This window comes from Pseudoliparis swirei, chromosome 14 (genome assembly GCF_029220125.1).
Source record: "Pseudoliparis swirei isolate HS2019 ecotype Mariana Trench chromosome 14, NWPU_hadal_v1, whole genome shotgun sequence".
NCBI lineage: Eukaryota > Metazoa > Chordata > Actinopteri > Perciformes > Liparidae > Pseudoliparis > Pseudoliparis swirei.
Genome location: NC_079401.1, coordinates 11,804,702 through 11,876,790, shown reverse-complemented (window position 1 = coordinate 11,876,790; position 72,089 = coordinate 11,804,702). Strand labels below are relative to the sequence as shown.

Genomic DNA, 72,089 nt, shown 5'->3' with positions numbered 1-72,089 from the left:
AGTTCTGCTTTTTAATAATCATTTATTTTATATAGCGCTTCAAGTCACCCGAAGACGCTTTACAGTCCAGAGTCCAGTCGTCACACACAGTCATACTGGTGGTGGTGAGCTACATCAGTAGCCACAGCTGCCCTGGGGCATTGGTCACAGCTCTGGATTGTCTGTTTGTATCCTGATTTTGAATAAATGCTTTTTAGAGTTAAAGTCTACCGCTGTTTCTTCCAGTGAGTGCCGTCGAGGTGGTGTGTTGCTGTCCAACTCCAACACATCTCATAATTATGAGATAGTAAATCGAAATTATGATAGTATCTCATAATTATGATAGTAAGTCGAAATTATGAGATAGTGAAGTCATAATTATGACTTACAGGATCTTAATTTTTTTATCAGTGGCGGAAACGGGCTTCCATACCTTTGACCGGATTGAGTGGGAGTATTTATTCTCTGTTGTTACGTCCTGTGACTGAGACGGCCCTCTTCCAGGAAGAGGGTGGAGCTATGTCTTTCAGGTCTGGCAAGCCTGGAGCAGCACCACCTGGGAGGCATCTCCTAATCAGGCCACATTTACACATAGCCGGGTATTTACAGAAACGAATATTCCTGCCCCTCCGTTTTCAAAAACAACATCGTACACACAAGGTCGTTTTCAAAAAAGTTTCTGTTTATATGAACCCGCATAAATACGCCCCCGGGCGCCATCATAACTATGCCAAACTTGTAGTCGGCAGTGTAACGAGAAGGATAAAGACATGCAAACCAATCAGAATTCTCAAAACCAACAACTACAAAAAACACGATCAACTTCCTTTTCCTTTAGAGAATAAATATGGCGCGAGGTTCATTTGTATGGACAGACAGCGAAGTGGAGCTGCTGCTTCGAGTCGCCTTAGATTAGAAGGCAAATAAAGCACTCGATAATGTGGATTGGGAATCATGCCAAACTAAATATAGGGATATGTTGGCATTGTTCTTAGAACAGTACCCGTCCGAGACCTCCGAGGAGTATCCTCCTGTCAAGGAGGAAATAACTCGGGCGCACCCGACAACGAAAATGAAGGCAGTCAGAGGAAAGTACTGGAATGCAGTCGACACTGGACGTAGGAGCGGCCAAACTAACTGTAAACAGGACGCTCACATGACGTGAAGCATTTTTAGTCGCATACTGTGACGTTTGACAACCTAAAACTCCATTTGACCTCGTTCACATGCAAACACAAAAACTGAGTTTTCAGAAATCTCCACTTTGGCCGGAGTTTTTAGAAATGATCGTTTTCCGTGATAAAACCTCTGTTTTTGTGGAAATGAAAGGCCAAAACGCAAAATTGTGGTGTGCAAAAATAAACAGCCATGGCCCTCTGCTTGGGGCTTATGCATGGTGTCCAGCCTCGACGTGGCGCTCGTTAGCTTTACTATTAGCCAGAGGGACATGTGCTCTAACAGACGCTAACAGAGCCAACATGACATGTTTAACTACGACAGAAGACTAATTAACAATGTGACCCTCCAAGTCCGTCTGTGATTTACGGTTATATTGCGTATTAAAGATATGAAATTGTTAAATTCAGAATTGTAATTTCTTTCCACATTACGACTTCTGGAAGTAGAAGGAATTCTGCCAGAGAGAAGATGTGACAGTTAAGCAGTGAGTAAATGCACGTGCCAAGGTAGCAAGTGCCTCGCAGGATGGAGGCCGCAATCGACGTGGCAGAGGTCCGGAGACCAGGCCAGCCGCCCCGTGTGTAGCTGTTGTGTACTCTGAGTTGTGTATTGATACAGTCACATTTGATCTTGTATTGGATCAACCAGCGGTTACTTCAGGGAGACCGCTGCAGCAGATTCGTGAAACGGAGTTCTCTGGCAACGCAACAGATGCACATTAGATTTCTCCCCGGGACACGGAAGTAAATATTCCAGATATTGTTAGCGGCGTTGACCTCCTTGATGTACTGTCTGCACTCTACAAGTTGAGCTCAGAAGCTGGTTCATGTACATGTGGAGGCACACGGTCACAGAGGTCAACGCATGGACCCTCTCCAGAAGAGACCAGAAGAACCCCAAGGCCTCGAGAAGGTTTCAGGCTTCTGCTGCCACTTCACACAAGCACAGGGAAGAGCAGAATCAAGTACTGCAGACCACTATCCTCCCCAGAACCAGAAGCAACCCCGACGCTAAAGGACAGCACTAGGAGATATCCTGCTGAGAGAAAGGAGCCATTGATCACTTCCAACATGGAGACCAGGCAGAGATGTACGCACAGGTAAGTGTCAGGTATCTGAGGGCAGAGAACAGGAGTCTAAATGAAGCCGTCACATGAGGAGCTCAGGCTGGAAGGCGACATAACACAAGGGGATACCAAGAGGATCTGGCCCAGAACAAGGAGCAGACTAAATACACAGGGGACGAGACACAGGTGGAAACCATGAGGGCGGGGTTTGCAATCACACAGGAGACAGGGGAGTGGCTGAGGGCTGAAGGGAATGACCAATCAGGGGACACAGAGGAGACACACTGTGGCTGTGTCTACTCACGGACACTTGAGCACTTGGAGCACTGACTTTCAGTGCTTAGGGCGCCACACTGACAAAACTAGCAGAATTCAGTGCACTGAAAGTACCCGGATGGCGCACTGCAAACGGGCAAAACATGCAGGGTAAAACGATGGACACTACTCGCCCTAAATGGGCGCCATCTTGGCTACGTAGCGGAAGAGGAGGAGCCCTTTCGCCAGCTTTTCATTTTATTTCTAAAACAATGGCGGACGAGATGGCGACGGTAGCACAAGCGGTCGACCACGGAGGCTCCTGCCGCGATGGTGGAGGAGGCAGTTTCCACATGGGGTGGAGAAAGGTAAACAAGGGACAACAAGAGGGCAAGAAGTGCATTCATTTTGTCACTTTAAGTTTCGCGGGTATCGCAAGCAGATTTGCGTACGTCACTCCCGGCTTAATTTCGTGGGTGCCGTGAACAGATTTGCGTCCGTCACTCCGCCAAGTGGTTAACGTAAGTGTTCCATTTGATACAGACTCATCAGCCAGGCAGTGCACTACAGATGTCAGTGCACTGGATTGCAGTGCACTTCGTAAAGTGTCCGGTAGTAGACACAGCCCATGTGTTACAGAGATCACTTCTCCCTGTCTACTGTACATGTAAAGTTCATGCTAGCCTGAATAAGGACAAACAGTTTGTCGCCTTCCACAAGGAAAAATAAAAAGGTTGTAAAAATTTTCCTGTTTGAGAAAAAATAAGAACCAAACTAACTGAAATGTTCCCAATGTTCTACAATCAATTAACATAATTAGTTATCGTCTAAAATAAATCTTTTGTGGTGATGTATCAAATTTGATACAACAAATAAATGTAAATAACATTCAATATCAAATGAATCCTTTAATATCCAAATATTATTTGATGTCTCAGGCTTCACAGGGTTAAGAAAGGGGAATACAATACAAACATATATACTTGGAACAAACACAAATGTGAAGAATGCAAAATATTTCCAGGAATAAAACGAGTCGAAAAATATATAAATATTTCATAGGGGAAGAAAGTAAATTCCCAATTGTAACGAGCTCTGAGGACAACCTGCATCCATTCAACACATCGTTGTCATGTCCCTTTTCTCACTCATCCAAAATACTTCAAATACAGTCGATGCCTAGTCAACCGGAGACTCAGGCCCCGTTTACACGATGGGAAAACGCATATATTTTCATGCGTTTTGGCCTTTCATTTACACAAAAACGGAGGTTTTATCACAGAAAACGATCATTTCTAAAAACTCCGGCCAAAGTGGAGATTTCTGAAAACTCAGTTTTTGTGTTTGCATGTGAACGAGGTCAAATGGAGTTTTAGGTTGTCAAACGTCACAGTATGCGACTAAAAATGCTTCACGTCATGTGAGCGTCCTGTTTACAGTTAGTTTGGCCGCTCCTACGTCCAGTGTCGACTGCATTCCGGTACTTTCCTCTGACTGCCTTCATTTTCGTTGTCGGGTGCGCCCGAGTTATTTCCTCCTTGACAAGAGGATACTCCTCGGAGGTCTCGGACGGGTACTGTTCTAAGAACAATGCCAACATATCCCTATATTTAGTTTGGCATGATTCCCAATCCACATTATCGAGTGCTTTATTTGCCTTATAATCTAAGGCGACTCGAAGCAGCAGCTCCACTTCGCTGTCTGTCCATACAAATGAACCTCGCGCCATATTTATTCTCTAAAGGAAAAGGAAGTTGATCGTGTTTTTTGTAGTTGTTGGTTTTGAGAATTCTGATTGGTTTGCATGTCTTTATCCTTCTCGTTACACTGCCGACTACAAGTTTGGCATAGTTATGATGGCGCCCGGGGGTGTATTAATGTGGGTTCATATAAACAGAAACTTTTTTGAAAACGACCTTGTGTGTACAACGTTATTTTTGAAAACGGAGGGGCAGGAATATTCGTTTCTGTAAATACCCATCAGTGTGTAAATGTGGCCTGAGAATCTGAGTGAGTTTGAACTAATACTGATGCAACTTGATGGCTCTCACATATCTGCACTAGTGGTTTAACGCGTTGCTTAAAAAGATACCGAGTGTAAAACTCTTTATTGCCGAATATACTTTTGTTTAGTTTCACAGGTTGCACTCGAGTGCCAAACATGATAAATGCAGACACAATAAGCTATTTGCAGGCATGAAAACCGTTCAGGGGTGAAAAAGGTGAGGAGGATAGGCGCGCGGGGGGGGGGGGGGGGGGTGTGCTGGTGGTGACTTCCACGAACATCGATGTTGGACGTTGTATGATAATCTATAGGTCCTCCATTCTGACACCAAGTCAGTGATCGGGCCCTATAATACTATAATAATAGTAATATTGTGTATCATATGTAGGGCTGTGAAACGATTAACATTTTTAATCAGGTTAATCACAGGTTTCTGTGGATTAATCACATATTACCGATATTCTCGGTATATTTTGTGAGAACATAGAGATTTATGACAAATGACGGATATATACATTTATACATTCTTCTATACAATGGTGCTGCAACTCAGCAGTTATTTAGCAGTTTTCTTCCATATGGAACATTAATACATCTTCATCCTAAACAGAATGTTTAACCCTCCTGTTACCTTTCGGGTCAATTTGACCCCATTCAATGTTTAATGTCGGTGTTCTTTGGGGTCAATTTGACCCCAGACTGTTTTTCACTGTGTCAAACATATAAGAAATATCAACTTTTTTATTTATTTAAAGGGCTATTTAGGTTGTCAACAAACAAACATAAAGTACCTCACACTTAAACTTGGGAAGCAATATTAATTCTAATAATTTTCTGGAGGTTTTAATTGCTGGGGTCAAATTGACCCCGAGGGTAAAATATGTTAGTAAATGTAAAGGTAACAGGAGGGTTAAACAGAACATGTTTCTCTTGTTTGTCAACCATTAACTCCACCATGATACAATCTAAAGGCCTCTAGTCTTCCTCTAGCAGCTGCTGAGGCAAACTGACTGTGTGGGTTTTCTTCATGAACTGGGCCGTGATGAAAGGGACGGCGGGGACACCGCTGCAAAGCTGAAACCTCACCGGCCCGGACAGGTGGACAGATTGACAAGTGACTTTTGTTTTGCTCGGTCCCGATGCGCGCACGGAGCTCTGTGGCGCGAGACGGAGATCGATAAGTGTTAACGCAACGCGTAGAGACAGAGATGACATGCTGCTGTGGAGATACGATCAACAACAGACGTTTAGTTTAATAAAAGAACAAAGACGTGCTATAGAGAACATGTCAGGGGGCGGGCCAATCTCTTTAATGTCATGCGATCTACCGACACTACGCCGCGATCGACTGGCAGGTCGCGATCGACGTGTTGAGACCCTGATCTACAGGAAGTAGAAGTCGTAACAAGGTTTCCGGAGGTGAACCTGCGGAAGGATCATTACCGATGAACAGACCGTCTGCATGAGAGCGGACAGAGTTCAGATTGAAGTGGTGTATTGGAAGCTCATTTTGCGCATGCGTTAAATGCGTTAACAAAATTAACTAATTAATCCTGTAATTTAATCATAACGCGTTAACGCGTTATTTTTCACAGCACTAATAATATGGTCATTCATGAACCAATTTCCTTTTTTTGTTGTTGGCGTGAACAAGTCTTCAAGTCTTGAGCTCTGCTGAGCCATGACTCTGTTCCTTGAGTCTGTTCTGCCTCTACCTGGTTGTCACGATCTTCTATACCATACCTGCCATAAATATCATGATACAATACCATAAAAACAGTATACCATAAATACGATACTGGTATATTTATCTATAATAATAATAAATAAAATATCTGTATGGTTCACTTTTTACCAACTTTTTCAACACTTAACAAATGGCAGTAATATTAGTATTAATACAGCAAGATATTAATGAAACTACATGGAGCCATCATAGCATTGATCAATGATTATACACTATGAGGCCGTTAGTCTCTGACCAGAGGATACAGAGTTCATCAGGAAGAGCAGCTGGAGAGTTACAGAACTTTACACACTGAACTTAAACATTTCACTTCTGGCATCTTTTTTTATTTTTATTTTTAAAGCCGAAAATTCCGCCACTTAACGCCCCTCGCTGCGAGCGCTGAGCTGCGCTGCAAACAGCTTGACACGGAGCAGCGCGCGCTCTGATCGCTCTTTTAATGAAGTATTGAGACTAAAAATATGCTAAATCACATCGCTCTTAACGTACGGGTACTTTGTTAGCATCGCTCCACCGTGCAGCGCGACAGCAGCAGAAGTAGCATCTAACATTCAAGCTAACCTAAACCACCAAACGCTGAAGACATCTTGACGCTGATTGGCCGAGACGCGACACGTCCCATCAAAGATGTTTTATTGCGAAGAGCACCACACCACATTTTCTCCGTGTCCCACTCCAATCTCATAAACGCCGGCCGGCCAATTGACCCCCCCCCCCCTACCCCAAAACAAAAACTCTTCGGATCTACACGATTCACGTAAGTCACCTATTTAGGTTTCAAAACGGCGCATTTCGCCGAAAGGTGAGGGATTCTCATGCCTGTATTTGCCTAAAGTTATATTTTGCACAACTTTATTTGCCTTGTTCTCTCAAAGTGATTGCAATTTTTATTTGTTTTGAATTAAAAGTCGATGCAATTTCCTTTAATCTATTTGAAAGAGCACGGCTGGAGTCTCAAAGTGATTTCAATAAACATTCAGCATTTGTTCCTCTGAAGTGGGGCGACTCTGTTTGAGCAGCACCGTGTACCGCATGCTGCTCGCTGTGCAGCCACAGCCTCCTGATGGGGACACCGCCTGGAGCCACGTTACGCAATAGTTGTCGCTCCACGGTATTCCTGACATGATGTAGCTAACGCCTTGTACTCATGAATGAATTGGGCACTAGTTTCTCTGAACAGCCGACGTCGTGTCTCTGGGTACACGTGCACGTCCTGGAACAAGAGAGCGACGCAGGCCGTCTGATGGTTCTCATCCCCCTTCAGTGTCACTGGGCTGGCAAGGAAGAGCTCGAGGTCTGGCTCCTTCATCAGCAGGCCGACGTCACGGAGACCCCGTAGTGTCGGAGGCAGACTTGTCTCCGTGATGAATCTGAACGGCGTAACGATGAATTACAATCCAAGAGGCCTCTAACACGTGTGAGCTGAGCAGCGCTTGGTGCCAGCCATGGCTTCAAGGATATCCATTCTTAGCTTTGGTGGAGGGCTAAGAAGAGTGCCATTTGCTTTGAATTCTGCATTGGCTCTTTGGAGCAGAATTTCAGCAAAATACGAAAAGCGGGGAACCAAGAAGATTGGAGGCCAAGAACAGGTTCTTGACTCTGGAGCTGGACCTAGAATGACAGTGTCTGCACTGCCAATCGAGTGTTCAGAAGACAAACTGTCTTGGTCAAGAGCTGGAGAGCAGAGGGTGTGAGCAGAAGTCCGTCCTGAAGTCACAGAGCTGTGGGATGTTGTCGGTGAAGCTATTGGCGTGCTTGTGCTGCAAGGTGGAGTCCCTGGAATGGTGCTAGTTTCTTCACACAACATACATATGAGTTTCAGAGTATCCCTATTTTGAAGTTCAATGGTTGACCTAAGGTTGATATACTCATTTTTAAAATCAGCATCCATGTATTGGAGCCTGAAATCCTGTTCAACTCCAAACACAGGCTGTGTCTACTACCGGACACTTGAGCACTTGGAGCACTTGTTGGAGTTGGACAGGATCACACCACCTGGACGGTACTCACTGGAAGAAATAGCGGTAGACTTTTACTTTAACTCTATGAAGCGTTTATTCAAAATCAAGATACAAAATAGACAATCATGTACATGGACCCAACACCAGACCTGTCACCAATGGCTTCAGCGCTGGAGAAAGGATGCCGGTTCGGAGTGTTCGGCCATTTTAAATAGCCGAAAGGACCAGTTCTGATTGGTCAGGAGATAAGGGGGTGGGGTTTTCTCATTGGCTCTTGTTTCTCTGCTTCCGCCGTTGTCGCTCCTTCATTGGTTCTTCTCGTCTGCCAATGAGTGCATATGTTGTGTAAAAGAGTGTGGGAAGAAAATGGAATTCACATGTAGCTTCCTTGACTGAGCTGGGGAGTTTTCTAAGATAGTCTTATCTCTTCCTAGGTGGGATGCGCTGTGGCGAGAAGGTCGTTCCCAGGATATTTACAAAGATTCAAGATTCAAGATTCAAGATGTTTTATTTGTCACATACACACACAGGGTGTGCAGTGAAATGAAAGTGGCAATGCTCAGCAGGAATGTGCAAGGGCAACAAGTACACACTATTTACAAATAAAAAACAACACAATATTTACAGTAAGTGTGTGTGTGTGTGTGTGTGTGTGTGTGTGTGTGTGTGTGTGTGTGTGTGCCTAAGAGGGGCAGTTGTGTGGGTCTATGTGGGGGTCCTGGTGAGGTCGGAGTTCACAATCCTGATGGCCTGAGGAAAGAAACTCCGTCTCAGTCTCTCTGTTCTTGCAGCGTGACTACGGAGGCGCCTGCCTGACCGCAGCAGCTGAAACAGTCTGTTGTTGGGGTGGTGAGGATCCTTCATGATCCTGCCGGCTCTGGTTCTGCACCTCCTGGTGTACAAGTCCTGCAGAGTGGGGAGTGTAGTTCCAATAGTGCGCTCAGCCGAACGCACTACTCTCTGCAGAGCCTTCCTGTCCTGAGCGGAGCAGTTGCCAAACCAGGCTGTGATGCTTCCTGTCAGGACGCTCTCTACAGCTCCAGAGTAGAAGGACTGAAGGATCCTCTGGGAAACTTTAAATTTCCTCAGCTGCCTGAGGTGGTAGAGGCGCTGCCTTGCCTTTCTCACCAGAGTGTCTGTGTTTGTTGACCATGTCAGATCCTCGGTGATGTGGACTCCCAGGTATTTATACCCGCTCACCCTCTCCACAGTAGTCCCGTTAATCCCCAGTGGTGAGTACGTCCTCTGTTGTTGTACCTTCCTAAAGTCCACAATCAGCTCCTTAGTTTTGGTGACATTCATGATGAGGCTGTTGTCCTGGCACCAGAGTGACAGATCAGCAACTTCCTCCAGGTAGGCCTTCTCGTTGTCGGAGATCAGGCCCACCACCACTGTGTCATCCGCAAACTTGATGATGGTATTGAGTTGAACCTGGCCACACAGACATGTGTGTGCAGGGAGTACAGTAGGGGGCTGAGAACGCAAACCTGGGGGGATCCTGTGTTCAGGGTGAGGGATTTGGAGGTGTGTCTGCCCACCCTGACCACCTGTGGCCTGGCGGTCAGGAAGTCCAGGATCCAAGCACACAGGGGTGTTCAGTCCCAGCTCAATCAGCTTGCCGGCCAGTCTGGTGGGGACTATGGTGTTGAAAGCTGAACTATAATCAATGAACAGTAGTCTCACATAGCCCCCCCTCTGGCTGTCCAGATGAGAGAGTGTGGTGTGCAGTACCTGGGAGACAGCATCATCCGTGGATCTGTTTGGGCGATAAGCAAACTGCAGCGGGTCCATGGAGGAAGGGAGGAAGGCGCAGATGTAGTCCTTTATCAGCCTCTCAAAGCATTTCATGACCACCGAGGTGAGGGCCACCGGTCGGTAGTCATTCATACATGCTGGAGAAGCATTCTTGGGCACAGGGACAATAGTGTGTGTGTGTGTGTGTGTGAGAGAGAGGGCTGTGGTTGAATCCGGATATTAATTGTCAAAGCTGGACCTTTCCTTATCTTATCTGCGCTCAGTAGTTGTCTCTGTGGCTCTCCTGTTCATGTGAGCATGAGTGTTGCTTTGTTCTATTCAAATCTAGGGTGAGCGTTGGTGCATAAAGTTCTTTCGTGTGTCACTGTTATCTTCTTTGATCAGTTCAGGCGCCGGAATGCCCTGCTGATGTTTCTAACTCTCGTCCAGTGTTTTTCCACATAACATTTATGCAAACAATACTAGGCTATGCTAAGCTAGAATATATATTCTTTACACACTGACTTTCAGTGCTTAGGGCGCCACACTGACAAAACCAGCTGAATTCAGTGCACTGAAAGTACCCGGATAGCGCACTGCAAACGGGCAAAAAATGCAGGGTAAAACGATGGCCACTACTCGCCCTAAACGGGCGCCATCTTGGCTACGTAGCGGAAGAGGAGGAGCCCTTTCGCCACTTTTCATTTTATCGATAGATAGATAAATACTTTATTAATCCCCAAGGGGAAATTTGTCGTAGCAGTAGCAGCACCAATAAACTAAACACACAAGAATAAAATATAAAATATAAAAAACAGGGATGAAAGATATAGATGTATACAAAGTAAAATATATATGTATATATATGTGGCAGCGGGGGGTGTTTAGGCTCTGCTGCAGAGTGGGTGGAGCGGGGGTGTGGTTCAGGGAACGGTGTCTGATTGTCATCAGCTGGACTGATTGCTAATCAGATTGGTAATCAGTCCAGCTGATATGTGTTTGTGTATCTGAGGCTGGCTCCATAAAGGAGCTGGACGGACAGAAGAGCGGGAGTCAGCGTGGAGAGCAGAGACACAGTCTGCGGTCGCAATAAACGTAATTACCAACTATCCCTCTGGCGGCTCAGTCCTTATTGGTGCTTAGGGGGAAACCTACTTGTGACGGCTACACGCCTGTCACAATATACAACATATATGCATACACAATACACAATACAATACTAATGACAAATTAAATTAAATATAAAAATATTAAATGTAGACAGTGTGCAAAATGCAAAGTATGTGTGTAGTGTAAATGAAAATGAAATGTGTGAAGTCAGGCACGTGCACAGGTAGAGCCCTCGTGGTGCTCAAGCACCAGCCCTTTTGCCCTGGATGAGTAAAGTGCCCTTTTTTTTCTTCATTAATAAGTATTTAAGAATAAAAAATAGTCTGTCATCAAGTCCTCCCAAATGTGTTTGGATATCTGTCGGGGCATTTATTGGAGTTCTTGTGAGAATTTCGCCCTGACATGCTCCGCGGCGCCCCTCCCTCCTCCTCCTCCTCCACTTCCTCCTCCGCGCAGTGCTCCTCGCGCCACCAAACGGGTGCACCTCCTTCTCCTCTGACCCGCAGCACCAGACACACAGGTCATGAGTCATGATGGTGTTTGTCCCCTGACGTTGTTTGGTGAAAAATTAACCACAACTGAAAATATTACGTCACAACTGGTCCGACGTTTCCTAAAAAAGATAAACAAACACAAATTCCAAAAATCCGTGATTTCAAAGCCTAGTCCAGCTGTTTACTGACGTCATGTTTGAGAGAGAGAGAAATAGAGATAGATAGAGAGAGAGAGAGAGAAATAGAGATAGATAGAGAGAGAGAAATAGAGATAGATAGAGAGATCTGTTTTGTAAATGCCATTTAGACAATTTCGATAGTATGTTGAATTTATTAATTCATTTGATAAATGTCACAATAATTAACAGCTAGAACAGAGCAGCTAAACTATGCTAACATTAGCTCTCGGTGTCATGCTATCCATGTGCCACATTGTTTTCTGTGGTATGTTTCTCTTTGTTTTGTCTGTCCCAGTTTTACAAAGATCAATCTTGTATGAGTAATTGCAGAGGGTGAAAAGAGTAAACGCAAGAAAAAACAACACTTGTAATAGCTTCTTACTAACCAAGAGTGATGTCATGCTGGGAAATATCAGATTGAGGCCTTATAACGTTTTTACAGAAGTTTGATATTTCCCGGCATGACCGAACGGTCGAGGTTAGTACATTGTTTATTATATGGCATTTTTGGCTCCTATTATTTTGTAAATGAAAATAAATTGTAATTGTTAATAGAAAACATGTCATTTTGTTCAACTCTCATGTCTTCTCACGACACAATGTGTTTCAAGTGTTGCTAGCAACCAACTCGGAACTTGGAAAAATCATTTTGGCGATGGGTGCCCTTTTTTTTGGTTTGAGCACCTGCCCCCCAAAATGTCTGTGCACGTGCCTGTGTGAAGTGCAGATCAACATAGTGTATATGGAGTTATTATTGCAGTTCTTGCACTAGGATCTGGCAAGAGGTGATCTGTTGTAGAGCCTCATAGCCGTCGGCAGGTTCTCCTGTATCTGTCCTTGTGGCAGCGTGAGGAGACGTCTGGAGAAAGTCCTCCTCTGTCCCTGTAGGAGGTGGTGGAGAGGGTGGTCCGGGTGGAGAGGGTGGAGAGGGTGGTCCGGGTGGTCCAGTATGGACAGCAGTTTCTTCAACGTCCTCCTCTCCACCACCTGTTCCAGGTGCTCCAGCTGGCAGCCGATGATGGAGCCAGCCTTCCTCACCAGTTTGTTGAGACGGCTGGTGTCACCGGCTCATTACCGTGTGTAACATAAATGGTTACTTTTCATTTAAGAACAGAGCCAAAACAGTGCGACATAATTTTCCACTCAACTCACCCTCAGCAATACCAAACCATTGTGAGGGAGAGACGGACTCAGGAGCAGGAAGTGCAACAGATGGAAAGCAATTTCCGCAGGAAACAGAATTTTAAAAATAACGCTTAATAAAAATAGCTCATTAAAATAAAATTCACAAACACTCAACAATATCGTTGAACAACAAACAAAAATAAAATACAACACATTGAAAACAAGAAATGACAGAATGCATTTCTAACTCCGTTACATAATAGTAGAATGCTAACTCCTGTACAAACATCTGACCACAAACATCTGTGAATAAGGTACGAACTAGATTGTCTTCTTTTAGCTGTGCTGCTGACTAGCCCTGGTGCTGTTTGTCATTCGGATTGTTTTGGTGGTTTGGAGACACATCAGACAGCCGCTCTACACAAATAACAATCCCGAAGCCATGGAACCAACGGAGATTGCTGAAAAACAGAAAAATATATTTCGCGAAACATTTTCACGTTACGTCATGTATGATAGAAAGGAGTTGTGCCAAAGTTTAGAATTACATTGTTGATAATCATGGACATTTCTTTTTTTATTTTGACAATTTAAATAAATGTTGTAAAATTCTGATTGAATATGATATAAAATACATGTTTCAACTTTGGCTGACTGATCTTTGAGCCTTTTATGGCTCTTTTCTCACATATTTATTGCTAACACAACACATTATGCTCTGATAAGGAGACTATTATAACACTCCACAAAAGGGACCAATTTGTTATCATCCATCTTATGATATATATGATATGATATGATATTCCTTTATTCGTCCCACAGTGGGCAAATTTCAAAAATCACAGCAGCGGTGCACATCAGAGCATCAATGAAAATAAATATAAAACACAAAACTAAATACTAATACTACATATACAGGGGGAAAATAAAGTAAAGTGCCGAGTAAAGTAAAGTGCAGTAAAGTGCCGAGTTTGCCAGGATCTCCAGCGATCTACTGCAGTGTGTTGTGCAGCCTGAGCTTTGCCTTCGTCCTCCCGTCCCCCACCACCTCCACAGTATCCAGAGGACACTGCTGGCCTTCTTTCTTATCTTACAGTATAGACTGTGTTTTATAACTTTCAAATAATTAGCAATTGCCTATGCCACTTTAAATGCCAATGCTAATTATAGTTTTATAATGTTGACATATTTACTAAAAGTATGTGATTATGTGATTTATAATGTGTAATATCAACTGTTTTAATAATTCAGCAGTGTGTGCTCTTTTAGCATAATGTGGGAAATAAACAAGAACATCACAGTTCAATGCTGCTACTCCAACATCTTAACATCACATAGGCTACATTTTGAAATATCATTAGAATTCACCATTGAGAGAGACATGTTTTCACAAAGACATGGACTCAGTGCTCATGTCAGCAGGTACAACAACGAAGGCTGAAGCACTGATCATGATAATGAGTCATGCAGCAAGGCACAATATAACAGGGACACAACTTGACGATTTATTAAAACTCATAAATACTCTGTTTGGCAAAGAGGTGCTACCAAGATCAAAATATTTGTTCAACAAGGTCTTTCAAAACAACTCAGACAGCGTGGAGTTTCACTACTATTGCAAAACCTGTAAAGTATATTCCATTCAGTTCAGTATATTTGTATTGCCCAATTTCACAAATTACAAATTTGTCTCGAGTGCTTTACAATCTGTACATAGACATCCCTGCCCCAAAACCTCACAGATCAGGAAAAACTCCCAAATAACCCTTCAGGGGGAAAAAAAGGGAAGAAACCTTCAGGAGAGAACAGAGGAGGATCCCTCTCCAGGATGGACAGAACAATAGATGTCATGTGACCAGAAGGACAGATTTAGAGTTAAAATACATTCAATGAATGTGACAGAGTGTATGAATAGTTCATAGTAGGCATATTCCACGATGGAGACCTCCACGATCCATCAGGCAGATGGAGGTAGAGAGGAGTGGGCGGAATCTCAACAGTGGGCGGAGTCTCAACAGGACAGTGGCGTAGTCAGGAGCAGGAATTCCACGACCCAGACCTCGATGATCCATCAGCAGATAGGATCTATGCCGTCTCATAGGGTCCGATGACCCCATGAGACGTGAAGTCACAAGGACTCCGGAGAGAAAGCAGAGTTAGTAACGTGTGATTGAGAGATGAAAATTCATCCCTAAGGAGAGAAAAGAGGAGATAGGTGCTCAGTGCATCCTAAAACGTCCCCCGGCAGCTATAAGCCTATAGCAGCATATCAAGGGGCTGGACCAGGTGAACCTGATTCAGCCCTAACTATAAGCTCTGTCAGAGAGAAAAGTCTTCAGTCTACATGAGGGGGCGGAGTCTGCCTCCAGGTCTGAAGGTGAAGCTGGTTCCATAAAAGAGGAGCTTGATAACTAAAGGCTCTGGCTCCCATTCTACTTTTTAAGACTCTAGGAACTACAAGTAGTCCCGCATTTAGTGAGCGTAGCTCTCTAGTGGGGCAATATGGTACGACAAGCTCCTTAAGATATGATGGTGCATCACCAATCAAGGCTTTGTAGGTTAAGAGAAGAACTTTAAAAGTGATTCTTGATTTTACGGGGAGCCAGTGCAGAGCAGCTAGTGCAGGAGTGATGTGATCTCTGTTCTTAGTTTAGTGAGAACACGAGCTGCAGCATTCTGGATCAACTGGAGGGACCTAAGAGACTTATAGAGCAGCCTGATCATAAGGAGTTGACTATAGAGACTTATAGAGCAGCCTGATAATAAGGAGTTGACCTAAGAGACTTATAGAGCAGCCTGATCATAAGGAGTTGACCTAAGAGACTTATAGAGCAGCCTGATAATAAGGAGTTGACCTAAGAGACTTATAGAGCAGCCTGATAATGAGGAGTTGCAGTAATCCAGTCTCTAAGTAACGAACACGTGAACCGATTGTTCTGCATCTTTTTGAGACGTGCCTGATTGTTTCAACGTAGATGAAAGAATGCAGTCCTTGAGATGTTCTTCACGTGGATTAAAGGACCCGATCAAAGAGAACAGAGGTTCTTTACATGGTGTTGGATGCTAGAGCAATGCCTCTACAGAAACCACATCACCAGATCATTGATCTCTCAGGTGCTCAGGGTAAAATATCTTTGGTTTTGTCTGAGTTTAACATCAAGAAGTTGCAGGTCATCCATGTTTTTATGTCTTTAAGACATGCTTGAATTTTACCGAGTTGGTTGCTCTCCTCTGGTTTTATCGATAGATATAGTTGAGTATCATCTGCATTACAATGAAAGTTTATGGAGTGTTTCCTGATAATATTGCCCAGAGGAAGCATGTATAAGGTAAATAAAATTGGTCCAAGCACAGAACGAACCTTGTGGAACTCCGTGATTAACGTTGGTGGTTATCGAGGCGTCATCGTTTACAAATACAAACTGAGATCCATCTGATAAATAGGATTTAAACCAAATTAGTGCCGTGCCTGAAATGACCATCGACTGCTCCAGTCTCTGTAACAGGATGTCATGGTCAATGGTGTCGAATGCAGCACTAAGGTCTAACTAGACCAGTACAGAGAGGAGTCCTCTATCAGGACTAAGGTCTAACAAGACCAGTACAGAGATGAGTCCTCTATCAGCACTAAGGTCTAACAAGACCAGTACAGAGAGGAGTCCTCTATCAGGACTAAGGTCTAACAAGACCAGTACAGAGATGAGTCCTCTATCAGCACTAAGGTCTAACAAGACCAGTACAGAGATGAGTCCTCTATCAGGACTAAGGTCTAACAAGACCAGTACAGAGAGGAGTCCTCTATCAGCACTAAGGTCTAACTAGACCAGTCCACTATCAGCACTAAGGTCTAACAAGACCAGTACAGAGAGGAGTCCTCTATCAGCACTAAGGTCTAACTAGACCAGGACAGAGAGGAGTCCTCTATCAGCACTAAGGTCTAACAAGACCAGTACAGAGAGGAGTCCTCTATCAGGACTAAGGTCTAACAAGACCAGTACAGAGAAGTCCTCTACCAGCACTAAGGTCTAACTAGACCAGTACAGAGAGGAGTCCTCTATCAGCACTAAGGTCTAACTAGACCAGTACAGAGAGGAGTCCTCTATCAGCACTAAGGTCTAACAAGACCAGTACAGAGAGGAGTCCTCTATCAGCACTAAGGTCTAACAAGACCAGGACAGAGAGGAGTCCTCTATCAGGACTAAGGTCTAACAAGACCAGTACAGAGATGAGTCCTCTATCAGCACTAAGGTCTAACTAGACCAGTACAGAGAGGAGTCCTCTAGCAGGACTAAGGTCTAACTAGACCAGTACAGAGAGGAGTCCTCTATCAGCACTAAGGTCTAACTAGACCAGTACAGAGATGAGTCCTCTATCAGCACTAAGGTCTAACAAGACCAGGACAGAGAGGAGTCCTCTATCAGGACTAAGGTCTAACTAGACCAGTACAGAGATGAGTCCTCTATCTGGACTAAGGTCTAACTAGACCAGTACAGAGATGAGTCCTCTATCAGGACTAAGGTCTAACTAGACCAGTACAGAGAGGAGTCCTCTATCAGCACTAAGGTCTAACTAGACCAGTACAGAGATGAGTCCTCTATCAGGACTAAGGTCTAACAAGACCAGTACAGAGAGGAGTCCTCTATGAGCACTAAGGTCTAACTAGACCAGTACAGAGAGGAGTCCTCTATCAGGACTAAGGTCTAACAAGACCAGTACAGAGATGAGTCCTCTATCAGCACTAAGGTCTAACTAGACCAGAACAGAGATGAGTCCTCTATCAGCACTAAGGTCTAACAAGACCAGTACAGAGAGGAGTCCTCTATCAGCACTAAGGTCTAACTAGACCAGAACAGAGATGAGTCCTCTATCAGCACTAAGGTCTAACAAGACCAGGACAGAGAGGAGTCCTCTATCAGGACTAAGGTCTAACTAGACCAGTACAGATAGGAGTCCTCTATCAGGACTAAGGTCTAACAAGACCAGGACAGAGATGAGTCCTCTATCAGCACTAAGGTCTAACAAGACCAGGACAGAGAGGAGTCCTCTATCAGGACTAAGGTCTAACTAGACCAGTACAGAGATGAGTCCTCTATCAGGACTAAGGTCTAACAAGACCAGTACAGAGAGGAGTCCTCTATCAGCACTAAGGTCTAACAAGACCAGTACAGAGATGAGTCCTCTATCAGGACTAAGGTCTACCAAGACCAGTACAGAGATGAGTCCTCTATCAGGACTAAGGTCAAACAAGACCAGTACAGAGATGAGTCCTCTATCAGGACTAAGGTCTAACTAGACCAGTACAGAGAGGAGTCCTCTATCAGGACTAAGGTCTAACTAGACCAGTACAGAGAGGAGTCCTCTATCAGCACTAAGGTCTAACTAGACCAGTACAGAGATGAGTCCTCTATCAGCACTAAGGTCTAACAAGACCAGTACAGAGAGGAGTCCTCTATCAGGACTAAGGTCTAACAAGACCAGTACAGAGATGAGTCCTCTATCAGCACTAAGGTCTAACAAGACCAGTACAGAGATGAGTCCTCTATCAGCACTAAGGTCTAACAAGACCAGTACAGAGAGGAGTCCTCTATCAGCACTAAGGTCTAACTAGACCAGGACAGAGGAGTCCTCTATCAGCACTAAGGTCTAACTAGACCAGGACAGAGATGAGTCCTCTATCAGCACTAAGGTCTAACAAGACCAGTACAGAGATGAGTCCTCTATCAGGACTAAGGTCTAACAAGACCAGTACAGAGAAGTCCTCTATCAGCACTAAGGTCTAACAAGACCAGTACAGAGATGAGTCCTCTATCAGCACTAAGGTCTAACAAGACCAGTACAGAGAGGAGTCCTCTATCAGCACTAAGGTCTAACAAGACCAGTACAGAGAGGAGTCCTCTATCAGCACTAAGGTCTAACAAGACCAGGACAGAGAGGAGTCCTCTATCAGGACTAAGGTCTAACAAGACCAGTACAGAGATGAGTCCTCTATCAGCACTAAGGTCTAACTAGACCAGTACAGAGAGGAGTCCTCTAGCAGGACTAAGGTCTAACTAGACCAGTACAGAGATGAGTCCTCTATCAGCACTAAGGTCTAACAAGACCAGGACAGAGAGGAGTCCTCTATCAGGACTAAGGTCTAACAAGACCAGTACAGAGATGAGTCCTCTATCAGCACTAAGGTCTAACTAGACCAGTACAGAGATGAGTCCTCTATCTGGACTAAGGTCTAACTAGACCAGTACAGAGATGAGTCCTCTATCAGGACTAAGGTCTAACTAGACCAGTACAGAGATGAGTCCTCTATCAGCACTAAGGTCTAACTAGACCAGTACAGAGATGAGTCCTCTATCAGGACTAAGGTCTAACTAGACCAGTACAGAGAGGAGTCCTCTATCAGCACTAAGGTCTAACTAGACCAGTACAGAGATGAGTCCTCTATCAGCACTAAGGTCTAACAAGACCAGTACAGAGATGAGTCCTCTATCAGCACTAAGGTCTAACTAGACCAGAACAGAGATGAGTCCTCTATCAGGACTAAGGTCTAACTAGACCAGAACAGAGATGAGTCCTCTATCAGCACTAAGGTCTAACTAGACCAGAACAGAGATGAGTCCTCTATCAGGACTAAGGTCTAACTAGACCAGTACAGAGATGAGTCCTCTATCAGCACTAAGGTCTAACAAGACCAGGACAGAGATGAGTCCTCTATCAGGACAAAGGTCTAACAAGACCAGTACAGAGATGAGTCCTCTATCAGGACTAAGGTCTAACAAGACCAGTACAGAGATGAGTCCTCTATCAGGACTAAGGTCTAACAAGACCAGTACAGAGATGAGTCCTCTATCAGGACTAAGGTCTAACAAGACCAGTACAGAGATGAGTCCTCTATCAGCACTAAGGTCTAACAAGACCAGTACAGAGAGGAGTCCTCTATCAGGACTAAGGTCTAACAAGACCAGTACAGAGAGGAGTCCTCTATCAGCACTAAGGTCTAACTAGACCAGTACAGAGAGGAGTCCTCTATCAGCACTAAGGTCTAACAAGACCAGTACAGAGATGAGTCCTCTATCAGCACTAAGGTCTAACTAGACCAGGACAGAGATGAGTCCTCTATCAGCACTAAGGTCTAACAAGACCAGTACAGAGATGAGTCCTCTATCAGCACTAAGGTCTAACAAGACCAGTACAGAGACGAGTCCTCTATCAGCACTAAGGTCTAACTAGACCAGTACAGAGAGGAGTCCTCTATCAGCACTAAGGTCTAACAAGACCAGTACAGAGAGGAGTCCTCTATCAGCACTAAGGTCTAACAAGACCAGTACAGAGAGGAGTCCTCTATCAGCACTAAGGTCTAACAAGACCAGGACAGAGAGGAGTCCTCTATCAGGACTAAGGTCTAACAAGACCAGTACAGAGATGAGTCCTCTATCAGCACTAAGGTCTAACTAGACCAGTACAGAGATGAGTCCTCTATCAGCACTAAGGTCTAACTAGACCAGTACAGAGAGGAGTCCTCTATCAGGACTAAGGTCTAACAAGACCAGTACAGAGATGAGTCCTCTATCAGCACTAAGGTCTAACTAGACCAGTACAGAGATGAGTCCTCTATCAGGACTAAGGTCTAACTAGACCAGTACAGAGATGAGTCCTCTATCAGCACTAAGGTCTAACTAGACCAGTACAGAGATGAGTCCTCTATCAGCACTAAGGTCTAACTAGACCAGTACAGAGATGAGTCCTCTATCAGGACTAAGGTCTAACAAGACCAGTACAGAGAGGAGTCCTCTATCAGCACTAAGGTCTAACTAGACCAGTACAGAGAGGAGTCCTCTATCAGGACTAAGGTCTAACAAGACCAGTACAGAGATGAGTCCTCTATCAGCACTAAGGTCTAACTAGACCAGAACAGAGATGAGTCCTCTATCAGCACTAAGGTCTAACAAGACCAGTACAGAGAGGAGTCCTCTATCAGCACTAAGGTCTAACTAGACCAGAACAGAGATGAGTCCTCTATCAGGACTAAGGTCTAACTAGACCAGTACAGATAGGAGTCCTCTATCAGGACTAAGGTCTAACAAGACCAGGACAGAGATGAGTCCTCTATCAGCACTAAGGTCTAACAAGACCAGGACAGAGAGGAGTCCTCTATCAGGACTAAGGTCTAACTAGACCAGTACAGAGATGAGTCCTCTATCAGGACTAAGGTCTAACAAGACCAGTACAGAGAGGAGTCCTCTATCAGCACTAAGGTCTAACAAGACCAGTACAGAGATGAGTCCTCTATCAGGACTAAGGTCTACCAAGACCAGTACAGAGATGAGTCCTCTATCAGGACTAAGGTCAAACAAGACCAGTACAGAGATGAGTCCTCTATCAGGACTAAGGTCTAACTAGACCAGTACAGAGAGGAGTCCTCTATCAGCACTAAGGTCTAACTAGACCAGTACAGAGATGAGTCCTCTATCAGCACTAAGGTCTAACAAGACCAGTACAGAGAGGAGTCCTCTATGAGCACTAAGGTCTAACTAGACCAGTACAGAGAGGAGTCCTCTATCAGGACTAAGGTCTAACAAGACCAGTACAGAGATGAGTCCTCTATCAGGACTAAGGTCTAACTAGACCAGTACAGAGAGGAGTCCTCTATCAGCACTAAGGTCTAACTAGACCAGTACAGAGATGAGTCCTCTATCAGGACTAAGGTCTAACTAGACCAGTACAGAGATGAGTCCTCTATCAGGACTAAGGTCTAACTAGACCAGTACAGAGAGGAGTCCTCTATCAGCACTAAGGTCTAACTAGACCAGTACAGAGATGAGTCCTCTATCAGGACTAAGGTCTAACTAGACCAGTACAGAGAGGAGTCCTCTATCAGCACTAAGGTCTAACAAGACCAGGACAGAGAGGAGTCCTCTATCAGCACTAAGGTCTAACTAGACCAGTACAGAGAGGAGTCCTCTATCAGGACTAAGGTCTAACAAGACCAGTACAGAGATGAGTCCTCTATCAGCACTAAGGTCTAACTAGACCAGTACAGAGAGGAGTCCTCTATCAGGACTAAGGTCTAACAAGACCAGGACAGAGAGGAGTCCTCTATCAGGACTAAGGTCTAACAAGACCAGTACAGAGATGAGTCCTCTATCAGGACTAAGGTCTAACTAGACCAGTACAGAGATGAGTCCTCTATCAGCACTAAGGTCTAACTAGACCAGTACAGAGAGGAGTCCTCTATCAGCACTAAGGTCTAACTAGACCAGTACAGAGAGGAGTCCTCTATCAGGACTAAGGTCTAACAAGACCAGTACAGAGATGAGTCCTCTATCAGGACTAAGGTCTAACTAGACCAGTACAGAGATGAGTCCTCTATCAGCACTAAGGTCTAACTAGACCAGTACAGAGAGGAGTCCTCTATCAGCACTAAGGTCTAACAAGACCAGTACAGAGAGGAGTCCTCTATCAGGACTAAGGTCTAACAAGACCAGTACAGAGAGGAGTCCTCTAGACCAGTACAGAGATGAGTCCTCTATCAGCACTAAGGTCTAACAAGACCAGGACAGAGATGAGTCCTGCCTGGACTTTGCTTTTTGCATGGACATAGATCACTGTGTCATCAGCGTACATTTGGATACTACATCCCTTACAGACACTGGGGAGGTCATTTATATACAGGCTGAATAATAATGGTCCCAAAATCGAACCCTGAGGGACACCCACTTCATATACCAGCATAGGGGATACAGCCTCACCTACTCTAACACACTGGGTTCTTCCCTCCAGGTAGGACTTCATTAATGCTAGAGATTCAGCTGAGAGGTTGAAATCTGACATTTTCCTAATCAGGATATTGTGATTAACTGTGTCAAAAGCCTTCCTGAGGTCAAGAAATACTGCTCCAACAACTCCCCCTTTATCCATTGTAAGCTTTATATTCTCAAGGAGAAAGCAGTTGGCTGTCAGTGGATGCTTGGCTCGGAAACCAAACTGCATGGGATGTAGCTTGTGAGGCGAGTTGTTAAGGTGTTCAATTAGTTGCTCTGCTAGGGATTTCTCAGCTATTTTAGAGATAGCTGGGAGGATGCTAATGGGCTGATAGTTGGTAATATCGGTTTTATCACCTGATTTAAAGATAGGTGTTATTATGGCTGATTTCCATCCTTTAGGGAACACACATTGCCTCATGGTGTTGTTGATTATACTGGTGATCGGGAGCGCGAGTGGGTCTTTATGTTTCTTAAGGAACATGTTGTCTATACCATACACATCTATTGCCCTAGAGTTCCTAAGAGAGCCCATGAGGCGATTGACTGTAACATTAGAGACCTCTAGGAAGGAGAAGCGAGGTTCACCCCCAGCTCCAGGCGGCAGGTCAACTGAGCCGATGCTGGACCTCGGGGCCAGGGCCTCCACCGAGTCAATAAAATAGGAGTTAAAAGCTGTACACATGATTGTTGCATCTTGTGTAAGGCAACCATTTACCTTAACTTTAAGCTGTTTCATTGAACTACTGTTTTGTTTATCTGACATCTTCTGTAAATTGTCCGATATTAATTTAGAATTACCCTGTGCTTCAGTAATAATCTTAATTTAAAAAATCTGCCTTTGCTTTTCTAAGTTCTTTCGTCACTTGGTTTCTCAACTTTGTGAATATCTGCCTATCTGTTGCCAATTTAGATTTAAGAGCTACTTTTAGTTTGTAATCCCGCTCTTTCATTAACTTCCAAATATCATCATTTAGCCATGGAAGTGTGTTCTTCTGACTCGGTTCAATTTGGGCTTTCTGAAGAAAACTACCAATGGTGCTCTGGATTGTGGACAGGAATATGTGGCTATCATCCTCCACACTTATACCGGATAGGAGATTACTCCAATTGATTCCTTTTATAGCATCTTCAAATGCACTTAGGTCACCTTTAGGAATTCTTAATTGGTGTGACTGTCTAGTAGCAGAAAAATTAAATCGTTTCTTTGAGAGTTTTCTTGTGAACAGAGTCAGATTATGGTCAGACATTCCAGTTACCATGTTGTAGGTTTTGGTTATTCTTTCTGGCTTGTTACTAAAAAACAGGTCAATCTGGGACTGTGAAGAGTGAGTTATCCCGGATAACTCCCTCCTATTCTCATTCAAGAAGTATTCAAACAAATGTTATAAGAATGAAGTAAATACATTACTAATTACCTTCTGAAGCTGAACACCTGCAGATTGAATTCTGAAGCTGAACACTAATGTATTTGGCACTTTCAAATCTTTGCATACATTTCACAGAGGCCAGCTGCATTGTTTACACTGTAATCATGTATATTGGCAACTTCAGCATATTTTTGTATGCTTATACGTATTTCTTCCAGGCTCTTAGAAGTGTTCCTTCCCTTTAACCTCTTCCACTTCACCCCCATTTTCGAGCAAAAACGCCTAAAATGATGTAACGAAATTAAAATGGCTGTAGTTTCTGAATCCCTCTGACTAAATGTATCAATGAAGTCTTTCTAAAAAGATTACCCTTGTCACTACTTGTGAAAGTGTCAAACATCCTTCAGGTCGTTCAGAAACAGAGCAGTGGGCCTTTGAAGTTAGTAGAAATTGAAGATTTTTGTCCGCCAAAAATAAAGTATATTTCGGTATAAATAACTGCCTGTGTCTGTATCTGTACAGGAAAAGGACAGTATCGTTGTGTAACTGCACTAGTACTAAACACCCACTTCAAATTTGAAGAGGATAGGACAAAGTATGACTATCCTACATTGTTTTTCATGAAAAGATCCAGGCGGAGCTCCAAAAAGGACATTTGCAGACTCCAAATGCTCACATGGTCCCCAAATGATATGAGACACTCGTCACGATTTAATCAATCCACGACTACGCGTGCAGGAAAGACCAGCCGTACTGCAGGAGGATTTTAGTTGAACTTCTATCAGGTTTATTCAACAGAGTATCACACAAGCTGCATACGTGTACACGGGTCTGTAGGAAGGGCCTCCGCTCGCTCCATTCCTGTCAGACTGACATTCCAAAAGATTAGTTATGCATATAAAGTCTTAAAGAGCATTTGTGATTGGATGATACAAACTTGGGGCTTCTCCTGGTATTAGACTTTGAGAGCCTGTGATTGGTGCACATAATAAGTAGGAGGCGGCCCGTGGTTTAGACTTAGGAGCCTCATTGGAGCACAGGGTGTCGTCCAGCCCTCTAGGCCCCACCCAGGTCTTCCTTCTCCAGCCATCAGTCGTGTGTGCATGTTGTTTCTCGTTTCAGTGAATATGGGGTTAATTGATTCTGCTTGAAGAGTTCCTGTGCGGGACAAAGACATGATTCACTTGTTGCTTTTTGAAGATTCTCTACTGGGCTGGGGAGTCTTAAGATAGTCTTATTGTCTATTCGTACATGGACACTTTCCTTTTTGGATGTGGTATATATGGAAATCTCAACAGCTCGCATCAATGGAGCATCAGAAAAGACTTTGGACACTTGGGTCAACATTGCTGACTCTTTGAAACATATGCTGTCGATGTGTGCTATCGCCCCTTACTACTAAGTGAACATGTCCTTGGTCCCTGTCAATGTTATTTGTCTGTCTGTCTCTTGTGTTGTGTGTATATTTATGTCCCCCCCCCCCCCCATCTTTCCACTCTGCTTCATGGTTCTTAGAGACTCCTTTGGTCTCAGCATATTGTTTGTAATTTAAAAGGGCACCATGTGTTGGTGTTTCGCCATCCTGTGTGATTATGCTAAATAAAAACATTTGATCGCAAAAAAAGAAGATAATCTTATCTCTTTCGGGATGGGACGAGCTGTACCTAGAAGGTCATTCCCAGGATATTTACGAAGGGCCATTGTAGGTGTGGGGGTGGCAGAGAGAATATATGTGTGTGTGTGTGCTGTGTGGCAGAGAGGGCCAATGTGCTCAGTGTTCCACTATAATTCTATATGTCTATATACGACCTATTTTCTATTAATCTATTTCTACACACTGATGGTGTTTTCCTTTACATGTTGATATGGTTCAACATATACCAATGTATAGAACTGTAATAACCACTAATATCACTGCAAAATATAACTTTGACAAGTGGAGCAGATGTATTGCTAAATTATATATATATATGACTCAGTTTGCATATGCAGCTCGTCGTTAGAAAGCCGGAAGTCTCCTCTAGAGTAGACGAGGGGATCGACAGTCCAACCGAACTGTTACGAATAAAATGTAGTCAAACAAAAAACAGAGCAAATCACCGCGTTCATGGCCCGGCAGAGACAGCGCGGCCTGCTGGCGTCAACACGTACTGTCAGTGAAGACACAACGCATCAAACGTTTTTCCGTCAAACTTTTGACCTTTTCTGATTCCGCTAGCTCCGTGCTAACTTCCGCTAGTACTTCCGCTAACACCTCTGCTAATACATTGTGTGTTTGGGCTACTCTTGTGAAAAATGTATACTAAATAAAAGAAAATTGATATTTTCTTTGCAAAGAAGAGGATGTGTTGAATGCTGGGTTACCAAACATGCCCTTGTTTATTGACGTGGTCTGCGTGAGCAAGCCGTTTAAAGGGAAGGGGCGGGGCTTAAGGACGCCGGCATCCTCAGTGGAGTGGAAGAGGTTAAATCAGGCAGTGGGGGTATGTGGCAGCTGATTGGCCCCAGATGTGGGGGATCTGCTTGATTAGCCCTCAGCTACATAAGCTGGAGGGGAGATGGAGGAGAAAGGAACGGGTGGAGGTGGGTGAAGCTGCATTTGAGACGCAAGCTCTGAACTATAAACGACTGGGCAACCTGCAGGGCATTCTGGAGATAACATCCAACCACACAAGTGCTGCTGCCATGTTGGGAAGGAGGCGGGGCCAAACAGGAGCCTTTTCATGGATCGGATAACATTCATCCTGCAATACTCTCTGTTCTCCAACCGTCCCCCACTCAGCTGTGCTCACACCAGACTGGTGTGGCCGCAGGCAATACTTTCTCCTGTAGTATCTTGACTTCCGGTTCAAGGAAGTGTCGCTTGTAAATGATGTCATCCAGGTCAAGGTTCAGATCGGAGAATATGATCACACGAGTACCGAGTGTTTACTTAGACAATTACATGTCAGTACCCACACGTAAATATGACATGGTGTCAGAATAGTTTGCTTCTCATCTAACCGGCCCGACGCAGGGAGAAAGTTCCGCCAACATGTGGAGCTCATGTTTTCCGGCCCGCTACGCGCTAAAGAGGAGGAAGAGAAGTGCAGCTATCTCCTCCTGTGGATCGGTGAGAAAGGCAGAGATGTATTCAACACATGGACCCTCACGGCAGACGAGAGAAGGGTCCTCCAAACGTACTATGGGAAGTGTGAAGGATATGTAACGCCCAAAGCTAACCCCATATTCGCGCGATATAAATTCCATGAAAAGACACAAACGGATTGTGAAAGTTTGGACCAGTTTGTGACTGAAGCTGCTAGTAAAGGACTGCAACTACCCTAACGCTGATGAGATGATTAGAGACCGGATCGGTTTCGCTACAAACTCTCCAAGAGTCCGGGAGAAGTGACTCTGTCATGGACCGGATCTCACGCTCCAGAAAGCGATGGACATTGTGCGCTCACACGAGCTACCACAGCAGCAGCTCAGGACGAGGGGTTTCCCCGCCGCTAACAGCCAGTCTGTCCATGCAGGAGCAGAAGGCCGTTCAGTTCCGAACAAAGATACAGACCAAAGTTTACTGGCAGCTTTAGTTTAATTAATCTGAGGGGCGCTACCAGGATTATTCCATGACCTCCTTAACATCTGACAATAATCCTCGCCTCCAGGAACAGTCACTGAGGGGCGAGACTGCGAGATGCCAGCCCAGACTCTCTCAGATGAGCTCGGGGTTTCAATTGGAATTGAAAGGCCCATAATCTTAGCCGCACACAAAACCTTTGAAAACACGTCACTGGGAACAGAATCTGTTCTGGTGAGTGGAGGACACAAACGCAGCAGGAGTTCTCAAAAAACAAGGTTTATTTCCCAGGAACAGGAACACGGACAAACACCAGACAGGAACAGAAACGATCCGACACAAACAGACTAAGTACACTGGGGAACGAGACAGGTGGAAACAGACGAGCACAGGGAAGGAAGAGCAGGGAAACAGGAAACGAGACAGGGACCTCAAAACGAAACACTCCAGATCCTAACCCTAACCCCCCCCCCCCCCCCTTAAAGGACGGCTTCCAGACGTCCTGAGTGTTCAACACGGGTGGGTGGAGGGGCCAAGGGTCTGGCAGAAGGAGTCCGGTGGGCAGGCCGGAGGATGACCACCCGGACTAACCCATTCAAGACCGTGGTGACGGTCAGTGAGGTCCAAATGGATCTGACGAGATCGGGCGTCACCAGACTGCTGTGGCCGGAGGCAATATTTCCTTCCACACTTAGCTTTTTTAATTCTATCAAGTTTTTTTTATTATTATACATTATGGAAAATATCTCATTCATTATTTTTTCTCATTTGAAAAAGCTGCAAAGTCCACTGTGTTTTGGTGGAATAAGTGTTAATATTAATCTGAATGATTGACTTGTCCTGTCCAGGTCCTGCAAACCTCAGAATAAACAACACGTAGCAGCTGACGTGGCGATACGCGTTATGTCTGGATGTCGAAGGTTACCACGCAGCCTCCCCCAAAGCAACACACACACACATCATGTTGTTACAATGAGAGAGGGGGACGAGGGCCCCCCCCTCCTGTGAGAGGGGGACGAGGGCCCCCCCTCCTGTGAGGGAGGGGGACGAGGGCCCGCTCCTGTGTGAGAGGGGGACGAGGGCCCCCTCCTGTGAGAGAGGGGGACGAGGGCCCCCCCTCCTGTGAGAGGGGGACGAGGGCCCCCCTCCTGTGTGAGAGGGGGACGAGGGCCCCCCCTCCTGTGAGGGAGGGGGACGAGGGCCCGCTCCTGTGTGAGAGGGGGACGAGGGCCCGCTCCTGTGTGAGAGGGGGACGAGGGCCCCCCTCCTGTGAGGGAGGGGGACGAGGGCCCGCTCCTGTGTGAGAGGGGGACGAGGGCCCGCTCCTGTGTGAGAGGGGGACGAGGGCCCCCCTCCTGTGTGAGAGGGGGACGAGGGCCCCCCTCCTGTGTGAGAGGGGGACGAGGGCCCCCCCTCCTGTGAGAGGGGGACGAGGGCCCGCTCCTGTGTGAGAGGGGGACGAGGGCCCCCCCCCTCCTGTGAGGAAGAAGCAGACGAGCAGATCCGAGGTCAGGACGACGTCACGGGATGTGGGTGCTGGAAGAGCCGGACTTGTTTTGGGAAAGAGTGGTTCTGGGTTCTGGGTTCTGACCTGTGCTGACCGAGAAGGACTCCGCTGCGATGCAGTCGCATGGAGCTCGTGTTTTACATGTGATCAGAGGATAAATCCTCCCGTTGGAAAGGAGAGAACGAGAGAAGGTCGTTGGCTGAATTATTACTTTACCAGACATCCAATTGCTTGCATTAATGATTTCAAGTTGGTTGATTTGTTGTTCTAGTTCAGCTTCTTTTTTCTTGTAGACGGAAAATGAAATTCCTCTTAAAACTGCTTTCCCTGTTTCCCACAGAGGGGTCGGTGATGACTCTGGGGAATCATTTCTTTCTAGGAAGGATATCCACTCTTTTGTCATGAGACTGAGGGTCTTTGAGAAGAGACGTATTGAAGCGCCATCTAGTGATCGGTTTATGAATGTTCATTCTGTTCCATGTAAATGTTACGGGAGCATGGTCGCTGATAATTATAGGATGAATCTTTTGAGTCTGAAATATCGATATAATTGAAATGCTGTTCAGGAAGAAGTCAACGTGTGAGTATGAACGGTGAACCGGAGAGAAGTATGAGTATTCTCTTGCGTTGACAACTATCGCCAAGACCACAATCGCTCATGAACTGTTTTATTGTTTCTGTGGATTGCCAGGTACGTTTATTATTTGTAATATTAGACTGGTCTACTGATGAGTCGATAACTGTATTAAAATCGCCTCCTATTATAACTGGACAGTTGCAAACGTTTGAGAGGGATGAAAAAAAATGATGAAAGAAGGATGGATCATCCGAGTTTGGGCCATAAACATTACAGATTGTGACTATTGTTGATGGATATGTTAATAATGATAAACCGGCCTTCTGGGTCCGTGATGGTGGAGTTGTGGATAAAGTAAACTGTCTTGTTAATTAAAATACAGACCCCTCTTTGTTTTGTGTTGTAGTGAGCTGAAAATGAATGAGTGAATTGTGTTGATTTAAATTAGTTGTGATCTTATTCTAAGAGAAGTTGCATGACCCTTAACATCCATTCAGGCCAGCGAGCCAGACTCATCTCCCCCGTTGAAACCCCCTCAGCTTCTCCTTGGCAGCAGCCGCTGCCGTCCTCCCCGTCTCAAGTCTTCTCCCTGAGGTCTCATGTCTTCTCCCTCTCTGAGGTCTCGTGTCTTCTCCCTCTCTGAGGTCTCATGTCTTCTCCCTCCCTGAGGTCTCGTGTCTTCTCCCTCCCTGAGGTCTCGTGTCTTCTCCCTCCCTGAGGTCTCGTGTCTTCTCCCTCCCTGAGGTCTCGTGTCTTCTCCCTCCCTGAGGTCTCGTGTCTTCTCCCTCCCTGAGGTCTCGTGTCTTCTCCTCCCTGAGGTCTCGTGTCTTCTCCTCCCTGAGGTCTCGTGTCTTCTCCCTCCCTGAGGTCTCATGTCTTCTCCCTCCCTGAGGTCTCATGTCTTCTCCCTCCCTGAGGTCTCATGTCTTCTCCCTGATGTCTCGTGTCTTCTCCCTCCCTGAGGTCTCATGTCTTCTCCCTCCCTGAGGTCTCATGTCTTCTCCCTCCCTGAGGTCTCATGTCTTCTCCCTGAGGTCTCGTGTCTTCTCCCTCCCTGAGGTCTCGTGTCTTCTCCCTGAGGTCTCGTGTCTTCTCCCTCCCTGAGGTCTCGTGTCTTCTCCCTGATGTCTCGTGTCTTCTCCCTGAGGTCTCGTGTCTTCTCCCTCCCTGAGGTCTCGTGTCTTCTCCCTCCCTGAGATCTCGTGTCTTCTCCCTGAGGTCTCGTGTCTTCTCCCTCTCTGAGGTCTCGTGTCTTCTCCCTCCCTGAGGTCTCGTGTCTTCTCCCTCTCTGAGGTCTCGTGTCTTCTCCCTCTCTGAGGTCTCATTTCTTCTCCCTGATGTCTCGTGTCTTCTCCCTCCCTGAGGTCTCATGTCTTCTCCCTCCCTGAGGTCTCATGTCTTCTCCCTCCCTGAGGTCTCATGTCTTCTCCCTCCCTGATGTCTCGTGTCTTCTCCCTGATGTCTCGTGTCTTCTCCCTCTCTGAGGTCTCATGTCTTCTCCCTCCCTGAGGTCTCATGTCTTCTCCCTCCCTGATGTCTCGTGTCTTCTCCCTGATGTCTCGTGTCTTCTCCCTCCCTGAGGTCTCGTGTCTTCTCCCTCCCTGAGGTCTCATGTCTTCTCCCTCCCTGAGGTCTCGTGTCTTCTCCCTGAGGTCTCGTGTCTTCTCCCTCTCTGAGGTCTCATGTCTTCTCCCTGAGGTCTCGTGTCTTCTCCCTCTCTGAGGTCTCATGTCTTCTCCCTGAGGTCTCGTGTCTTCTCCCTCCCTGAGGTCTCATGTCTTCTCCTCCCTGAGGTCTCATGTCTTCTCCCTCCCTGAGGTCTCATGTCTTCTCCCTCCCTGATGTCTCGTGTCTTCTCCCTGATGTCTCGTGTCTTCTCCCTCTCTGAGGTCTCATGTCTTCTCCCTCCCTGAGGTCTCGTGTCTTCTCCCTCCCTGAGGTCTCATGTCTTCTCCCTCCCTGAGGTCTCATGTCTTCTCCCTCCCTGATGTCTCGTGTCTTCTCCCTGATGTCTCGTGTCTTCTCCCTCTCTGAGGTCTCATGTCTTCTCCCTCCCTGAGGTCTCGTGTCTTCTCCCTCCCTGAGGTCTCATGTCTTCTCCCTCCCTGAGGTCTCGTGTCTTCTCCCTGAGGTCTCGTGTCTTCTCCCTCTCTGAGGTCTCATGTCTTCTCCCTGAGGTCTCGTGTCTTCTCCCTCTCTGAGGTCTCATGTCTTCTCCCTGAGGTCTCGTGTCTTCTCCCTCCCTGAGGTCTCATGTCTTCTCCCTGAGGTCTCGTGTCTTCTCCCTCCCTGAGGTCTCATGTCTTCTCCCTCCCTGAGGTCTCTTGTCTTCTCCCTCTCTGAGGTCTCATGTCTTCTCCCTGAGGTCTCGTGTCTTCTCCCTCCCTGAGGTCTCGTGTCTTCTCCCTGAGGTCTCGTGTCTTCTCCCTCCCTGAGGTCTCATGTCTTCTCCCTGAGGTCTCGTGTCTTCTCCCTCCCTGAGGTCTCGTGTCTTCTCCCTGAGGTCTCGTGTCTTCTCCCTCCCTGAGGTCTCGTGTCTTCTCCCTCCCTGAGGTCTCATGTCTTCTCCCTCCCTGAGGTCTCGTGTCTTCTCCCTCCCTGAGGTCTCATGTCTTCTCCCTGAGGTCTCGTGTCTTCTCCCTCCCTGAGGTCTCGTGTCTTCTCCCTGAGGTCTCGTGTCTTCTCCCTCCCTGAGGTCTCGTGTCTTCTCCCTGAGGTCTTGTGTCTTCTCCCTCCCTGAGGTCTCATGTCTTCTCCCTGAGGTCTCGTGTCTTCTCCCTCCCTGAGGTCTCGTGTCTTCTCCCTCCCTGAGGTCTCATGTCTTCTCCCTGAGGTCTCATGTCTTCTCCCTGAGGTCTCATGTCTTCTCCCTGAGGTCTCATGTCTTCTCCCTCCCTGAGTTCTCGTGTCTTCTCCCTCCCTGAGGTCTCGTGTCTTCTCCCTCCCTGAGGTCTCATGTCTTCAGGAAGAAGAACACGACCCCATCCACATCAACGGGATGGCCGTCGAGCGTGTTTCCAGCTTCAAGTTCCTGGGGACCCATATCTCGGAGGACCTGTCCTGGAACACCAACGCCTCCAGCCTCGTCAAGAAAGCTCACCAGCGCCTCTTCTTTCTGAGGACACTGAAGAAGAATCACCTGTCTTCAGCCATCCTGGTGAATTTCTACCGCTGTGTGATCGAGAGCATCTTTACCAACTGTGTCACAGTCTGGAACGGCAGCTGCTCTGTCGCGGAGCGCAAGAGACTGCAACGGGTGGTGAGAACCGCCCAGCGTATCACAGGTACTCCACTCCCAAGCATCGAGGAGGTCCAGAAGAAACGCTGTCTGCATGGAGCTCGCGGCATCCTGAAGGACTCTTCTCACCCGGCTCACAGACTGTTCTCCCTCCTGCCCTCAGGCAGGCGCTTCAGGAGCTTACGGTCAAGGACCAGCCGTCTGAGGAACAGCTTCTTCCACAGAGCTGTTACTCTTTTGAACTCTACCCCCCTCTGATCATCATACACCACTCGATCCGCACTGGAGACACTTTATGCCATTTGTTGCACTATCGAGTTAATATGCACTGAATATTTTCACTAGTTTAGCAACCCCAGAAATATATATTTATATCTCCGCATTATTTATAACCTGTATATCATGTATTTATTATGATACTTCTGTTGCACTTCTGGTTCAATGCCAAACTGCATTTCGTTGCTCTGTACATGTGGAATGACAATAAAGTTGAATCTAATCTAATGAGCTGAAGAAGTGTTGACAGTTGTGAGAATTTGTTGATTCGAGTCGTCTTGGCTATAATATAATGCTAATCATTACAGCTTTATTATTATTATTTGTATTAATATTATAAGAGTGACGGTCCAGTAATGGCGACGATATTGATTTGGGACTGTTGTTGTGTTTAACTACAGAGATACAAGTACATATTCACAAATCAACTCTGGATGCACGGACAGTGCATGAAACTAAATGTATAAACCTCAAATTAAAACAAACTATTTTGTACAAAACTGTTGGTTGGGGTCATGACATGTTAGGAAGTGTTATTAATTCTATCATGTCTGTAATACTCTCACTTTATTTCAGGAATGGACTACATCAAGCAGCACATGGAAGAACCCTCCCTGCAGCTTGGTGATGCCACCAGGTCCAGTTCATCTGATGAAGAGGACTTCTTCTTCGTCATCTCAAGCGCATGACAGCAACAAACAGCTGGATGGAGACGTGGATCACGTTGACTTGCTGAAATGCTTCCCAACTGTGTGCTGCTGTCTGTGAAGCTAGACACACTCTACCTGCACCATCAGGGTCTGTGAAGCTAGACACACTCTACCTGCATCAGGGCCTGTGAAGCTAGACACACTCTACCTGCACCATCAGGGCCTGTGAAGCTAGACACACTCTACCTGCATCAGGGCCTGTGAAGCTAGACACACTCTACCTGCACCATCAGGGCCTGTGAAGCTAGACACACTCTACCTGCACCAGGGCCTGTGAAGCTAGACACACTCTACCTGCACCATCAGGGTCTGTGAAGCTAGACACACTCTACCTGCACCAGGGCCTCTGAAGCTAGACAAACTCTACCTGCATCAGGGCCTGTGAAGCTAGACACACTCTACCTGCACCATCAGGGCCTGTGAAGCTAGACACACTCTACCTGCATCAGGGCCTGTGAAGCTAGACACACTCTACCTGCACCATCAGGGTCTGTGAAGCTAGACACACTCTACCTGCACCATCAGGGTCTGTGAAGCTAGACACACTCTACCTGCATCAGGGCCTGTGAAGCTAGACACACTCTACCTGCATCAGGGTCTGTGAAGCTAGACACACTCTACCTGCACCAGGGCCTGTGAAGCTAGACACACTCTACCTGCACCATCAGGGCCTGTGAAGCTAGACACACTCTACCTGCATCAGGGTCTGTGAAGCTAGACACACTCTACCTGCACCAGGGCCTGTGAAGCTAGACACACTCTACCTGCACCAGGGCCTGTGAAGCTAGACACACTCTACCTGCACCATCAGGGCCTGTGAAGCTAGACACACTCTACCTGCACCATCAGGGTCTGTGAAGCTAGACACACTCTACCTGCACCATCAGGGCCTGTGAAGCTAGACACACTCTACCTGCATCATCAGGGCCTGTGAAGCTAGACACACTCTACCTGCACCAGGGCCTGTGAAGCTAGACACACTCTACCTGCACCAGGGCCTGTGAAGCTAGACACACTCTACCTGCACCATCAGGGTCTGTGAAGCTAGACACACTCTACCTGCACCAGGGCCTGTGAAGCTAGACACACTCTACCTGCACCAGGGCCTGTGAAGCTAGACACACTCTACCTGCACCAGGGCCTGTGAAGCTAGACACACTCTACCTGCATCAGGGTCTGTGAAGCTAGACACACTCTACCTGCATCAGGGCCTGTGAAGCTAGACACACTCTACCTGCACCAGGGCCTGTGAAGCTAGACACACTCTACCTGCACCATCAGGGTCTGTGAAGCTAGACACACTCTACCTGCACCATCAGGGCCTGTGAAGCTAGACACACTCTACCTGCACCATCAGGGCCTGTGAAGCTAGACACACTCTACCTGCATCAGGGCCTGTGAAGCTAGACACACTCTACCTGCATCAGGGCCTGTGAAGCTAGACACACTCTACCTGCACCATCAGGGCCTGTGAAGCTAGACACACTCTACCTGCATCAGGGCCTGTGAAGCTAGACACACTCTACCTGCACCATCAGGGCCTGTGAAGCTAGACACACTCTACCTGCATCAGGGCCTGTGAAGCTAGACACACTCTACCTGCACCAGGGCCTGTGAAGCTAGACACACTCTACCTGCACCATCAGGGCCTGTGAAGCTAGACACACTCTACCTGCATCAGGGCCTGTGAAGCTAGACACACTCTACCTGCATCAGGGCCTGTGAAGCTAGACACACTCTACCTGCACCATCAGGGCCTGTGAAGCTAGACACACTCTACCTGCATCAGGGCCTGTGAAGCTAGACACACTCTACCTGCACCATCAGGGCCTGTGAAGCTAGACACACTCTACCTGCACCAGGGCCTGTGAAGCTAGACACACTCTACCTGCACCAGGGCCTGTGAAGCTAGACACACTCTACCTGCACCATCAGGGCCTGTGAAGCTAGACACACTCTACCTGCATCAGGGCCTGTGAAGCTAGACACACTCTACCTGCACCATCAGGGCCTGTGAAGCTAGACACACTCTACCTGCACCAGGGCCTGTGAAGCTAGACACACTCTACCTGCACCAGGGCCTGTGAAGCTAGACACACTCTACCTGCACCATCAGGGCCTGTGAAGCTAGACACACTCTACCTGCACCATCAGGGCCTGTGAAGCTAGACACACTCTACCTGCATCAGGGCCTGTGAAGCTAGACACACTCTACCTGCATCAGGGCCTGTGAAGCTAGACACACTCTACCTGCATCAGGGCCTGTGAAGCTAGACACACTCTACCTGCACCATCAGGGCCTGTGAAGCTAGACACACTCTACCTGCACCATCAGGGCCTGTGAAGCTAGACACACTCTACCTGCACCATCAGGGCCTGTGAAGCTAGACACACTCTACCTGCACCATCAGGGCCTGTGAAGCTAGACACACTCTACCTGCAAGCCTCAGCCTGTGAAGCTAGACACACTCTACCTGCACCAGGGCCTGTGAAGCTAGACACACTCTACCTGCACCAGGGCCTGTGAAGCTAGACACACTCTACCTGCACCATCAGGGCCTGTGAAGCTAGACACACTCTACCTGCACCATCAGGGCCTGTGAAGCTAGACACACTCTACCTGCATCAGGGCCTGTGAAGCTAGACACACTCTACCTGCACCATCAGGGCCTGTGAAGCTAGACACACTCTACCTGCATCAGGGCCTGTGAAGCTAGACACACTCTACCTGCACCAGGGCCTGTGAAGCTAGACACACTCTACCTGCACCAGGGCCTGTGAAGCTAGACACACTCTACCTGCACCAGGGCCTGTGAAGCTAGACACACTCTACCTGCACCAGGGCCTGTGAAGCTAGACACACTCTACCTGCACCATCAGGGCCTGTGAAGCTAGACACTCTACCTGCACCATCAGGGCCTGTGAAGCTAGACACACTCTACCTGCACCATCAGGGCCTGTGAAGCTAGACACACTCTACCTGCACCATCAGGGCCTGTGAAGCTAGACACACTCTACCTGCACCATCAGGGCCTGTGAAGCTAGACACACTCTACCTGCACCATCAGGGCCTGTGAAGCTAGACACACTCTACCTGCATCAGGGCCTGTGAAGTTAGACACACTCTACCTGCACCATCAGGGCCTGTGAAGCTAGACACACTCTACCTGCACCACCAGGGCCTGTGAAGCTAGACACACTCTACCTGCACCATCAGGGCCTGTGAAGCTAGACACACTCTACCTGCACCAGGGCCTGTGAAGCTAGACACACTCTACCTGCATCAGGGCCTGTGAAGCTAGACACACTCTACCTGCATCAGGCCTGTGAAGCTAGACACACTCTACCTGCATCAGGTGAACGGCTCTTCAGCATCGCAGGACTCGTCTTCATCCCCAGAAGAGCGACACTGACATCTGTCTATTTTGAAAATCAACTTCTTTTGAAGATGAACAAGAATTTGTCCAGTTTAAAGTGATGATTCTGGTTGTTTCTTTTGGTTCTGCTTTTTTCTGTGTTAATCGTGTTTTTATATTTTAGTAATTTCATAGTATTCATATATTGCTACGTTCATCCTAGCTCATACTCCTTGTTCATGGCGGCCACAGCACCCAAACAAATAAACTTCATAATTCTCAAAATTCTGACCCTTTATTTATTTTATTCACAGCATTTACTTTTACTTTCAATACTTAAGTACATTTAATATCAGAAAATTACTTTTGATACTTAAGTACAATAAATATCAGATACTTTAATACTTTTACTCAAGTAGTATTCTCAAAGGTGACTTTTACTTTTACTTGAGTAATTTTCCAGTCAAGTATCTTTACTTTTACTCAGGTATGACTTGTGGGTACTTTATACACCACTGGCGCTAGCAAGTCCGTCCGTTGTTTTAGGCCAGCTGGTTCTGCACCTGCCCCGTTCTTCTCACCTCGCTTTCCATTGTCGGAATTTGAATCCATTTTCTTCCTTTTCTATCTTCACTTACTTGATTTTCTTTGTATATCCGGCCTCTTTTTCGGTTCCCTCCAATATTATTTTGAGGGTTTATTGTCGCCGAGTTGAGAGAGCTCAAAATGACGTGACACTCCAACATCTGACCAGAACTCCGAGGAGAAGCTTTCTTGGTCGATGTGTGCGCGTTTGAGTAGTGTTCAGCCTGTCTCACGATGACACTTTGGTCCCACTGTTCACCTTTGTGCAGACAACAGTCGACAACATCGACATATTTGTTCAAGCTTCTCTACCAACTGGCTCAAGATCAGTGGGACAGAGGACAGGACTAATCATCTGCAGTGAGACTGATCATGATATGCCTGGGTTGTGGAATAAAGAAGATACTTTGAGTCGACAGTGTTATCTACTTTGAGGTGAACAAGCTTGTGGTTGACCAGTTCAATGAGCCATGCCTGCCAAGGAGATGAAAGTGATGAGAAAGATGTGATGGAAGCAGACAGCCTTGTTATCTTTGACTTACAAAGCGCTTATGGTGAAGATGAGAGACGATATATTGTGTCATTACTTTCTTTGTAAATGTGCATATGTCGCGCTGATGGTGCTTGGAAGATATTTTCTGAATGAAATAAAAAGAATTGTATGAACAATGTATTGTAGTTCACTGTCTTTGGGGTGTCAGCATTTGACCGTATGTAGATATACAGTTTGAGTGTTAATAGTACACTTTCACATGGCATTAAACACGACGAGTGTTAGAGATCAACACTCTTAGTGTTCAGAATACACTGCCATGTGTTTCCTCCATTACTCCCTCAGGTGTCTCCACTATCTGCCCGTTTAGATCTTCTATTTCCTCTATAGAGGTTCTTTTTTGCCGATTCTTTTTTGTTGTCACAAACTCAAAAGAGTTTAAAAAAAGGCAAGGAGGGTATGCAGCTCCACCATGTGCTGCGTTCCACTTCCTGAATATCAGCTTCAACTCTTACGTGATTTCACCTTACACTTGCGTGATCGGGCGTCACCAGACTGGGATGGCCGTAGGTCATATCTGCTGCCACATATAGCGTATTTAAATATCTTAGAAGTTGTAGATTTCTTTAAATACATCAACATTGAAAACATTTCATTATTTTTCTTAAGTGAAAAAGCAGCAACGTCCACTGCCTTTTGGACATAGAAGTCAAAGAACCTACAGCACCTGGTATTCCCAGAGGGGTCTCCCATCCAAGCACTAACCAGGCCCTACCCTGCTTAGCTTCTGAGATCTGAGCACCTACACTAAGCTCCTCTCTCCTTATGGATGTTTAGGATACACTGAGCTCCTCTCTCCTCTCCTCTCTCCTTATGGATGTTTAGGATACACTGAGCTCCTCTCCTCTCCTCTCTCCTTATGGACGCTTAGGATACACTGAGCTCCTCTCTCCTCTCCTCTCTCCTTATGGACGCTTAGGATACACTGAGCTCCTCTCCTCTCCTCTCTCCTTATGGACGCTTAGGATACACTGAGCTCCTCTCTCCTCTCCTCTCTCCTTATGGACGTTTAGGATACACTGAGCTCCTCTCTCCTCTCTCCTTATGGACGCTTAGGATACACTGAGCTCCTCTCTCCTCTCTCCTTATGGACGCTTAGGATACACTGAGCTCCTCTCTCCTCTCTCCTTATGGACGCTTAGGATACACTGAGCTCCTCTCTCCTCTCTCCTTAAGGACGCTTAGGATACACTGAGCTCCTCTCTCTCTCCTTATGGACGCTTAGGATACACTGAGCTCCTCTCTCCTCTCCTCTCTCCTTATGGACATTTAGGATACACTGAGCTCCTCTCTCTCTCCTCTCTCCTTATGGACGCTTAGGATACACTGAGCTCCTCTCTCCTCTCCTCTCTCCTTATGGACGCTTAGGATACACTGAGCTCCTCTCCTCTCCTCTCTCCTTATGGACGCTTAGGATACACTGAGCTCCTCTCTCTCTCCTCTCTCCTTATGGACGTTTAGGATACACTGAGCTCCTCTCTCCTCTCCTTATGGACGCTTAGGATACACTGAGCTCCTCTCTCCTCTCTCCTTATGGACGCTTAGGATACACTGAGCTCCTCTCCTCTCTCCTTATGGACGCTTAGGATACACTGAGCTCCTCTCTCCTCTCCTCTCTCCTTAAGGACGCTTAGGATACACTGAGCTCCTCTCTCCTCTCTCCTTATGGACGCTTAGGATACACTGAGCTCCTCTCTCTCCTCTCTCCTTATGGACATTTAGGATACACTGAGCTCCTCTCTCTCTCCTCTCTCCTTATGGACGCTTAGGATACACTGAGCTCCTCTCTCTCCTCTCTCCTTATGGACGCTTAGGATACACTGAGCTCCTCTCTCCTCCTCTCTCCTTATGGACGCTTAGGATACACTGAGCTCCTCTCTCCTCTCCTCTCTCCTTATGGACGTTTAGGATACACTGAGCTCCTCTCTCCTCTCTCCTTATGGACGCTTAGGATACACTGAGCTCCTCTCTCCTCTCTCCTTATGGACATTTAGGATACACTGAGCTCCTCTCTCCTCTCCTCTCTCCTTATGGATGCTTAGGATACACTGAGCTCCTCTCCTCTCCTCTCTCCTTAAGGACATTTAGGATACACTGAGCTCCTCTCTCCTCTCCTCTCTCCTTATGGACGCTTAGGATACACTGAGCTCCTCTCTCCTTATGGACGCTTAGGATACACTGAGCTCCTCTCTCCTCTCTCCTTATGGACGCTTAGGATACACTGAGCTCTCCTCTCTCCTTATGGACGCTTAGGATACACTGAGCTCCTCTCTCCTCTCTCCTTATGGACGCTTAGGATACACTGAGCTCCTCTCTCCTCTCCTCTCTCTCTCCTTATGGACGTTTAGGATACACTGAGCTCCTCTCCTCTCCTCTCCTTATGGACACTTAGGATACACTGAGCTCCTCTCTCCTTATGGACGCTTAGGATACACTGAGCTCCTCTCTCCTCTCTCCTTATGGACGCTTAGGATACACTGAGCTCCTCTCTCCTCTCCTCTCTCCTTATGGACGTTTAGGATACACTGAGCTCCTCTCTCCTCCTCTCTCCTTATGGACGCTTAGGATACACTGAGCTCCTCTCTCCTCTCCTCTCTCCTTATGGACGTTTAGGATACACTGAGCTCCTCTCTCCTCTCCTCTCTCCTTATGGATGAATGTTCATCTCTCCATCACACATTACTATCTCTGCTTCCTCTCCGGAGTCCAAGTGACAAGTACACAAGTACACGAGAAAACGAGTACACGAGAAAACAAGCACACAAGAACAGGAGAACAGGAGAACACGAGTCCACGAGAACACGAGTACAGACACAACACTGATTGGTGAGCGCCCTTGTCTTGGGGACGGCTCTCTGGCTCCACCTGGCGGCAGCGCTGTGATATTTTGTTTGACAAATAAAAAACAGAATTGAACTGATAGTCATGTACGTAGTTCAGAACTCATACGAGGTTGATTATTTATGTTTAGTTGCATGAGTTCTCCATGAGAACAAGCGACTTGTTCATCTGACTCGGCAGCGACCAGCGAGGGACCTGACACCCGGAACTAACGGATGACCGACAGTTCCTACCCGGACACGCAATGAGCTGCACACCTAAACATGGCGGCCAACATAGAACACATTTTCCAAGATTTCATATTGAATAAGATCAAAGAAATTGAAGACCAGCATGAAGACGAACCGTAGGTGCACGTGGTGTCTGTCTCGTGTCCGTAATGCTCCGGTAACACCGGGGGGGGGGGGAGGGTCGATGTCTACCGGAGGACTCACGGTACCGAGGGGAAGAGGATCGTTAGCGAGATTAATAAAAGCACAACGGGTCGTATAGTTCCCTTTGGAGGGAGGAAACGGTCCACAGGTCTCCTTCTGGGGGTCTACAGGTCTCCTTCTGGGGGTCTACAGCTCTCCTTCTGGGGGTCCACAGGTCTCCTTCTGGGGGTCTACAGGTCTCCTTCTGGGGGTCTACAGGTCTCCTTCCGGGGCTCCACAGGTCTCCTTCTGGGGGTCTACAGGTCTCCTTCTGAGGGTCTACAGGTCTCCTTCTGGGCGTCTACAGGTCTCCTTCTGGGCGTCTACAGGTCTCCTTCTGGGGGTCTACAGGTCTCCTTCCGGGGGTCTACAGGTCTCCTTCTGGGGGTCTACAGGTCTCCTTCTGGGGGTCTACAGGTCTCCTTCTGGGGGTCTACAGGTCTCCTTCCGGGGCTCCACAGGTCTCCTTCCGGGGGTCCACAGGTCTCCTTCTGGGGGTCTACAGGTCTCCTTCTGGGGGTCTACAGGTCTCCTTCCGGGGGTCTACAGGTCTCCTTCTGGGGGTCTACAGGTCTCCTTCTGGGCATCTACAGGTCTCCTTCTGGGGGTCTACAGGTCTCCTTCTGGGCGTCTACAGGTCTCCTTCTGGGGGTCTACAGGTCTCCTTCTGGGGGTCTACAGGTCTCCTTCTGGGCGTCTACAGGTCTCCTTCCGGGGGTCTACAGGTCTCCTTCTGGGGGTCCACAGGTCTCCTTCTGGGGGTCTACAGGTCTCCTTCTGAGGGTCTACAGGTCTCCTTCTGGGGGTCTACAGGTCTCCTTCTGGGCGTCTACAGGTCTCCTTCTGGGGGTCTACAGGTCTCCTTCTGGGCATCTACAGGTCTCCTTCTGGGGGTCTACAGGTCTCCTTCTGGGGGTCTACAGGTCTCCTTCCGGGGGTCTACAGGTCTCCTTCTGGGGGTCCACAGGTCTCCTGCTGGGGTCTACAGGTCTCCTTCTGAGGGTCTACAGGTCTCCTTCTGGGGGTCTACAGGTCTCCTTCTGGGCATCTACAGGTCTCCTTCTGGGGGTCTACAGGTCTCCTTCTGGGGGTCTACAGGTCTCCTGCTGGGGGTCTACAGGTCTCCTTCCGGGGGTCTACAGGTCTCCTTCTGGAGGTCTACACGTCCCCTTACAGGGGCCTACAGTTCTCCTTCTGGGGGTCTACAGGTCTCCTTCTGGGCGTCTACAGGTCTCCTTCTGGGGGTCTACAGGTCTCCTTCCGGGGGTCTACAGGTCTCCTTCTGGGGGTCTACAGGTCTCCTTCTGGGGGTCTACAGGTCTCCTTCTGGGCGTCTACAGGTCTCCTTCCGGGGGTCTACAGGTCTCCTTCCGGGGGTCCACAGGTCTCCTTCCGGGGGTCTACAGGTCTCCTTCCGGGGCTCCGCAGGTCTCCTTCTGGGGGTCTGCAGGTCTCCTTCTGGGCGTCTGCAGGTCTCCTTCTGGGGGTCTACAGGTCTCCTTCTGGGCATCTACAGGTCTCCTTCTGGGGGTCTACAGGTCTCCTTCTGGGGTCTACAGGTCTCCTGGGGCTCCACAGGTCTCCTGGGGGTCTACAGGTCTCCTTCTGGGGGTCTACAGGTCTCCTTCTGGGGGTCTACAGGTCTCCTTCCTGGGCTCCACAGGTCTCCTTCCGGGGCTCCACAGGTCTCCTTCTGGGGGTCTACAGGTCTCCTTCTGGGGGTCCACAGGTCTCCTTCTGGGGGTCTACAGGTCTCCTTCTGGGGCTCCACAGAGTAGGTTGATCTTAGACCTGACCCGGTCCCGGTGGACCTGGTGGTGACCTCCCTGACCCGGTGGACCTGGTGGTGACCTGGTGGTGACCTCCCTGACCCGGTACCGGTGGACCCGGTGGTGACCTCCCTGACCTGGTGGTGACCTCCCTGACCCGGTACCGGTGGACCCGGTGGTGACCTCCCGGTCCCGGTGGACCTGGTGGTGACCTCCCTGACCCGGTCCCGGTGGACCTGGTGGTGACCTCCCTGACCTGGTGGTGACCTCCCTGACCCGTGACCACGCCTCTGCTCTGTCCCTTAGAGCTGCCGCTGCCGGCCCGCCGGTGGAAGCTGTGGAAGCCGCTCCAGAGAGACAGAAGCAGGACGAGCCGCTGAGGAAACACAGGAAGCACAAGAAGCACAAGAGGAAGAAGAAGAGGAGGAACCGAGAGAAGGAGAGCAGCTCGGAGGCCGGAGCAGAGGAGGCGGCACCGCACCGGTCCAGGTGAGCCTTCTGCTTCTAGCTGTGTGGACAGGGGGGTCCTGGTGGTGGGTCAGGAGCAGTAGCTCGGTGTGGATGTTCAGTCCTCTCAGACGTTGAAGCTTCTCTGGAAGAAGAGTTTAAATATGTTTTAGTCTCTAAGTTTGTAAATGTTGGTTGTTTTGTTTTATTGATTGTTTACATCTTTCTGTGACCGTTGAAATGTGTTTGTCTCCTCAGAGGAGGAACGCCCACCGAGGAGCACGGGGAGCACGGTAGGTCCTCCTGGTGTGGATCAGACCCCCAACCCTAAGACCTCAGTGGGTCCTCCTAACCCCTAAGACCTCAGTGGGTCCTCCTAACCCCTAAGACCTCAGTGGGTCCTCCTAACCCTAAGACCTCAGTGGGTCCTCCTCAGACCTAAGACCTCAGTGGGTCCTCCTAACCCCTAAGACCTCAGTGGGTCCTCCTAACCCTAAGACCTCAGTGGGTCCTCCTAACCCTAAGACCTCAGTGGGTCCTCCTCAGACCTAAGACCTCAGTGGGTCCTCCTAACCCCTAAGACCTCAGTGGGTCCTCCTAACCCTAAGACCTCAGTGGGTCCTCCTAACCCCAAGACCTCAGTGGGTCCTCCTAACCCTAAGACCTCAGTGGGTCCTCCTAACCCTAAGACCTCAGTGGGTCCTCCTAACCCCTAAGACCTCAGTGGGTCCTCCTAACCCCTAAGACCTCAGTGGGTCCTCCTCAGACCTAAGACCTCAGTGGGTCCTCCTAACCCCTAAGACCTCAGTGGGTCCTCCTCAGACCTCAGTGGGTCCTCCTAACCCCTAAGACCTCAGTGGGTCCTCCTAACCCTAAGACCTCAGTGGGTCCTCCTAACCCCTAAGACCTCAGTGGGTCCTCCTAACCCCTAAGACCTCAGTGGGTCCTCCTCAGACCTAAGACCTCAGTGGGTCCTCCTAACCCCTAAGACCTCAGTGGGTCCTCCTCAGACCTAAGACCTCAGTGGGTCCTCCTAACCCCTAAGACCTCAGTGGGTCCTCCTCAGACCTAAGACCTCAGTGGGTCCTCCTAACCCCTAAGACCTCAGTGGGTCCTCCTAACCCCTAAGACCTCAGTGGGTCCTCCTAACCCTAAGACCTCAGTGGGTCCTCCTAACCCTAAGACCTCAGTGGGTCCTCCTAACCCCTAAGACCTCAGTGGGTCCTCCTAACCCCTAAGACCTCAGTGGGTCCTCCTCAGACCTAAGACCTCAGTGGGTCCTCCTAACCCCTAAGACCTCAGTGGGTCCTCCTAACCCCTAAGACCTCAGTGGGTCCTCTCTGTTGACCTGCCCCTGACCTTGTCCAGGTGTGGATGACGACAGAAAGGCCAGGGGCCACAAGCGGAGTTCAACAGCAAAGAGGAGGAAGAAGAAGAGGAGGAAGAAAGGAGAAGAGGACTCATCAGAGTGTGACTCGGAGAAGCAGAGGAGGAGGAAGAGCTCATCGCCACGGCGACGTGAGGAGCTGCCCGACATCATCCCCAAACAGGTAATGCATCTTTTAGGTGAAGATGACCACGTGACCGTCATCATGTAATGGACACAACATGAGGCGTTACTTCTCCCCAACAGGACAGCTCCAATACAGGAAGAGGAGATGAAGAGGGAGGAGGAGGAGGAGGAGGAGGAGGAGGAGAAGGAGGAGAAGGAGGAGGAGGAGGAGGAGGAGAAGGAGGAGGAGAAGGAGAAGGAGGAGAAGGAGGAGGAGGAGCAGAAGGTAGGAGGAGCGGAGGAGCGCCATCACATTCCCGTGTGGAGAGGAGCAGCTCTCGGCCCGGACGCCTCCGGAGATCCAGGACCAGGTCCAGCAGGTATGAGCCGTCAGTGGGTTGGTGGAGGGAGGAGAGCACGGCTCGGTGGGTTCAGCTGCCCTTTGACCTCCAGGTGGCCTTTTGAAGATCAAGTACTGTTTGAACCTTGAAAAGGGTTCTAACAGTTCTTTAGTTTAAGTGATATTAAATAGTCCTACAGAAATTAATCTGGAAGGATTTAGAAACGTTTTATTTCAGATGTTTAATAATCGTTTGATGATCTCAATTAAAAAAACTGGGAAACATTTCATTCAAAAAGTTTCTGTTTCAGACTGTGGCAGCTGTGGAGTTGTGTGGGGGAGGGGCTCGGGACAGGTGCCGCAGACGGGCCTAATTGGCCCCAGATGTGGGGGATCTGTGCGATTGGCCCTCGGCTATATAAGCTTGAGGGAGAGGGGAGCAGAGGCCCAGTCTGCTGAAATAAAGCATATCAATTCATTCAGTTTATTTGTAGAGCCCATTTTCACAAATTAGAAATGTCTCAGGGGGCTTTACAATCTGTACACATAGACATCCCTGACCTTTGACCTTTGACCTCACATCGGATCAGGAAAAACTCCCAAATAACCCTTCAGGGGGAAAAGGGAAGAACCCTTGAGGAGAGAACAGAGGAGGATCCCTCTCCAGGATGGACAGAACAATAGATGTCATGTGACCAGAAGGACAGATTAGAGTTAAAATACATTCAATGAATGTGACAGAGTGTATGAATAGTTCATACACTCTGTCATATTCCACGATGGAGACCTCCACGATCCATCAGGCAGATAGAGGTAGAGAAGGAGTGGGCGGGGCATCAGCAGCGCCAACGCATAGTTGGTAGTAGGCATATTCCAATATTACCAAATAGAACCTCAGTGTTTGCGAATCCTTTGGTGCTTCGGGGGAAACCTGCGGGTGACGGCATGAGACCCGTCACAGAGACAAGTCACAGAGACTAGTCACAGAGACCCGTCACAGAGACCCGTCACAGAGACCCGTCACAGAGACCCGTCACAGAGACTAGTCACAGAGACTAGTCACAGAGACTAGTCACAGAGACAAGTCACAGAGACAAGTCACAGAGACAAGTCACAGAGACAAGTCACAGAGACCAGTCACAGAGACCAGTCACAGAGACCCGTCACAGAGACTAGTCACCGTCACAGAGACCCGTCACAGAGACCCGTCACAGAGACTAGTCACAGAGACTAGTCACAGAGACCCGTCACAGAGACTAGTCACAGAGACTAGTCACAGAGACTAGTCACAGAGACCCGTCACAGAGACTAGTCACAGAGACTAGTCACAGAGACTAGTCACAGAGACTAGTCACAGAGACTAGTCACAGAGACTAGTCACAGAGACTAGTCACAGAGACAAGTCACAGAGACTAGTCACAGAGACTAGTCACAGAGACAAGTCACAGAGACAAGTCACAGAGACAAGTCACAGAGACCCGTCACAGAGACTAGTCACAGAGACTAGTCACAGAGACTAGTCACAGAGACCCGTCACAGAGACCAGTCCTGTTTACCATCCAGGTCAACACTGAGTGGACGTATTGTCATGGCAGGATGACCTTACATTGACTACGCTTCTAAGGTTGTGGTTGTGAGTCATTGGGCTCAGATGTGAGTCATTGGGTTCTGATGTGCGTCATTGGGCTCAGATGTGAGTCATTAGGCTCAGATGTGAGTCATTGGGTTCTGATGTGCGTCATTGGGCTCAGATGTGAGTCATTGGGTTCTGATGTGAGTCATTGGGCTCAGATGTGAGTCATTGGGCTCAGATGTGAGTCATTGGGTTCTGATGTGAGTCATTGGGCTCAGATGTGAGTCATTGGGTTCTGATGTGAGTCATTGGGTTCTGATGTGAGTCATTGGGCTCAGATGTGAGTCATTGGGTTCTGATGTGAGTCATTGGGTTCTGATGTGAGTCATTGGGCTCAGATGTGAGTCATTGGGCTCAGATGTGAGTCATTGGGTTCTGATGTGAGTCATTGGGCTCAGATGTGAGTCATTGGGTTCTGATGTGAGTCATTGGGCTCAGATGTGAGTCATTGGGTTCTGATGTGAGTCATTGGGTTCTGATGTGAGTCATTGGGCTCAGATGTGAGTCATTGGGTTCTGATGTGAGTCATTGGGCTCAGATGTGAGTCATTAGGCTCAGATGTGAGTCATTGGGCTCAGATGTGAGTCATTGGGTTCTGATGTGCGTCATTGGGCTCAGATGTGAGTCATTGGGTTCTGATGTGAGTCATTGGGTTCTGATGTGAGTCATTGGGCTCAGATGTGAGTCATTGGGCTCAGATGTGAGTCATTGGGTTCTGATGTGAGTCATTGGGCTCAGATGTGAGTCATTGGGCTCAGATGTGAGTCATTGGGTTCTGATGTGAGTCATTGGGTTCTGATGAGTCATTGGGCTCAGATGTGAGTCATTGGGTTCTGATGTGAGTCATTGGGCTCAGATGTGAGTCATTGGGTTCTGATGTGAGTCATTGGGCTCAGATGTGAGTCATTGGGTTCTGATGTGAGTCATTGGGCTCAGATGTGAGTCATTGGGTTCAGATGTGTGTCATTGGGTTCTGATGTGAGTCATTGGGCACAGATGTGAGTCATTGGGCTCAGATGTATGTCATTGGGTTCTAATGTGAGTCATTGGGCACAGATGTGAGTCATTGGGCTCAGATGTGAGCCTTTGGGTTCTGATGTGAGCCTTTGGGTTCGTTCTGGCTCAACCTCCATGGAGAGCCAGACCTGCCGCATAGACAGTCATAATCCTGCCTCTTATCCGCCATGACAGCTCTTCAGAGAAAAGGGGGTCCACACAGTCCACCAAGAGTCCTGCAAAAGACCTCCAGGCCCCCCAGCTGAGCCACACAGCAGACGAGGTGCAGAGAGGACCGCCCCCCCAGAACCAAGAGGACCCGACCCGACAACTAGGTAGGACCCGTTTGAGAGCCATGAATGAACTCTGTTTGAAATAACCACATGGTGAATGATATGATATTTAATACCAGTAATTTATTTTCAAAACAAACAATTTCAAGTTATGGGGAACAAAATAAATAATATGTTCAGCTCCACGTGAGCAGACGCTAGTTATTAGTTTTCATTTAGATGACGTCATCTTTATTTCATCACCATTCTGATAACAAATGACATTCGAACCTTCTTTAAATAGTTTGTTCAGGTCTGGGTTTCAGAGTAATCTGTCTTATGGTCTTATGCCAACGCTGCAGGTTCTGGTGCACCCCAGTCCAGATCCACTGAGCCCACAGAACCACATTGTCCCAGGTCACATGACGACAAGAAGAAGATGACATCCTCCAAGTCCCCACTAAAGGAAAAGGAACCAACGTCATCAAAGAGGCAGAGGCAATCCAAGTCACCGTGCCGGAGCCACAGCAGGGGATCCAGGTCCAGATCCAGGAGTCCTTCGAAGAAGAAGAGTTCCCGGTCCAGGACTCCTTCGAAAAAGAGGAGATCCAGATCCCGGAGTCCTTCGAAGAAGAAGAGTTCCCGGTCCAGGACTCCTTCGAAGAAGAGGAGAACCAGATCCCGGAGTCCTTCGAAGAAGAAGAGTTCCCGGTCCAGGACTCCTTCGAAGAAGAGGAGATCCAGATCCCGGAGTCCTTCGAAGAACAAGAGGTCCAGGTCTAGGAGTCTTTCGAAAAAGAAGAGGTCCAGGTCCAGGACTTCTTCGAAGAAGAAGAGGTCCAAATGCCGAAGTCCTTCGAAGAAGAAGAAATCCAGGTCCAGGAGTCTTTCCAAGAAGAGGTCCAGGTCCAGGACTTCTTCGAAGAAGAAGAGGTCCAAATGCCGAAGTCCTTCGAAGAAGAGGAGGTCCAGGAGTCCTTCTAGGAAGAAGAGGTCCCGGTCCAGGACTCCTTCAAAGAAGAAGAGGTCCCGGTCCAGGTCCAAGACTCCTTCAAAGAAGAAGAGGTCCAGATCCCGGAGTCCTTTGAAGAAGAAGAGGTCCCGGTCTAGGTCCAAGACTCATTCAAAGAAGAAGAGGTCCAGATCCCGGAGTCCTTTGAAGAAGAAGAGGTCCCGGTCAAGGTCCAAGACTCCTTCGAAGAAGAAGAAGTCCAGATCCCGGAGTCCTTGGAAGAAGAAGAGGTCCAGGTCCAAGACTCCTTCGAAGAAGAAGAGGTCCAGGTCCAGGTAGAGTTCCAACTAAATGGCCAACATCATCATTAGCTGACTTCATATACAGATATGTTTCAGTAGTTTGTTGTTGGGACGTCATATACAGATATGTTTTATCTATATTAATTGACGATGGGTCTTCAGGTCTGGGGGCCGGCGCTCGCGGAGGTCTCGCTCTCGGTCGGTGTCTCACGGTCGGAGGAGGGCCACCTTCAGCCAACGGGACCGATGGAAACGGGAACCGAGTCACTCCCCGGTACTCATCCTCCGCAAAAACAGATCCCCCGCCCGGAAGCTCTGCAGTTTGAGTGACAGCCCTCAACGCATCAGTGAACTGGGTCAGTCTTCATGAGTGTTGTGAACTTGTTCTATTTGTAATATGACTGATCCGTCATGTGTCCTCAGGCTCACATTAACTTGACTCCTCTTCACATCCCTCAACGTACACTGGAAATACAATGTGATGAAGCCCATCCATGGTGCTGCTAATGTTGACATTTCAAATCTCAATCTGTCCTTCATGAAATGTAGAATGCAATGTGAGCAGCGCCTCACACGTCCACCGGGTGAAGTTCCACTTCATTGAGTTGAGATGTGTTTATGTCATCGCGTTCCCGTTTCTTGTCCTCAGATAAGAACCAGTTGCTGGAGATCGCCAAGGCCAATGCTGCTGCCATGTGTGCCAAAGCCGGGTTGCCCATCCCCCCCAGCCTGAGGACCAGCGTGCTCCCCATGGCCATGCTCCCCAGTATGGCCATGAACGCTGCTATGGCCAGTATGACTGCTGGTATGATGCTCTCAGGCTTTCTTTGGGTATTACACATGTGTGTGTCAGCATGTCATCTTAGCCTCTGAAGTAAGAACGTGGGGAGCTGATGTGCTTCAAATGGATGCTTTAAGCTGCCATGTGGGTCAGTTGACTCGCTGTAACTCTGCTGCTGTCATGGCTTTCCATTGAGTCCTGCTGTGTCTCAATCTCCCTTCAAGCCACCATGACAGCTGCCTTGTCCAACATGGGCATGTCTTCACTGCTGCCACTGCCATCCATCACCAACAAGCCCCCGTCGGTCTCCTCCCAACCCAACACCGCTCTGGAGGAGGTCAAGAGGAAAGTAGCCAAGCAGGCCAACAGCATCAGCATCAAGGAGTTCACAGACGTAAGAGAAAAGAGAATATTATCTCTAAAAGCCCAGTTGAGAAACTGTATGTGTGTCTGTGTATATCTATATCTATGCATGTTTATATGCTTGAGCTTAAAGACTGAACCTTATTTCCCATGTGTGTAGAAATGCAAGATGATAGTGGACAGTAAAGGAGAGCTGCCGGTGGCGATGCCTCATGTGTCGGACGAAGAGGACGATGGGAAACCTTTTGGAGGATCCGCTCTCCGGGAGCAGAAAGCCATCAGCTTCAGCATCAATGTAACGTCCACACACACATGACAGGGAACGTGTGGTGAACCCTACCAAGGATACAGTGGCTTATGGGATCGCACTTTACAACCCCTGAAACCAATATGAGCTGTTATTGTGAACCCATTAGCCCATCATTAGCCTGTGTTGCCTTTCTGAACATAACCCCTACTACTGGAGGAATGGCAACGTAACATATCACTTTGGTGCTTTTAAGTTCAGTGCAACTCGATAACAACAGAATGTACTCTCCGTTGTTCCCCTTCAGAACGCCACCGTGCGTCCAGGTGTGCGTAGCGACGCAGGCATGGCCAAAGAGTTCCCCGTGTCCTCAGGATGCCAACACCGCAAGAAGGTCTGCTGGCTCTCTGGGTCCACATTCATACACAACATGAATACACTGCATGTGGGTGCATGTGGGCGCATGTCAGTGCATGTGGGCGCATGTGGGCGCATGTCTGCGTAGGTGAGCGCATGTCGATGCATGTGAGCGCATGTCGATGCATGTGAGCGCATGTCGGTGCATGTGAGCGCATGTCGGCGTAGGTGAGTGCATGTTGATGCATGTGAGCGCATGTCGATGCATGTGAGCGCATGTCGATGCATGTGAGTGCATGTGAGCGCATGTCGGCGTAGGTGAGTGCATGTTGCTGCATGTGAGCGCATGTCGATGCATGTGAGCGCATGTCGGTGCATGTGAGCGCATGTCGGCGTAGGTGAGTGCATGTTGCTGCATGTGAGCGCATGTCGATGCATGTGAGCGCATGTCGGTGCATGTGAGCGCATGTCGATGCATGTGAGCGCATGTCGGCGTAGGTGAGTGCATGTTGATGCATGTGAGCGCATGTCGGTGCATGTGAGCGCATGTCGGCGTAGGTGAGCGCATGTTGATGCTTGTGAGCGCATGTCGGCGTAGGTGAGTGCATGTTGATGCATGTGAGCGCATGTCGGTGCATGTGAGCGCATGTCGATGCATGTGAGCGCATGTCGATGCATGTGAGCGCATGTCGGCGTAGGTGAGTGCATGTTGCTGCATGTGAGCGCATGTCGATTCATGTGAGCGCATGTCGGTGCATGTGAGCGCATGTCGGCGTAGGTGAGCGCATGTTGCTGCATGTGAGCGCATGTCGATGCATGTGAGCGCATGTCGGTGCATGTGAGCGCATGTCGGTGCATGTGAGCGCATGTCGGCGTAGGTGAGTGCATGTTGATGCATGTGAGCGCATGTCGATGCATGTGAGCGCATGTCGATGCATGTGAGCGCATGTCGGTGCATGTGAGCGCATGTCGGCGTAGGTGAGTGCATGTTGATGCATGTGAGCGCATGTCGATGCATGTGAGCGCATGTCGGTGCATGTGAGCGCATGTCGGCGTAGGTGAGTGCATGTTGCTGCATGTGAGCGCATGTCGATGCATGTCGTGCATGTGAGTGCATGTTGATGCATGTGAGCGCATGTCGGTGCATGTGAGCGCATGTCGGCGTAGGTGAGCGCATGTTGATGCTTGTGAGCGCATGTCGGCGTAGGTGAGTGCATGTTGATGCATGTGAGCGCATGTCGGTGCATGTGAGCGCATGTCGATGCATGTGAGCGCATGTCGGCGTAGGTGAGCGCATGTCGATGCATGTGAGCGCATGTCGGCGTAGGTGAGCGCATGTTGATGCATGTGAGCGCATGTCGGCGTAGGTGAGCGCATGTTGATGCATGTGAGCGCATGTTGGCGCAGGTGAGCGCATGTTGGCGCATGTCGGTGCAGGTGAGTGCATGTGGGTGCATGTGAGCGCATGTCGGTGCATGTGAGCGCATGTCGGTGCAGGTGAGCACATGTCGGTGCAGGTGAGTGCATGTGAGTGCATGTCGGTGCATGTGCGTGCAAGTGAGCGCATGTCGATGCATGTGAGCGCTTGTGGGTGCATGTGAGCACATGTCTGTGCATGTGGGTGCATGTGAGTGCATGTGCGTGCAAGTGAGCGCATGTCGATGCATGTGAGCGCATGTTGGTGCATGTGCGTGCAAGTGAGCGCATGTCGATGCATGTGAGCGCATGTCGATGCATGTGAGCGCATGTCGATGCATGTGCGTGCATGTGAGCGCATGTCGATGCATGTGAGTGAACGCATGTCGATGCATGCGAGCGCATGCCGGTGCATGCGAGCGCATGTCGATGCATGTGAGCGCATGTCGATGCATGTGAGCGCATGTCGATGCATGTGCGTGCATGTCGATGCATGTGCGTGCATGTGAGTGCACGTGAACGCATGTCGATGCATGCGCGCGCATGTCGGTGCATGCGAGCGCATGTCGGTGCATGCGAGCGCATGTCGGTGCATGCGAGCGCATGTCGGTGCATGTGCGTGCATGTCGATGCATGTGGGTGCATGTGAGCACATGTGGGTGCATGTGATCCAGCGGTGCTGTTCTAAGGACTCTGTTCATACTGGAACGTGTACTACTCGCAGGAGGGCGAGACTCTGGGTGCGTATGGAGAATGGGTTGTGGTGGACAAGACGACAGACAAAGCTGCAGCTGCCTCCAGAAAGGTTGTGACCTCTGTTCCTGTAGCAAAGGCCACATCGTCGTCAGGTGAAGCGATGCCAGCGGTCGTGGAGCAGCCGGACGTAGAGCCGGATAACGACCGCGTGTTCCCTGAGCCACTACTGCAGGTGAGAAGTGGAAGTACACCGCGTACGTACGACGAGTGACATCACTGTTTCCCATGATCCCCGGCGTGTTGTAGTTCTACGTTGCTGCTTGTAGTCCTGGTCTTCGGTGATCCCGATGTAGATTAACTCATAAGACGGACAGCAAACATCTGTTTCTGTCAGCGTCCAAATCACGGAGACATGTCATGTGTCCATGTGGTCTTATTTAGTTGTCTTGTGGACAGACACAGCTGACCTTCGTCTGGCACATGCCTGACCTCTCCTTGTCTCCCTGTAGCCAGTCGATATCTCTCAGGCCGTCACGGAGAGGATCAAAGCTCAGAGGCGCCTGGCCGAGAACCCCTATGACGTCAACGCCATCTGCATGCTCAGCCGGGCGCAGGAGCAGGTACAGCGTTTGAAGACTTATTGTTCGACACACTCTGAGAATGTGTTGACATTGACACGATGAGTCCACCGGCAGGACGGAGGCCCCATGATCCGAGGTCACAGAGCAGGCTTAAAGTTTACCGTGTGCACCATGGGATAGCTAAGCATGTTAAAGGGTACCTGTAGTGCAAAACAACAACGTGCTACATCCATTCGGCGCATCAAATAAATCATATTTACCCCGCTGCTATTGTCAACAAGTCACGCATAGCCCGAGGATTTACATTTCTTTGTCAAAATTCCGAATCCGTGGGCGCAGCCATTTTGCTAGTTATTTACTCCAGCTCAAAGCTAACTATGACGTAGAGTCGTTGAAAGGAATTCAGCCAATCCGGAGCCACTTCTACACGCGTTGCTTCTTCGGATAGATCGGTGGCCTCAAGAATTACACAATATTTATCAGGGGTGCTCAATACGTCGATCGCGGCGACCTGCCAGTCGATCGCGGCGTAGTATTGGTAGATCGCATGACATAAAAAAAAATTGGCCCGCCCCCCTGTCACTTTCTCTATAGCGCCACATTACAGCAGCAGCACGTCATTTCTGTCTCTACGTGTTGCGTTAACAGTCTTCTGCCCGCCGTCTGCTGCCGCGGAGCTCCGACACCGGTTTGCGCGCATCGGGACGGACGGAGCAAAGAAAAGTCACTAGCACCCCCGAACATGTGGGCCGAACATTGCATCAATGAAAGACATCTCCAGCGCTGGCTTATGCGCGATGTAGCTATCAAGCTCACGCTTTTGTGTGAAGCAGATGAGGTCTAATGACACTATATCAGGGCTCTCAAGTCTCACGCATTGAGCGTGAGACTCACGATTTCGGTCTTATCTCACGCACTCCGCCACACATCTAATTCCTCACGCTGAAAAACCTCTCGGCTATTTAATGCTTGAATGCAGGGGTGCTCAATACGCGATCGATTGTTGAGTAGAAATAGTCACCGCACTTCGTCGACAACTCTTTTCGCTCGATGCGCGCAACAGTCAGCTGTATCGGGTGCTGATGGAAATCTCACGCTTGCCTGTCTTCAAAACTTGAGAGCCCTGCTATATCATCGGACATAAGTTCGTACAACAAATGCACTCTATGTCTGTTTTCTGTGGCACATTTCACAACTGCACCAAACGTCCGCCGACTTGCGTGCACGGTCCGCACGGTGAAGCATCTGGACCGGCGGTCCTTCGGCATCAACTTCATCGCTATCATCGCTGTCACAATTCACTAAATGGGGATAGTCTGCTTTTAAAGGTTCAAACAAGTATCCAGTTGCTGAATCAGACAATCTTTCATCGTCCATATTATCAATCTCTCAGCATTTGTTTGCGAGCGCTCGACGTTGTTTATATTGGTTTCTGAACACATCCGCTGTGGCTGGCTGTCGATCTCTCAACGATCTGACGTCACACCACCCGCGACATATTCAAGCTCCAGTGCACTGTCGCATGTCGGATTTGAGGACTTTGAACAGCCTAAACTACGTATTGTTATTGAATACTGGACCGTCAGTGCATGAATACACTTTAGAAACACATTATCTTTTGATCTGGCTACATATTGTTTTGCACTACAGGTACCCTTTAACGTTTACTACTTGGCGTTTAATGCAGTTGCTGATGGAGCTGATGAAGTAATCTGATATTTTAAGTAAAAGTAAAAAGCAATGCCACACTGTAAAAGTACTTAATTACAAAGAAAAGTATATTAAACACGTTCATTAAAATGTTATTGTTGTCCAGTAAGTACTGGATGATGGCCCATGTGAGTAAGAAACGTATTTGATCATTGTTACTGGTGTAAACATCAGAAGGACGATGTCGAGCAAATTCTACCCATTCAGTTTATTTTATATAGCCCAAAATGAACAATAGATGTCATGTGACCAGATGAACACTAGATGTCATGTGACCAGATGAACAATAGATATCATGTGACTAGATGAACAATAGATGTCATGTGACCAGATGAACAATAGATGTCATGTGACTAGATGAACAATAGATATCATGTGACTAGATGAACAATAGATGTCATGTGACCAGATGAACAATAGATGTCATGTGACCAGATGAACAATATATGTCATGTGACTAGATGAACAATAGATGTCATGTGACCAGATGAACAATATATGTCATGTGACTAGATGAACAATAGATGTCATGTGACCAGATGAACAATAGATGTCATGTGACCAGATGAACAATATGTCATGTGACCAGGTGAACAATAGATGTCATGTGACCAGATGAACAATATATGTGATGTGACCAGATGAACAATAGATGTCATGTGACCTGATGAACAATAGATGTCATGTGACCAGGTGAACAATAGATGTCATGTGACCAGATGAACAATAGATATCATGTGACTAGATGAACAATAGATGTCATGTGACCAGGTGAACAATAGATGTCATGTGACCAGATGAACAATAGATGTGATGTGACCAGATGAACAATAGATGTCATGTGACCTGATGAACAATAGATGTCATGTGACCAGATGAACAATAGATGTCATGTGACCAGATGAACAATAGATGTCATGTGACCAGATGAACAATAGATGTCATGTGACCAGATGAACAATAGATGTCATGTGACTAGATGAACAATAGATGTCATGAGACCAGATGAACAATAGATGTCATGTGACCAGATGAACAATAGATGTCATGTGACTAGATGAACAATAGATGTCATGTGACCAGGTGAACAATAGATGTCATGTGACCAGGTGAACAATAGATGTCATGTGACTAGATGAACAATAGATGTCATGTGACCAGATGAACAATAGATGTCATGTGACCAGATGAACAATAGATGTCATGTGACCAGATGAACAATAGATGTCATGTGACCAGATGAACAATAGATGTCATGAGACCAGATGAACAATAGATGTCATGTGACCAGATGAACAATAGATGTCATGTGACCAGATGAACAATAGATGTCATGTGACCAGGTGAACAATAGATGTCATGTGACCAGGTGAACAATAGATGTCATGTGACCAGATGAACAATAGATGTCATGTGACCAGGTGAACAATAGATGTCATGTGACCAGATGAACAATAGATGTCATGAGACCAGATGAACAATAGATGTCATGTGACTAGATGAACAATAGATGTCATGTGACTAGATGAACAATAGATGTCATGTGACCAGATGAACAATAGATGTCATGTGACCAGATGAACAATAGATGTCATGTGACCAGATGAACAATAGATGTCATGTGACTAGATGAACAATAGATGTCATGTGACCAGATGAACAATAGATGTCATGTGACCAGATGAACAATATATGTCATGTGACTAGATGAACAATAGATGTCATGTGACTAGATGAACAATAGATGTCATGTGACTAGATGAACAATAGATGTCATGTGACTAGATGAACAATAGATGTCATGTGACTAGATGAACAATAGATGTCATGTGACCAGATGAACAATAGATGTCATGTGACTAGATGAACAATAGATGTCATGTGACCAGATGAACAATAGATGTCATGTGACTAGATGAACAATAGATGTCATGTGACCAGATGAACAATAGATGTCATGTGACCAGATGAACAATAGATGTCATGTGACCAGATGAACAATAGATGTCATGTGACTAGATGAACAATAGATGTCATGTGACCAGATGAACAATAGATGTCATGTGACCAGATGAACAATAGATGTCATGTGACCAGATGAACAATAGATGTCATGTGACCAGATGAACAATAGATGTCATGTGACCTGATGAACAATAGATGTCATGTGACCAGATGAACAATAGATGTCATGTGACCAGATGAACAATAGATGTCATGTGACCAGGTGAACAATAGATGCCATGTGACCAGGTGAACAATAGATGCCATGTGACCAGGTGAACAATAGATGTCATGTGACCAGGTGAACAATAGATGTCATGTGACCAGATGAACAATAGATGTCATGTGACCAGATGAACAATAGATGTCATGTGACCAGATGAACAATAGATGTCATGTGACCAGATGAACAATAGATGTCATGTGACCTGATGAACAATAGATGTCATGTGACCAGATGAACAATAGATGTCATGTGACCAGATGAACAATAGATGTCATGTGACTAGATGAACAATAGATGTCATGAGACCAGATGAACAATAGATGTCATGTGACCAGATGAACAATAGATGTCATGTGACCAGATGAACAATAGATGTCATGTGACCAGATGAACAATAGATGTCATGGGACCAGATGAACAATATATGTCATGTGACCAGATGAACAATAGATGTCATGTGACCAGATGAACAATAGATGTCATGTGACCAGATGAACAATAGATGTCATGTGACCAGATGAACAATAGATGTCATGTGACCAGATGAACAATAGATGTCATGTGACCAGATGAACAATAGATGTCATGTGACCAGATGAACAATAGATGTCATGTGACTAGATGAACAATAGATGTCATGAGACCAGATGAACAATAGATGTCATGTGACCAGATGAACAATAGATGTCATGAGACCAGATGAACAATAGATGTCATGTGACCAGATGAACAATAGATATCATGTGACCAGGTGAACAATAGATGTCATGTGACCAGATGAACAATAGATGTCATGTGACTAGATGAACAATAGATGTCATGTGACCAGATGAACAATAGATGTCATGAGACCAGATGAACAATAGATGTCATGTGACCAGATGAACAATAGATGTCATGTGACCAGATGAACAATAGATGTCATGTGACCAGATGAACAATAGATGTCATGTGACCAGATGAACAGTTACATAAACATTCAATCAATGTGACATTAATAATAGTTGGGAGTTGACATGGCCCTTGATCCAGACCTCCAGTATCCATGAGGAAGGAGACATTTTCATTGTACCTGACTAAATCTACTATTTGACCACGTTCAGCACATTTTTGGAGCGGGGTTAAATGTCTGAACCCACAAGAGGAAGAACTGCTGTGAACACATGTTGAACCCGGTTTAGGATGTTGATGACTTTCCGTGTTTTATTGTGCTGAGTGTATTACTTCTTGTGTGTACAGCGCTGAATGTTTCCCGACTTGATGAACCTACTGGGTCAGAGACTGACCCGATGTCCTCTTGTGGTAGGTGGATGCGTGGGCCCAATCCAGCACGGTTCCTGGCCTGTTCACCGGTTCCACCGGAGCTCAGGTCCTCAGCTCGGAGGAGCTTTCCACCGGCGGGCCGCAAGCATGGCTGAAGAAGGTAAGACACAAAAGCACCAAAACATTCACCAACAACAACAGGAAGTCCTTAAGACGTTCAGAAAGAGCTTGGAACACAGACATGGACCTCCACCTTCTGACACATTGAGGTCTGCTGGGTGGCACCATTAGCTTTCCCATGCTAACACGTAGCTCATCAATAGAGTAGATGGGTCATCAAAATATCACTGTCAGCAAAGTAGGGATCAAAAAGTGTGAAATATGTCCTGACTCGCACAGGCTCCGCTCTCTACTGGACTGTGGTGCAACGGATCAGGATCAGGGATCAGACCACAGGTCAGGGATCAGATCACAGGTCAGGGATCAGATCCAGATCAGGGATGAGATCACAGGTCAGGGATCAGACCATAGGTCAGGGATCAGACCACAGGTCAGGGATCAGATCACAGGTCAGGGATGAGATCACAGGTCAGGGATGAGATCACAGGTCAGGGATCAGATCACAGGTCAGGGATCAGATCACAGGTCAGGGATCAGATCCAGATCAGGGATGAGATCACAGGTCGGGGATCAGACCACAGGTCGGGGATCAGATCACAGGTCAGGGATCAGACCACAGGTCAGGGATCAGATCACAGGTCAGGGATCAGATCCAGATCAGGGATGAGATCACAGGTCAGGGATCAGACCATAGGTCAGGGATCAGACCACAGGTCAGGGATCAGATCACAGGTCAGGGATGAGATCACAGGTCAGGGATCAGATCACAGGTCAGGGATCAGATCACAGGTCAGGGATCAGATCCAGATCAGGGATGAGATCACAGGTCGGGGATCAGACCACAGGTCGGGGATCAGATCACAGGTCAGGGATCAGACCACAGGTCAGGGATCAGATCACAGGTCAGGGATGAGATCACAGGTCAGGGATGAGATCACAGGTCAGGGATCAGATCACAGGTCAGGGATCAGATCACAGGTCAGGGATCAGACCACAGGTCAGGGATCAGACCACAGGTCAGGGATCAGATCACAGGTCAGGGATCAGATCACAGGTCAGGGATCATATCACAGGTCAGGGATCAGATCCAGATCAGGGATGAGATCACAGGTCAGGGATCAGTCCACAGGTCAGGGATCAGATCACAGGTCGGGGATCAGACCACAGGTCGGGGATCAGACCACAGGTCGGGGATCAGATCACAGGTCAGGGATCAGATCACAGGTCAGGGATCAGACCACAGGTCAGGGATCAGATCACAGGTCAGGGATCAGACCACAGGTCAGGATCAGATCACAGGTCAGGGATGAGATCACAGGTCAGGGATCAGATCACAGGTCAGGGATCAGATCACAGGTCAGGGATCAGACCACAGGTCAGGGATCAGATCACAGGTCAGGGATGAGATCACAGGTCAGGGATCAGATCACAGGTCAGGGATCAGATCACAGGTCAGGGATCAGACCACAGGTCAGGGATCAGATCACAGGTCAGGGATCAGACCACAGGTCAGGGATGAGATCACAGGTCAGGGATCAGACCACAGGTCAGGGATCAGATCACAGGTCAGGGATCAGATCCAGATCAGGGATGAGATCACAGGTCAGGGATCAGTCCACAGGTCAGGGATCAGATCACAGGTCGGGGATCAGACCACAGGTCGGGGATCAGACCACAGGTCGGGGATCAGATCACAGGTCAGGGATCAGATCACAGGTCAGGGATCAGACCACAGGTCAGGGATCAGATCACAGGTCAGGGATCAGACCACAGGTCAGGGATCAGATCACAGGTCAGGGATGAGATCACAGGTCAGGGATCAGATCACAGGTCAGGGATCAGATCACAGGTCAGGGATCAGACCACAGGTCAGGGATCAGATCACAGGTCAGGGATGAGATCACAGGTCAGGGATCAGATCACAGGTCAGGGATCAGATCACAGGTCAGGGATCAGACCACAGGTCAGGGATCAGATCACAGGTCAGGGATCAGACCACAGGTCAGGGATGAGATCACAGGTCAGGGATCAGACCACAGGTCAGGGATCAGATCACAGGTCAGGGATCAGACCACAGGTCAGGGATCAGATCACAGGTCAGGGATCAGATCACAGGTCAGGGATCAGATCACAGGTCAGGGATGAGACATTATCCTTTTACTTCTTCATAAACACAATTGAACTGATAAGGATCACAACTAATCTGGTCATTTTGAGGGTTGATGAATAATAATAAGAGTAGGTCAATCCATCGACTGGGGGATGTTCTCAGGGTGCAGGGATGCACAGAGACCTCCTTGACCAGGGCCTTGTGGGCTGGTTGGTCAGAAGCAGGATTCCTGAGGTGCTTCTGGAGAAAAGCACCTAAAGCATCGACTTGCTGTGAGATTGGACATGAGGGTCCTCTTTCATGACCACCACCTCGTTGTCTGCTCTTGACCATCCCCTCAGCCCCCTGAGGGGCAGGAAGAGGAGACCATCCGGACCCACCATTTCCTGTTTCAGGGAACGTGTGTCTAACACTGGCGTGGCCCCCTGTGCTATGCAGTTGGGTCTTGGGGACGCGTCCCTTCTTATTTTAAGAGTGTGTGAACTGACAACCTGTCGGTGGACCCCAGCTGCTTGCTGCTTCCTGGTGAATTTAGACCAAATTCCTTCTTTTGACCCAATAACTCAAGAAGTTCTTTGGCGTGAGGATCATGCAGCCGGGTGCTTGTTGTCTTCTGCGAGTCATGGATGCCGCTCTGCGAGCAACAGAGCGGACATTGTTACCTGAGCCCATCCACTCACTCTGGATCAGCTCTACGGCGTGACTTCATCCTCTTCTTCTGGAGCTTGACTTGGAGACTGGAGGAGGAGCCACACTCGATAACTGTCTCGCTGTCTGTTGTGTGTCTTGGCAGGACCAGTTCCTCAGAGCGGCTCCGGTGTCCGGGGGGGTCGGGGAGTTCCTGATGAGGAAGATGGGCTGGAAGAAGGGAGAGGGCCTCGGGAGGAACCGCGAGGGAACCGTGGAGCCCATCGTCATTGACTTCAAGATTGATCGCAAAGGTAGGAGGCAAAGGAATCGATGAGGCACACAATGAGGAAGTGAGAGACTCATTGCTCCTAATGGAGACTAGGAGTACTGGTGGGTTGGCTCATCCAGAACCGGCCCAGTGGTGGCACAGGAGTACCCGCAGGACCCCACTGTTCATTGCTCTTCACATGGTGATGGTGGTGATGATGTTTCTCTATGTTTCAGGCCTCGTGGCTGAAGGAGAGAAGCCACAGAAGCAGACGGGAGGACTGGTGGTGACCAAAGATCAGATGGGTATGTTGACCTGTGACCTTTAGCTCTGCCCAATGTGGAGAGGTTCATTCTTTGACACCTTTAAAAACAAGATGGAGCCTTTTATTAGATGGAGATGAAGTGTAAAGGGAAGAGAGAAGATGACACGTTCAAACTGCTTTACGGAAAGTAAAAATCAACAAATAAAGATTAAATAATCATAGCAAAGAATGATAAATAAAATGGTTCCTGCTTTAAAGCACAATGCTGTGGATGTAGCGCCGACATGAGTCGGCTGTCGGTCAAGTTGCTCTTGAGAGGAATGAGAATAAACAGCCAGTTCTCCAGGTCTTCACCTTGTGTTCACGTCTGCTTTCTAACAGAATCACTTTTATTTGAGAAAAACTGAGCTGCTGTAATGGAAGATTAGCAGAACAACAAGGTTCTGTTCACAGAGGCGTTATCATGAGGACTGAAGGTGGAGCTGGTCCATGAAAGAGGAGGAGCTTGATACCTGAAGGCTCTGGCTCCTCCTACTTTAGACTCTAGGGACCACAAGTAGCCCCGCATCTAGTGAGGCAGCTCTCTAGTGGGGTAATATGGTACTACAAGCCCTCTAGTGGGGTAACATGGTACTACAAGCTCTCTAGTGAGGTAACATGGTACTACAAGCTCTCTAGTGGAGTAACATGGTACTACAAGCCCTCTAGTGAGGTAACATGGTACTACAAGCTCTCTAGTGGGGTAATATGGCACTACAAGCTCTCTAGTGGGGTAACATGGTACTACAAGCTCTCTAGTGGGGTAACATGGTACTACAAGCTCTCTAGTGGGGTAACATGGTACTACAAGCTCTCTAGTGGGGTAACATGGTACTACAAGCTCTCTAGTGGGGTAACATGGTACTACAAGCTCTCTAGTGGGGTAACATGGTACTACAAGCTCTCTAGTGGGGTACGATGGTACTACAAGCTCTAGTGGTGTAATATGGTACTACAAGCTCTCTAGTGGGGTAACATGGTACTACAAGCCCTCTAGTGGGGTAACATGGGACTACAAGCTCTCTAGTGGGGTAACATGGTACTACAAGCCCTCTAGTGGGGTAACATGGGACTACAAGCTCTCTAGTGGGGTAACATGGTACTACAAGCTCTCTAGTGGGGTAACATGGTACTACAAGCTCTCTAGTGGGGTAACATGGTACTACAAGCTCTCTAGTGGGGTAATATGGTACTACAAGCTCTCTAGTGGGGTAATATGGTACTACAGGCTCTCTAGTGGGGTAACATGGTACTACAGGCTCTCTAGTGGGGTAACATGGTACTACAAGCTCTCTAGTGGGGTAATATGGTACTACAAGCTCTCTAGTGGGGTAACATGGTACTACAAGCTCTCTAGTGGGGTAATATGGTACTACAAGCTCTCTAGTGGGGTAACATGGTACTACAAGCTCTCTAGTGGGGTTATATGGTACTACAAACTCCTTAAGGTATGATAATCACCAATCAGGTGAGGAGAATAATTTTAAAAGTGATTCTTGATTTTACTGGGAGCCAGTGCAGAGCAGCTCGTGCAGGAGTGATGTGATCTCTGTTCTTAGTTTAGTGAGAACACGAGCTGCAGCATTCTGGATCAACTGGAGGGACCTAAGAGACTTATAGAGCAGCCTGATAATAAGGAGTTGACTATAGAGACTTATAGAGCAGCCTGATAATAAGGAGTTGACTTAAGAGACTTATAGAGCAGCCTGATAATAAGGAGTTGACCCAAGAGACTTATAGAGCAGCCTGATAATAAGGAGTTGACTATAGAGACTTATAGAGCAGCCTGATAATAAGGAGTTGACTTAAAATAATAAAATTAATATAACAAATTTATTTCAGAGATGTGTTCTAATACCCCTCAGTAATAGTCAAGTAACACAACAACCCTTTATTTATTTAAATGATTCTCTTGAGGTTCATTTTACCATTTTTTTTATTGAAATATGATATACTGACAAAGAAAAGGCCCAGAAGCCCACACCAAAAATATTAAAACCAATATTTTCATGGATAAGGAAGCCTAACAAGGTAACCAAGAGATGAGAAACAAATTGGATGATAGATCATTGTTGTTGGTGTATTTTACAGCTGATTTAAGACACGGGCCGGCACCGACCCGCTAACATAAGAGATGGTAACAGAAAGCTAACACAGGAGGAAGGTTAAGAGACTTATAGAGCAGCCTGATAATAAGGAGTTGATTTAAGAGACTTATAGAGCAGCCTGATAATAAGGAGTTGACCCAAGAGACTTATAGAGCAGCCTGATAATAAGGAGTTGACCCAAGAGACTTATAGAGCAGCCTGATAATAAGGAGTTGACTATAGAGACTTATAGAGCAGCCTGATCATAAGGAGTTGACCTAAGAGACTTATAGAGCAGCCTGATAATAAGGAGTTGACTTAAGAGACTTATAGAGCAGCCTGATAATAAGGAGTTGACTTAAGAGACTTATAGAGCAGCCTGATAATAAGGAGTTGACCTAAGAGACTTATAGAGCAGCCTGATAATAAGGAGTTGACTATAGAGACTTATAGAGCAGCCTGATAATAAGGAGTTGACTTAAAATAATAAAATAAATATAACAAATTTATTTCAGAGATGTGTTCTAATACCCCTCAGTAATAGTCAAGTAACACAACAACCCTTTATTTATTTAAATGATTCTCTTGAGGTTCATTTTACCATTTTTTTTATTGAAATATGATATACTGACAAAGAAAAGGCCCAGAAGCCCACACCCAAAATATTAAAACCAATATTTTCATGGATAAGGAAGCCTAACAAGGTAACCAAGAGATGAGAAACAAATTGGATGATAGATCATTGTTGTTGGTGTATTTTACAGCTGATTTAAGACACGAGGCGGCACCGACCCGCTAACATAAGAGATGGTAACAGAAAGCTAACACAGGAGGAAGGTTAAGAGACTTATAGAGCAGCCTGATAATAAGGAGTTGATTTAAGAGACTTATAGAGCAGCCTGATAATAAGGAGTTGACCCAAGAGACTTATAGAGCAGCCTGATAATAAGGAGTTGACCCAAGAGACTTATAGAGCAGCCTGATAATAAGGAGTTGACTATAGAGACTTATAGAGCAGCCTGATCATAAGGAGTTGACCTAAGAGACTTATAGAGCAGCCTGATAATAAGGAGTTGACTTAAGAGACTTATAGAGCAGCCTGATAATAAGGAGTTGACTTAAGAGACTTATAGAGCAACCTGATAATAAGGAGTTGACCCAAGAGACTTATAGAGCAGCCTGATAATAAGGAGTTGACCCAAGAGACTTATAGAGCAGCCTGATAATAAGGAGTTGACTATAGAGACTTATAGAGCAGCCTGATAATAAGGAGTTGACCAAAGAGACTTATAGAGCAGCCTGATAATAAGGAGTTGACCTAAGAGACTTATAGAGCAACCTGATCATAAGGAGTTGACTATAGAGACTTATAGAGCAGCCTGATAATAAGGAGTTGACCTAAGAGACTTATAGAGCAGCCTGATAATAAGGAGTTGACTATAGAGACGTATAGAGCAGCCTGATCATAAGGAGTTGACTTAAGAGACTTATAGAGCAGCCTGATAATAAGGAGTTGACTTAAGAGACTTATAGAGCAGCCTGATCATAATGAGTTGACCTCAGAGACTTATAGAGCAGCCTCATAATAAGGAGTTGCAGTAATCTAATCTAAAGTAACAAAAGCATGAACCAATTTTTCTGCATCTTTTTTCAACAAGATGCTAGTTTAAATGTTACGTAGATGAAACAAAGCAGTCCTTGAGATGTTCTTCACGTGGAGTTAAAGGACAAGGTAGTATATAATCAGAATAAAGTATACAAAAACAGTAATCTAATACAAGGTTGAGGAGCACCATGTCCCCATGACATTTGGGCTACTGTCGAATAGATTTGTGTAGTCTATGGGCTGTTTTGTTTCAAATAAATAGAGTACTAGTATAGACAGATTTAGTAATAAAAACCGGGATACAAAGAATTTCCCCAAAAACGTCCCCAAGAGAAAAGGTGTGTTTGTATGGAGGAAGCAGAGAGACCTGGCATCCCGCCTGGTCCCTGAGGGTAGCACCTGGCTGGACCCCCTCAGAGCTCACGCTGCATGGGGGGCTGTGTGTCGGACCCCCACATGCCTCACGCTGCCCCTCCTCTCTGCTCAGGGAAGCACCCGGTGTCGGCGCTCATCGAGCTGTGCAACAAGAGACACATCGTGCAGCCGGACTTCGTGATGGTCCATCACAGCGGGCCAGACCACCGCAAGAACTTCCTCTTCAAGGTGGGTCCCCTCGAGTCCTCGAGAGTGGCCGTATCGAGTCTAAAACTCGTCTTCTAGCCACAAATACTGATCAAACGTGATGGCTCACACGTGTCTACACTCATTTAGTTTGGCAAAGGTTGCACATTGTGCTTGAAAAGATATACATTGTGAAACTCAGTCAAATCTTTATTGCCAAAAATGTGAACTTGTTTTGTTTAGTTGTTCCAGGTTGTTATCTTAAAGATATTCAGTGCTCAACAGTTCCAGCCACAGAAAGTGATTTCCTGCACAGAACTTTGTCTGCATTGTTCTACCAAAGTTATTCCACATTAGTTTTGGATGCAGCACTCTGGTTTGTCTTTGTGCACACAGTTGTTGTAATGATGTGGTGGTGGTGCAGGAAGATGTCTGTTCCTGCCAGGTGAGGTGAGACGGTCTGTCTGGGCTCATGTGGTTGAAGGGAACACTCTAACCTGCAGGTGGCGCTAGATCATCATTCAGATCCAGTAGAATTCATCCCTCCATTGTCCTTCCAGAGTCTCTGTACAGTCATCCAATAGCTGCTGAGATCAGTGTGGGTCATCGAGACCAAATCGTTCCACAACAAACAAGTATTTCTGTCTTTGTGCTGATCTGCTTGTTACGCTCTCAATGTGTCAATAGTCTCAATGTGTCAATAGTCTCAATGTGTCAATAGTCTCAATGTGTCAATAGTCTCATTGTGTCAATAGTCTTAATGTGTCAATAGTCTCATTGTGTCAATAGTCTCAATGTGTCAATAGTCTCAATGTGTCAATAGTCTCAATGTGTCAATAGTCTCAATGTGTCAATAGTCTCAATGTGTCAATAGTCTCATTGTGTCAATAGTCTCAATGTGTCAATAGTCTCATTGTGTCAATAGTCTTAATGTGTCAATAGTCTCATTGTGTCAATAGTCTTAATGTGTCAATAGTCTCATTGTGTCAATAGTCTCAATGTGTCAATAGTCTCAATGTGTCAATAGTCTCAATGTGTCAATAGTCTCAATGTGTCAATAGTCTCATTGTGTCAATAGTCTCAATGTGTCAATAGTCTCAATGTGTCAATAGTCTCAATGTGTCAATAGTCTCATTGTGTCAATAGTCTTAATGTGTCAATAGTCTCAATGTGTCAATAGTCTCATTGTGTCAATAGTCTTAATGTGTCAATAGTCTTAATGTGTCAATAGTCTCAATGTGTCAATAGTCTCATTGTGTCAATAGTCTCAATGTGTCAATAGTCTCAATGTGTCAATAGTCTCATTGTGTCAATAGTCTTAATGTGTCAATAGTCTTAATGTGTCAATAGTCTCAATGTGTCAATAGTCTCAATGTGTCAATAGTCTCATTGTGTCAATAGTCTCAATGTGTCAATAGTCTCAATGTGTCAATAGTCTCATTGTGTCAATAGTCTCAATGTCAATAGTCTCAATGTGTCAATAGTCTCAATGTGTCAATAGTCTCAATGTGTCAATAGTCTCAATGTGTCAATAGTCTCATTGTGTCAATAGTCTCAATGTGTCAATAGTCTTAATGTGTCAATAGTCTTAATGTGTCAATAGTCTCAATGTGTCAATAGTCTCAATGTGTCAATAGTCTCATTGTGTCGATAGTCTCAATGTGTCAATAGTTTCAATGTGTCAATAGTCTCATTGTGTCAATAGTCTCAATGTGTCAATAGTCTCAATGTGTCAATAGTCTCAATGTGTCAATAGTCTCATTGTGTCAATAGTCTCAATGTGTCAATAGTCTCATTGTGTCAATAGTCTTAATGTGTCAATAGTCTCAATGTGTCAATAGTCTCAATGTGTCAATAGTCTCAATGTGTCAATAGTCTCATTGTGTCAATAGTCTTAATGTGTCAATAGACTCAATGTGTCAATAGTCTCAATGTGTCAATAGTCTCATTGTGTCGATAGTCTCAATGTGTCAATAGTTTCAATGTGTCAATAGTCTCATTGTGTCAATAGTCTCAATGTGTCAATAGTCTCAATGTGTCAATAGTCTCAATGTGTCAATAGTCTCATTGTGTCAATAGTCTCATTGTGTCAATAGTCTCATTGTGTCAATAGTTTCAATGTGTCAATAGTCTCAATGTGTCAATAGTCTCAATGTGTCAATAGTTATTCTAAGTTGTAAGATAGTTCTTTATAAACACAGTAAACTGAGAAGATGTTTGAAGGTTCCCTCCCCATCTCTAGTCCCGTGTGAGGGCCCCGTGTGAGGGCCCCCTTGTAATCCTGATCCTCTCCACATGTCCAGGTCACGGTGGACGGCGTGGACCACCAGCCCCACACGGCAAGTCCCAACAAGAAGCTGGCCAAGGCCATGGCGGCCACCGTGGCCCTGCAGGCCCTGGGAGAGGTAACGCCTCAGTGTCATGTTATATGACACCTGGACTAAAGTTAGACCAGGAGTCCTCTGTTATATGAGACCTGGACTAAAGGTAGACCAGGAGTCCTCTGTTATATTGAGACCTGGACTAAAGTTAGACCTGGAGTCCTCTGTTATATGAGACCTGGACTAAAGTTAGACCAGGAGTCCTCTGTTATATTGAGACCTGGACTAAAGTTAGACCAGGAGTCCTCTGTTATATGAGACCTGGACTAAAGTTAGACCAGGAGTCCTCTGTTATATGAGACCTGGACTAAAGTTAGACCAGGAGTCCTCTGTTATATGAGACCTGGACTAAAGTTAGACCAGGAGTGCTCTGTTATATGAGACCTGGACTAAAGTTAGACCTGGAGTCCTCTGTTATATGAGACCTGGACTAAAGTTAGACCAGGAGTCCTCTGTTATATGAGACCTGGACTAAAGTTAGACCAGGAGTCCTCAGTTATATGAGACCTGGACTAAAGTTAGACCAGGAGTCCTCTGTTATATGAGACCTGGACTAAAGTTAGACCAGGAGTCCTCTGTTATGAGACCTGGACTAAAGTTAGACCAGGAGTCCTCAGTTATATGAGACCTGGACTAAAGTTAGACCAGGAGTCCTCAGTTATATGAGACCTGGACTAAAGTTAGACCAGGAGTCCTCTGTTATATGAGACCTGGACTAAAGTTAGACCAGGAGTCCTCTGTTATGAGACCTGGACTAAAGTTAGACCAGGAGCCCTCTGTTATATGAGACCTGGACTAAAGTTAGACCAGGAGCCACACGGCGAGGCCCAGCTGCATGCTGAGGAGCATCAACCCGTCTCCAGTCAGCTGAAGCTTGGGGATGTTGAGTCTCCTTGAAGATTGTTCCTGGAGGAGTCGTCTCCGGTGTTCAGGAAGCCGGTCGTATGGACGTGTCGCTCCACCTGCTCCACCTGTTGGAGTGACGGAGACTCCTGGGCGGTTTCAGATGACTTAATCCTGACGGCTGAACTGTGGTTTTGTGTTTTGCTTGTGACGTGCCTTTGATGTGCTCATCGTGAGGTCTCTGAACTCCATGTCCACGTTGGTTCAACTGTTCTTCCTTTGTCCTTCTCAGGTTCCCGCCGATGGACCGGGACTCTACACGGGCCCCGTCTTCACCGCTGCGTCTACTGGACCCCTGATCTCTACGTAGACCGGTCGACTGGTGGACAGGAAGTCCACCGGATTCTCTCTGGGAATGTATTGAGACAGAATGCTGGGGAGCCAGGAAGTGAGAGAACTTCTGTCTGGAGACATGTGACCAAATGTAGACCGCATGACGGGTTTAGGGGAGGAAGAGTCCCTCCGCTTCAAAGTGGATTGTATGATACCGTCGACCAGGACCCAGGTCTACGTTGTCTGCTGGTCTTCACGGTTCATGTGTGGCCTCCTCTCTTCAGAGGCTTTTATGGAACTACCGAATAAAGATTATATTTATGTAACGTCGTAGATCGTCTGTTTCTGGCCTCAGTGCCTGTGTTGAATCTTATTTACGGTTCTTCAGAGGGGCACCAAGACCCCATTGTGGCACCAAGACCCCATTGGGGTACCAAGACCCCCATTGGGGCACCAAGACCCCCATTGGGGCACCAAGACCCCCATTGGGGTACCAAGACCCCCATTGTGGCACCAAGACCCCATTGGGGCACCAAGACCCCATTGGGGCACCAAGACCCCCATTGTGGCACCAAGACCCCATTGTGGCACCAAGACCCCATTGGGGCAGACCAGCAGCAGTCCCTCATGACTCCTCCCTCATGACTCCTCCCTCACCTGTCGAGCACTGCCAGGTTCTGATCCTCAGGACTCAACTCAGCTGGTCCGTTAGAGTTCACTTGTCTCCACCGTGACCTCACTGTGACCTCACCGTGTCTCCACCGTGACCTCACCGTGTCTCCACCGTGACTCCGCTAACCAGCTGAGTCTTTAGAAATGGACGTTTTTGTTTTTATATAAATGTGAGAATATCAAAAATATTTCTGAAAATCATACTCAATTTGTTAAAGCTGTAGTTTGATCGCTTATTGACAGTTTAGTTCTGAGGTCATTATTACCAATAAGTCATGAAACCTGCTTATTTACAGAGAGCCTTGAACCAGCATGAGGAACCTGAGACCTGGGCTCTCATTCAATTCAGTTCATTTTATTTGTAGAGCCCAATTTCACAAATTACAAATTCCCCTCAGTGCTTTACAATCTGTACACATAGACATCCCTGACCTTCGACCTCACATCGGATCAGGAACAACTCCCAAATAACCCTTCAGGGGGAAAAAAGGTCAGAACCCTTGAGGAGAGCAACAGAGGAGGATCCCTCTCCAGGATGGACAGAACAATAGATGTCATGTGACCAGAAGGACAGATTTAGAGTTAAAATACATTCAATGAATATGACAGAGTGTATGAATAGTTCATAGTAGGCATATTCCACGATGGAGACCTCCACGATCCATCAGGCAGATGGCGGTGGGGAGGAGGAGTGGGCGGAGTCTCAACAGTGGGCGGAGTCTCAACAGGACAGTGGCGTAGTCATGA

General features: G+C 47.2%; 1 protein-coding gene across 1 annotated transcript; it reads left to right on the top strand.

Annotated features, from left to right (window-relative positions):
- The first annotated feature begins 45,576 nt into the window (after positions 1 to 45,576).
- LOC130204616 (protein SON) lies at positions 45,577 to 70,996 on the top strand. The gene is made up of 17 exons (XM_056431453.1): positions 45,577 to 45,668; positions 48,453 to 48,592; positions 48,892 to 49,816; positions 49,946 to 50,139; positions 50,433 to 50,588; positions 50,789 to 50,958; positions 51,088 to 51,222; positions 51,482 to 51,568; positions 53,672 to 53,687; positions 53,775 to 53,875; positions 54,153 to 54,263; positions 59,471 to 59,587; positions 62,451 to 62,598; positions 62,792 to 62,860; positions 67,040 to 67,155; positions 69,417 to 69,518; positions 70,630 to 70,996. The coding sequence occupies exons 3-17, from the start codon at positions 48,969 to 48,971 to the stop codon at positions 70,705 to 70,707; spliced, it is 2,448 nt and encodes an 815-aa protein (XP_056287428.1). The 5' UTR covers positions 45,577 to 45,668; positions 48,453 to 48,592; positions 48,892 to 48,968; the 3' UTR covers positions 70,708 to 70,996.
- The last annotated feature ends 1,093 nt before the right edge of the window (positions 70,997 to 72,089 follow it).

Coding starts and splice junctions, on each gene's coding strand:
- LOC130204616 (XM_056431453.1), top strand. CDS start 48,969: ATGACATCCTCCAAGTCCCCACTAAAGGAAAAGGAACCAACGTCATCA. Junction 50,140..50,432: donor TCAACGCATCAGTGAACTGG/GTCAGTCTTCAT, acceptor TCTTGTCCTCAG/ATAAGAACCAGTTGCTGGAG. Junction 50,589..50,788: donor TATGGCCAGTATGACTGCTG/GTATGATGCTCT, acceptor TCTCCCTTCAAG/CCACCATGACAGCTGCCTTG.